At 39.7% G+C, this 72089-nt stretch overlaps 1 pseudogene; it reads left to right on the forward strand.

Annotated features, from left to right (window-relative positions):
- Positions 1-70565: 70565 nt before the first annotated feature.
- Positions 70566-72089, forward strand: part of LOC149190466 (nucleobase-ascorbate transporter 6-like) — a 7343-nt pseudogene continuing 5819 nt past the window's right edge.

Genomic DNA, 72089 nt, shown 5'->3' on the forward strand with positions numbered 1-72089 from the left:
TTAGAATTAAATCATCGACATATAATAATATAACCAACAATTTACCTTCAACCGCAATATGGTAAAAGTTTACATCTGCTTCACTTTTGGTGAAGCCCAACCTGGTGAAATAGTTGTCAATGCTAGTGTACCAAGCACGGGGTGTTTGTTTCAATCCATACAACACTCGCTTGAGTCTGCACACATGCGACTCAATGTTAAAGGTATAAAATCCTTCTGGTTGCTCAATGTACACCTCTTCCTCAATCACTCTGTTGAGGAATGTTGTTTTCACATCCATCTGATGTATATTCCATCCCATCTACGTTGAAAGTGCCATAATAGATTTGATTGAAGAGTACCTTGCTACTTGAGCAAAGGTCTCTTCGTAATCAACCCCCTCCACCTGAGAGAACCCTCTTGCCACAAATATCGCCTTGTGTTTCTCCACACTCCCATCTGCTGCTTGCTTTACCTTGTAAAGTCATCTGGAACTTACCATTGACTTGTCTGCTAGTCTTGGGACGACTTCCCAAACACTTTTTCTGATAATGGAGTCGTACTCCTCTACCATGGCATCAATCCATTCTAGTTTCTGCACTGCTTCCTCGAATGAGGATGGGTCAATCTCTACACTCTTGCTCATCGTGGCCATGTAGCCAATGTACCGATTTGGTGCCCTCCTCTATCTGTGATGTGATATGTGTGCTCCCTCATTCTCTCCAGCATCATGCATCAATCTGTTAGCCTCTTTGGTGTGCTTCCTTTCATCTCTGGAAGTCTCTGCATGAGTGGGTGCTTCCATTCTCTGCTCCTTTGCACGTGGCTGATCCACATCATCTTGAGGTTATTCCTTTGGAGCTAAAAGCTCATCTTCTCCATGCAACTGAAGCTTCCTCTCAAGGGAACATCTCATGGCCTTCTCTTCATCGAACTTCACATCTCTACAAACCATTATCATCCTATGAGATGATAGGTACACGTGATAATCGTGAGGTGTATTAGTGTATCCCACAAATATGCCCAACTCAGCTATTGGTTCTAGCTTTTTCCTTGCATCCTTGGTAACATGATAGTAAACTAATGAACCAAAGATCCTGAAGGTTGCCACATCTGGTTTCTTACCTGAAAAAGCTTCTTCTGGTGTACTCATCTTGAGAATCTGATGAGGACTCATGTTTTGCACATATACAATTGTGTTGCATGCTTCATCCCACAAGTGCAATAGTAGGCCCTGATCATGTAACATTTCTCGTGCAACTCCCACAATACTTATGTTTTTCCTTTCAACCATCGCATTCTGTTGTGGGTTATGGGGTGCTATTAACTCTCGTCAAATGCCTTCTCATGCAAAGAAGTTCTTGAATTCATTCGAAAAATATTATCCAATGTTATTGCTCCTGAGAGCCTTCACTTTCATACTAGTGTATTTCTCAAAAATTTCTTTAAATTCACAAAATTTAGAGAACATATGACCTTTCTTCTACATGAAGAAAATTCACCACTTACGAGAGAAATCATATGCAAATATTACATAATACTTGTGTTTGGCCGTGGAGGTTGTTGAGAATAATCCACACACATATGAGTGAACTCTTTCAAAGATCACTTGTGCTCAATTGTTCTTATCATGGAAGGTGGCTTTAGTGTAATTCCCCAATGTACACCCTTTGCATGTATCTATCTATTCTATTGCACCCTTGGGAAGTCCTGTAGAAATATGTTGCATGATCTTCAAAGCTCTGTGCAAGTGACCCAATATTCTATGCCACAACTCACCGATGTCTCTGCTCTGCACCTTCTCTTCTTTTGTGCTCAAGGCAACACAATCTTCTACATCCAATTTGTAGAGGTTCTTCATGCGAACCCTGATTTGCTTCAGTTATCCTGAGGCTATGTGACGAAGGAAAACCTTTCCTTTGCTAAATATCACATCATAGTGATGGCCCACCAACATAGAAACTGGAACTAAATTCGTCTCTAGACTCGAAACATACATGACATCTTTTAATGTGAGAGGATAACTAGACTCCCTTTGAAAAGTAACAATATCGATGCCAGTCACATTATACCTTCCATCATCTCCCATTTCGAGTTGGATCTAGAGGTCCTTCTCCTCCAAGTCACTGAAGAATTCTTTGTCGTCGGTCATATGGAATGAGGCTCCACTACCCAGATACCACACACTACCCATCACTGATGTCACCATGCAAGCGATGAGGGTGAAATCCAACTCGAATTGTGAAGAAAGAGCTTCACCTGCCGCTCCTCCTGAGGGCTTCTTGTCGGCCTTCTTGTGCAGAAATTTCGTGGCATAGTGTCCCAACTCATGATAGTGAAAACATTTAATCTTCGACAAGTCCTTCTTCTTGTTAGCCTGATTGGAATTTTATTTGGAATGGGATGAATTCACTTTCCCTTTCTTTGCCTTTCTAGCTAAGGCACAGTTCTCCTCATCATCGTGCTTGGATGAGGATCCATCTCTAGTGTTCTGCCGAATCTCTTATTGCACCAAGTCAGACCACAAATGCTCCCACTCTGGTAGCTTCTCCCTCCCATTTACTGAATCCTGGTAGTTGTGCCAACTCTTGGGAAGGCCTAAAGGTGTTAGGATGACCAAATCATCTTCAAAAACTATAACACCAACACTTTCAAGCTCATCCCAACATTGGGTGAACTTGGTCAAATACTTTGGTATTGTGTTTCCCTTCTCCATCTTGATTTTTCCGAGCTTGTCCTTCAATGCCAGCTTCCTATGGTCACTATTGTTTTGAAACAGGTTTGTCAAGGCCTTCCACATTGCATATGGAGTCTCCTTACCATGGAGGTTTGAGACAATATGATCTCAAACTCCTTCTAGGATAATCCTTCTTGCCTTTGCAATACATTGTCTCCACTCTGCCAGATCTTGAGAATTAGTTGTTGGAGTCTTAGGAATATATTTTTCTATGAATTCCTTAAGCACACTGTCTTCAAACACTACCTCCATCTTGTCCTTCCAAGCAATAGTTCACACTACCCTCAAGGGCATATTCGAGTCTCAATCCGTAGAACGACATCCTGCTGACTCTGAAGAATGATACTACAAATTCGATTTCACTTGCAAAAGACAAACTCGTATTCTCCTCTTCTAAAATGATTTTTGATCCGATACCATGTAGAAATTCCTTGTAGATTCAAAATGCTAATTGTAATTTACTAAAACAATAGACTTGAATCTACTCTACTCATCAGCAGAAACAATTAAATGATCATAAAATCATGAAGCATACAAGAGAAAGAATTCAATCAACACATTACACAATGGTTTCTTGTGGAAAGCCATAGCTAAAAACCCCTGCTATCTGTATATTGCATTAGTCAAAAAATATGAGAAGATTACAATGCTTTGCTCAAGCTCAAGCAACCTTTGCACTATCTCTATCTGTTTCACTACTTCCCACACAAGCCCAAGCTAATAATTAACCAATTTCTCGCTTTCCCAAGTCCCTATTTCCTCGTGTTGTTTCCTTGGGAATAAGCCCCTATTAATTAGGGAAATTCCTCAATTGGAATTACGCAATCCTCATAGGCCTTCCTCTGACTGCATGCACCACCTGTACAATTCAGATGATTATACAACTAATAGTACACTGTCCCTGAACTCCAATCTCAACTGGGTAACTCTCATATCTGACATGCATGATTTATTTATGAGTGAATCATCAGTTAACTGGTTGATCATTGTAGGCAGCACCACACTACTAGACCTCCCACTAGTTCCTCCAACAGTTGGAACTAGTTTAACTGACTTTAACTCAGTTAAACTGAATTAATTAATTACAACTCAAAATAAACTCAACCAAGGCTCCTATAATGTAGGAGACACTCTACATGACTCAAGTTAGACCCTCAACTCGAATTAACTGAGCCAAATAAGTCAAATTAACTTAGTTAACTAATACAAGTTGTCATGTGATGTGGAATTACAATTTTATTCCCAATTTAATTCAAGGACAAAATTAAATTAGGATTTTCTTGTTGCATTTTCAACAAATTGCTTTCCCCAAGAAAACTACTGAGTGCATGTGTGTTATTTCTTATTGCATGTCTAAAAATTTTGTTCTAGATTGTGAATTACTTTCCAGAGAGCAGTATAGTAGATTTCTGTCTTGCAATTTTGATTAAAATTTCATGATCAATTGAAAATCTACACCATAATTTATACATGGTATCAGAGCACGGTTCTCAGGAGGTTCGAATTTGGAGTTTAGTGTAGTAGGACCTCTTCAGAGATGAGAAGATGGCCTTCAATGGACTGAGGCTAGAGTATTCCTTAGAAGGTAGCTCTAATTTCATCACATGGAAGGATCACATGGAGGTGGTATTGGATGACAACGACTCAATGCTAGAATACATCAGGAAATTTGTTGCTAAACCACAAGCATCTAATGCCTATAACCTTGCTAAGTGGAAGAAAGATGTAGCCAAGGCGAGGAGAATAATATTAGGGGAAGTACAAGATCACATTAACTCAAATATCCATGGAAAAGAAACTTAGTTCGCAATGTGGAAAGCACTGATATAATTGATCGAGAATAGTAGTGACCACAGGAAGCCTACACTCAAGGATAAACTTCAAAGTATCAAGATGTAGAAGAATGACACTATTTTGCAGTTTTTGAGTAGGTTCACAAAATGTCATGATGAAATGGGTGGGGTTGGCATTAATGTTGCAGAAGATGACTTGGTAAGCCTAGCCCTTCTGGGCCTTCCAAAGAGCTGGAATAACTATCAAGATTCAATGAACGGGAGGGAGAAACTACTGAATTGGGAACACTTATTGCCTAATTTGGTATAGGAGGAAATAAGGTAAAATACTAGAGATGGGACTTCATCCAAGGGTGAGGATGAAGAAAAATTTGCATTGATTGGAAAGGGAAAGAAGGGAAAAGGGAAGAAATCTCAATCCAAACTAGAGTCCAGCCAAGGGGGCAAGAAGAAAGATTTGTCCAAAATTAAATGCTTCCATTTCATGAATTTGGGCACTATGCCATGAAGTGTCCACAAAAAAAGGAAATAAAGAAGACCTCAGGAGGAGTAGCAGGTGAAGTCTTGGCTTCACAGTTTGAGCTTGACTTTACCCTTATCGCATGCATGGTTAGTACAATGATGGGGAGCGTGTGGTACCTGGATTTAGGTGCATTATTCCATATGACAAGGTGTAGAGAATTTTTTAGTGACATGGAGGAGAAAGACCTGCAAATGCACATTGAGCTAGGGGAAGACGGAAGGTACAATGCAACCAAGGTTGGTACAATCACCTTTTAGAGGGAGTCGGGCTCCCCTCTCAGGCTAAAGGATGTCATGTTCGTTCTGAGCCTAAAGAAAAATCTCATCTCTGTTGCAGTTTTGGAAGACTGTGGTTATGATGTGATATTTAGCAAAGGAAAATCATTCCTGAGACACATAGCCACTGGACAGGTGAAGAAGATTGGGGTTCGTGTGAAGAACCTGTATAAGTTAGATGTGGAAGAATGTTCTAAATTAAGCACAAAGGCGAAGAAGGTGCAGAGTCGCAATGGCAGTGAAATTTGACACATAAGACTTGGCCATTTGCATCATGACGCCTTGAAGATTATGCGGAAAATAACCACATGCCTCCCCAAAGGAGTACTTGAGCAACAAGATGTATGCAAATGGTGTACTTTGGGTATACGAAATCTACATTCCATGATCAGGACAACAAAGCACATGTAATCCTTGAAAGGATCCACTCTGATGTCTGTGGACCTTTCTCTATAACTTCCACTGCTAGACACAAATATTTTGTCATTTTTATTGATGACTTCTCATGGAAGTGTTGGATCTTCTTCACGCAGAAGAAAGATGAGACATTCTCCAAGTTCGTATAATTCAAGGCATTGGTTGAGAAAGAAATTGGCAAGAAGGTGAAATCTATCAAGAGAAATGATGGAGGTGAGTAAGTGTCAAATGAATTCAAAATTTCTATGCGAAAGAAGGAATTTAATAAGAGTTGACAACACCCCACAACATAAGGTAGAATGGGGCTGGATGAGAGAAAGAATGGTAGCATCGTGGGAGCAACGAGGGCGATGTTTCATGATCAATGCCTACCTTTGCATTTGTGGGTTGAAGAATGCAACACAATAGTCTATCTGCAGAACTAGAGTCCTTATCGGATTCTGGGCATGATTACACTAGAGGAGGCTTTCTAGGGGAGGAAGTCAGATGTGTCGCACTTCAGGATTTTTGGATCCTCTATTTACTGCCATGTCTCCAAAGAATCAAGGAAGAAGATTGAACTGATAACATAGTTGGGGGTATGTGTGGGTTACACAAAAACTCCTCACAACTATCGTGTGTACTTTCCATCCCTCAAAATGGCAGTTGTGTGAAGGGATGTAAAATTTGATGAGGAGAAAGCGATGTGGTGCTCTCTTAAGAGGGAGCTTCAAAACCCACCAAAATAAGAGATTTTAGCTCCAAAAGAGGAGCCTCGGGAAGTTGTGGAGCAACCACAAATTAAGGACCAGAGAGTGGAGACATCCACTCAAGCACAACCATATAGAGAAGGTAGGAGAAGAACCAGGGAAGTTGATAGAATTTTGTAGGATGCGAGGGAGAATGTGGAAGCTCCTTCAAATTTGTACAGACAGAGAAGCTCACCTCAGAGGTACACTGGCTACATGGCTCTAATCACTAAGCTTGTAGAGACCAAGCCATCTTCTTTCAAGGAAGCAATAGATAAACATGTATGGGTTGATGCAATGGTTAAGGAATATGAATCCATTGTAAATAAAAATATTTGGAAAGTGGTCCCAAGACTGACAAATAAATTAGTAGTGGGTTCGAGATGGATCTTTAAGGTGAAGCAGGTAACAGACAAAATCATAGAGAAGTATAAGGCCAAATTTGTGGTCAAGGGGTACTCTCAAGTTAAGGGAATTGACTATGGGGAGACCTTTGCTCTTGTAGCAAGGTACTCATCCATTAGATCTATTATTTCTCTGGTTATGCATATGGAGTGGAAGATCCACCAAATGCATGTAAAAACAACATTCCTCAATGGAGTTATTTAGGAGGAGGTGTACATCGAACAACTAGAAGGTTTTGAGATATTTGATCAAGAGTCTCATGTGTGCAGACTCAAGCTAGTGTTGTACGATCTCAAACAAGCACCCGGTGCTTGGTACACTTGGATCAATAACTATCTCACTGGTTTGGACTTCACCAAAAGTGAAGCGGATGCAAACCAATATCATATCTTAGTAGAATGTAAATTGCTTATTATTTTCTTATATGTTGATGATTTAATTTTAACTGGTGACGAAAAACTGATTAGATATTGCAAGGAGGACCTTGTAAGGGAATTTGAAATGAAGGACATGGGTCTCATGCACTACTTCCTTGGGTTGGAAGGATGGCAAGGAAATGGGGAATTTCTTTTCTCTCAAGGAAAGTATGCAAATGAGATACTACAGAAGTTCCATGTGGAGAGTTGCAAACCCATGGAGACACTTCTAGTGACCAAATGGAGGAAGCACGGTACCACTTCAGGTGAAGAAGTGGATTCTACCATTTATCGACAATTAGTGGTTTAACTGATGTATCTTGTGAACAAACGACTAGATATGCGCTATGCAGTCAACCAACTGAGCCAAGCTATGGTTAGGCCAACCAAATTATTTTGTAAGGAAGCTAAGCATGTTTTATGGTACCTCAAAGGCACTACCCAGTTTGGAAAATGGTATAGACAGACAAAGGGAGTGAATCTATGTGGCTTTATAGATGCAGATTGGGTGGGGAGTCCATCAAACCAAAAGAATACATCAGGTGGAATTTTTAGTGTTGGGTCCAACATGAAGCAAAGATCTATGGCACTCAACTTGACATAAGCAAAATCCATGGCTACTAGTCAAGCAACATGTGAGGCAATATGGATGAGAAAGATACTTGTTGGCTTGTTTCGTTAGATGATGGATCGAACTGTGATCTAATTTTATGATCAGAATTGTATCAAGTTCTCTGAGAATCCTGTATTTCATGATCGATCCATGCATATAGATATCCAATATCACCATTTACGGGACTGTGTGTAGAGGCAGATAAAGTTGCTACACTAAATTTCGACAGAGGATAAGATATTGACATTTTGAAAAAGGCCTTGTCAAGAGGGAAGTTCGAGTTCCATAGGTGTAGGATATGGGTGGTTGATAATCCCTTTCTTGTTGAGAAGGAGTGTTGAAAAATGTAGCAAGAAAATCGCAATTGGATTTTGCCTTGATTAAATTGAGAAAAATTGAATTTCCACATCAACAAATAACTTGGATGCATTTAACTTGTGTGAAATGGCTTGTGTCACCCTTTTACTCAATAAATTCAAGTTGGAGGAGTTAGATTTCAGTCAAGCATGTGTGATTGCTAATTTGTAGCAATCAAAGTAAGTTATCTCAAGTTGTTTTCAGTTAAATTAGTTCCAACTATTGGAGGAACTAGTGGAAGGTCAGTTGTGCAGTGAGACTTCATTCAAACTCAGTGATCATCCAGTTAACTGATCAATCAGCCCAAAATAACTAGTGCATGTAGAGAATTCGAGTTCCCCAGCTATGGTGGAGATTTGAAGATAGCGTAACATCAGTTGTAGACTATTATTGAGTGTACAGGTGTTGCATGTAGTTAGTTGATCAACCTTGGGAATTGTGTAATATATTTTGGAGAAATTCTAAATAATAGGGGTCTAATTTTTTAGGATTTGCGCATGAAAATAGGGGCTTAGGAAAAGGAAAAATTTGATTGAGTCTAGGTCAGAGATTCTCAATGAGTAGAGAGATAGGTTATTCACTTGCAGGTTGTGCTTAGTTTAGCAAAAAAATTGTAATGCATCTCTATTCATCATATTAATGCAATAAGACATTGAGGTTTTTAGCAGATTTCTTTCCCCAGGAAAACTACTATGTGCATGTGTGTTATTTCTTATTGCATGTCTGGAATTGTTGTTCAAGATTTTGAATTACTTTATGCATAGTAATAGAGTAGGTTTGTGTCTTGTGATTTTGATTAAAATTTCATGAGAAGTTGCAAATCTACACCATAATTTCTACATAATAAAATCAAAATAAGACCAAGGTCATGGGACACATATTCCAAGCTGAATGTTTGGCAAAAACATAGTGATGGGTATCACTTGTAATCAATTTATGGTTATGGAGATTGGCAAAGGCAAAGATGCATTTGTTGGCATTTTATTTATGAAATAAAGGGAAATAGGAGAAAAGGAAGGTGAAAGGTCACATAATTTCATGTGAGGAAAATTGAAGGAAAAATAGAGGAAAATGAAGAAAATAGAGGCCAAGATGATAAAAAGGCTTCTGAGGATCAATTCACAACCTTTTGTCAGTTTTAGCTTGGAGTCTCTTCTATTCTCTCTCTCACACTCTTGCACACTTATATTTTCTTGGAGCATTGTGGCATACTTTGGATTTGGAGAAAAAAGGCAAAGGAAAAGTAGAGAAGCACCAAGGGACAACGAGATCAAAAACTACAATGAGTTTTCTTTATAGGTACCGAGTTGCATGTACAATTTTCCCTTGCTAGTTTTGGCATGCATGATATATGCATGCAGTTAATTGGTTTTGATATGTCATTGGCATGGAGGATTGCCTGGATTGACAATGGTTTTGCCCAGCCTTGTCATTTCCTGGGTAGCCATGGTGTTGTGGGTTTTCCCATTTGTTTTCTAATTGGTGTTCATGTTCCTTATGGATGTGGGTTAAATTACTAGTTCTTGGAGCCTTGGTTGGATAAACGCTATGAAATCCCTAGAATAACTTGGGTTTATTTACTAGTCCTAGAAGCCTTGGTTGGACAAACTCTCCAGAGCCCTTGGTATTGTATGCACCAAACATAGATAATATGACCGAGTTATGACCCCGAGAAGTTGGTTGCCCAACTAACCCCAACGAGGTCCACAAACTCTTGGCGTTACATCTCCTGGGGTTAGGGTTTTGGTTGTTTATGGTTTTATCATGTTTTTAAATAATAAATAGGCCTTTGAGCCTCATCATAACATAGTTCAGAGGCATGTAGCCACCACATCTCTTCTCAGGGATAAGCTACCATCACCCGAGCTAGTCTTATTTCCATTCTGTTTATAAGCATATTCCAGTATTTGATATTAATGAAATGAAGTGTTATTTCTACTGAATCTTATATTTATGGTTATATCTATAATTTATTGTGTTCCTATTTGAATTTAGATCAGTGGTATCAGAGCGGTTTGCTCTTTCTTTGTTTTTCTTTGCATGTCCCCAAAGATGTGGGGATATAAGGAGTTAGGGATTGAACTGGTCGAACCTTTGCAAGAATAGCCTCACAAATCCTGATGACATCCCATGGTGGAATAAAAGAAAGATGAGGGGGCAGGAGATCCTTTCAATATCTTGCTCGAAGAAGCCCTCAAGCAATAGAGAAACACGATTATGGACAAATTTTCCCAGATCCTTCAGTGGCTACCCAAGGGCAACGCATCTACTTCCAACAACTACTTTGGAAGTGCCACACCCTTTAAGGTACAAGTTAACTTTGAAATTCCCATATTTGAGGGTCAGATAGATGCAGACGTTGTAGACAAATGGTTAAATCTACTAGAAGGATATTTTTTGTTCCTGATTTTTCTAGCTGGGAAAATATTACTTTTGCTATTCTCAAAGCTACCCCCCATGTCAAGGACTAGTGGGAAACCTACTGTGACTAGAAGGATGAAAGTAATTCCTCACTATTTTTGGCCGCACCCACTTGGGATTTGTTCCGGGATTCCATCAAGGAGCAGTACTACCCTGTTGGGACCTATGAGGATAAATACATAAAGTGGACCACACTACGACAAGGAAGGGACCAAGATGTGTCGAAATTTACCAACGTTTTTCATACCTTTCACACGAAGTTGGGTATCAATGATTTTGAGAAAAATTTGGTACTCAAGTACTATTATCAGGAAATCTAGTGTCTATGCAGAACTGCTAGTCCCACTAAGGCTGGTAGCTACCTTAGAAACAAACAAATTAAAACCACTTTCGTTTTCCTTTATGAGAAGTAGATAAGAGGGGAAAGAAGGAGACCAACCTCTGTCTTGCGCTTGGTTCCTTGCTTGATTCCTCTCCCTTCTGACAGATCTTTGCCAATTGCTTCCTCGGACCCAGCTTCAAAGAGCACCTGTAGAATCAAAGTAGCATAACACTATCCAAGAACAAAGATCTACTATCATAAACAATATAGGACCATATATATATTGACCACACAAATGCATATATCATCAATCATACAAGAATGTGGAGGAAAACTTGAATAGCTTTATTAATAGTCAAGAATAGCAAAGAGGATTACAACCCATTGTTCTGACCCAGCGTCATCCTCTCAGCAAGAAAGCCCTTCTTCACCTCATGAAAAGCTTAGATCACCCAACACTATGATGTTACACCAAGAAACTAGCAGCACTTCCTTACAAGATACAAAATTCCAGCCTCTGGATCTCTGGGATGAGGGATCCATATATAGATGTTTGCAAGGGGGGTGAGTCAGCTTTTGAGATTTGATTAGTTTCCTCTCTCTGATAGTTCTTGATTCCACTTGCAGATTGATGATCTCTTACTCATCCCTGGGCGAATGCAGAGAGGCAAGTGTCACAGGAGAAGTTTCTGGAAGATTCCATGATCCTCCACCTTGCAGATTGACCCTGCCATTTGTCCACTCTCGCCCATCGCACCCCATAGAAGGGATTTTCAGTATGAATCGCACCTCCCATGTGTATTTAGGTGGGATGCAGCGCACTTTGACCATGGAGCAGGTGAGATGGTCCAGTTTTGACCAGTTCTGAGTAGTTTTTCATGGAGAACTTCTAGGAGAAGATGTAATCAGTTGACCTTGTTCTTTTAGGGGTTGGAACAACTCTTTTAGGGACGTAAGAGCCCTTGGTTTATGGACATTTATGATTGGGGTTGCAGTGCCCAAAAATGTCTATAACAGTTGCCCCCTAAAGCATGAGGTCGTTAATCTGTTGATGTCGGGTGAAATGCTTTATCATGAGGATCTGAAGTTTTTTCAAGCTGGAAGGCGACCTGTAATAAGATACAATACAATACATTATCTTCATAATATTTTCATGATCTCCTTGAGGCGGGCATTCCCATGCTCAACTTTGTAAATTCATTTTCATGTACATAAGACAGACAATCGTTTGAGTGTAGACTGATGGTTCTGGTAGAGCCATCATCCCTTAGATTGGATGATTATCTGTGCAGTAATGATGTACATTTGATGTCTTTATTTTCCTGAATATATATCGCAGCCCGGATGGATGAAACTAGATCCGGGGTCTTCAATCTCGTTCGATCTTCGCTCAAAGTACAAGTCGATCCATGTGAGAGATGTTCTGGAGTCGAACATGGAAAGACATTGCCTGATTACCAGCCAATGATGTAAGTTGTTAACAGGTGCGAGAGGAATCACCGATAATGATGATGACCCTCAAGGTACTACAATACAATTTACATGGTGTGAATAAGGGACTTGGCGTCGAACACTACGCAAAATATTTCGGTCGAAGGCCATTGATGTGAACCTGTCACCGGAAGTGAGAAACTTGCCATTGAGGCATGCAAGCTTCAAAGTATTGAAAGGGTTGTGTTGGAGAGGTAAATCCCCTCTATGGATAGAGGTGATCCCTACTAGCCCAGAATGGGTCTAGCAACAATCAATCAATGCTACCGTGCAAGTTCCTAATTGCAATTAAAAGAGAGGCAATGAACACCTACTTGGATTCCAACGCTATTGTTTGATGAAGAGATGCTGCTCTCGCTCCTTCGCTCTGGCCGGTCACGATCCTCCACGATCTCCGTGAATAGATACCTGCACACACGAGAAGAAAGACAAACACAAGCGTGAAATCTAATAAAAGCAATTATACATCAGTCAGAAAGGATGTAATTCACATTAACCATTATAAAGACAAATGAGAATGGAACCATAACAATAGTCATCTATTATTAAATCAATAACAGAGAAAGGTACAACCAAAGTTCTAACGCTGAGTCCTTCTCTAGAGGGTCCAGCCAACAAGTCTCTTAAGCATTCACCCTTGGAGGTAGATTCTCCCAACACAAAACGCTCTCTCTCACACAAGCAATACTCACAACCTTCCTTAAGCTTCCTCAAGCAAATCCACACTTATCACACCAACTACCTACTAGCAGCAGCAATCCAAACACTATGAATTCCACACTATCGAAAACTAGCTGCTCATGGTAATGGTGGGGGTTTAAATAGGAGAAGGAGTCTCCATGAATGGTGGGAGGACAAGCTTATCTCCAAGGAAGGTGGTTCCAAATGACGAACATACATGCCATAGAAGGGAGGGCGATACTCACAAGGTTAACAACCAGGTCTGGAGTTATCTGGAAGGCTGGCTGTTAGAACAAATTCGCCCAAACTGGATCAGCGCGGGTGTAACACTGAACTGGGGCGCTGACAGCGCATCATAATAACAGAGAAGGCTGTGTCAGCATGGCTTAATACTTTCATAGGATGCGCTGGCTCATGAAATTCGACCAGCGCGGAAAACCCGTGTGCTTCCGCGCTGGTAGCGCATCAGTTACACTATGAGCCGCCAGTCAGCGCGGTAATTTTAATAACAGTCGCGCTGATGAAATAAACTTAGGAAAAGTTGGTCATTTGGCCAGTTTAGAGAGCATGAACATGGTGCATTTGATTTCATGACACAGTAGGGAGACTGACAAGGAGACAGTGACAATTTACTGCATAACAGGTTGTCCTTAGATCGACTTCCTGGACAATGAGCTGACCTCGACAAGAAGCGATCCGTCATAAGAGGGCCTTAGTGAATCCCACATCAATGACACGAAACGGAGCAAATGATTTCAATGGAGGTGAAAACGATTTGATGATATAAGGTTCAGGGTAGCGGTCATGAAATAATGGAGCGTAAGTGTATTGCAGTGGATGAGACACAGGTGAATTCTCTGAGCGACTTCTCTTGAACATATCAGTGACACTGACATGATGGATTGGTAGCGTTAACCCCAAATGTGGATGGTGTGATGGACCCATGGTGATATGACCAGTGAACGGTACAACCCAACCTGACTCGGATGCGGAGTGAAAGTGTCATGTTCAAGAGCGACTTGCTACCAATAAAGTTTCTTCAAGTTTTCTTCCCAATTTTCCCCCAGTCATTGCTGACCAGTGCCTCTTTATTTTTGTCAAGCTTGAGGAAGGTAACATATGCTTGTTCTATAATTTTCCCTTCGGGAAAACCCATCGCTATGTTTTAACGAGCCTAGCGATAGTGAAACTCGTTCTTGTCTGTATGGACAAGTTTGTCACTATGTGGGTTTTAACGAGTTTAACGACAAGGATAACTCAGTCCTTTTCAATTTTAGAGAGTCTGAAAAAGGGACGTAAAGAAAACTCCAATAATCCTTTTTCGTCATATAATCCCTTGAGTCCGAAAAAGTATAAAACAATACAAAAGGGATGAATTTTCGGTACTTTTAACGAGCCGAACAAAACAAGCGCTTGATCTTTTTGTGTAATAATCCCTCAGGTCCAAAAAGATTAAAATCTAAAGGAGGGATAGCACTTCCGGTCACTTTAACGAGCTGGAGAGGCCAATCGCTCGACAATCTTTTCATATTTTACGAGTCAGTTGAAAAGAGCTTAAAGGAGACTCGTTTTTTGAGGAACGAGTGATAAATTTGGGTAGCAGCTAATTCCAGGTAAGGTTTGGAATTTTCCAATCACGGCAGTGTCACAAGGATGGCTAACAGGATCACTCTTCACAGCTGTTCCTCAAAAAGGGTAAACAATCAAATGGAGGTGAATGATCAGCCAAAAATAGAGTGGAGGTGATGATGAGAACACGACCAAGGCTTCAAAGGCTGATGATAATACATTCACGATGGTTATTTACCGGAAATTGGTTCATTTTTTAAATGAGATTAAACTCTGGGGGAACATTTTCTCATTGCTTATGTTTATTTTTTAACGAGCTTGAATTCTGTGTTAAAACTGCTCGATATAATGGTCATTGATTATCTTGATTTTACCATTGACAACTTTTGTTCCTTCAATGGATGTACTGCTTCTTCAATTGCTTCATCAAACTAGTTAGAAACGAACAATATATGTTTGAAAAATGAGTTAAAACACTAATATTTTACTTGAATTACGTGAAAAGTAATTTAAAAGTGCTTTTTTACCTCTCATTTTACCATTTCATTTGAACTTTGGTTTGTTGGAGCTTTGGAGGTGCTTTCCCCCTTGATTTTCACCAGTTGATTCGGAGATTCTGCGGATGATTCTTGGCGCCGTCTGGACCAGGTAGGAGCTAAACCTGAGCTCTTCAGTTTCATCCTTTCCTTTTTGAATTCTGAGCATGTTTTTTGGTTTTTCTGAGCCTCTGGTGTTTGAAAAACTCGCCTTGGCTCCATCGCACCTCTTCTATATCGAAAGGTGCGATGCATGCTGGCTTGGCCATTGGCCAGTCAGCATGCATCCCACCTAGAACACTGCTGGGGGTGCGATGGGCGCAAAGAGGGAAATTTATGCACAATTTTTCATGGAAATTTTTGCCTGTTTTCACCAAATCAGGATCCTGACTCTCCTCTTGTTTGTTTTTAGAGATTGTTTGGAGAAAAATGCCTGTGACATGGTGAGAATGTGAGCATGAAGAAGAGGACATGCTTGCTTTACATGATCTGGTTACGGTAAATGCACTGCAGAACTGTGGCTTGTTCAAGTTTTTCCGCATCTCTTGCATGAGGCAACAAACCGACTTGTTGCAATATTTTATCGATGCATGGGATCCTACCACCTAGGTGTTCTAGATTAGGGGCAAGTCCATCCCCTTGACTATCGTGGACATCTATTTTTTGACTGGCTTATCGAGGCGGGGTGCCCCTATCTCATTATCAGTTTCAGCCCATGGGGGTGAATCTGTGAGAGATTACATTCGCAGGTATTGCAGAGAGGGATCTCAGCCGAGTAAGGATGGCAAGATCAATATCTGAGATGTCACTGACAGGTCCCTGAGGACCATTCTGTTTACTTTTGCTAGACTGGCTGATAGTGCGACTCTTCACGTGGCCAACAGTTCTTATATGCAGTACGCCTTGGAATGCCTTGAACCAAAGGTGTTCAATTGGTGTGATGCAGTACTCTCTATGATGAAAGAACAATTGACCAAGGTGAAAAACGGAAGATTGAAGAACTTTGGATATGGTTCTATCTTGACAGCTTTCGCCTTGGAAAAGATCCCGCTGATGCAGCCACAATATGTTTCACTTGGTTTACCTCCACCGACTGAGCCACGGATGCAGAGATGGGTCGACCTTATGGCCCGACATGCTGGTCAGTCTCAGATTTCCTTTTTTGATACCTTTTTCGAGTGGTTCAATCATCAGGAGATGGTTTTTTCCGAGTATCCATATGCTGGTATGGATTTCCGGGGTGATCCGGATTTGGTACTGCCTGCTGGCGAGCAGTGGGGTGTCATTGGTAAATTCTCTGACCATATCTCTATTTATTGCTTCTTTTTATAATTTTCTTATGCTTTCTTCTATCAGGACTAATCAAAACTCATGTGCTCATGCAGATGTTGGACCAGTTCGGCCAGTAGTACGCCTAAGAGTGCCAGCTTCCGCTCCAGCAGGAGAGGCTGTGGGAAGGGCTATCCTTCGCAACCTTGATGTGGTCGAGACTCTTTCAGCATTGCAGGATCAGGTCGAAGGCCTCACTCTTGGTATTCCGGATGTGAGGACTGACGAGCTGCCTCTGAGTTTGCAGTGACATACTACCGGTGTGCCGAGTTGATGGACTAGGCTTTTACGCATGATTGCACAGGCGGTGACTTGTTATCACCAACATCATTAGACTAGGGTGCCCCTTAGCGTTTTGAGTTTTGGGTCATTTGACCAATTTTGTCTTGGTTACAGAACATTATGTGTACACCATAAACAGTTATATATATATATATTTTTGATTTTCGGAGTTCTATTTTGGTTAAGTTACATGATCCTGATGCAAATACTGATGAAATGCTTCTTTTTTATAAATGTTGCAAATGTCTATCTAACACATAATTTGCCAATGAATCTGTTAATGTGTTTAAGTTTATGGAAATATGCGGATATTGAATAAAATCAAACTATCTTTCCAAAATCTTGACCCTTAGGAACATGCGATAGATAGCTGGATTTCAGACGGAGTAGATACTAGTGAGTTGTAGTATGACGAGCTGTAAGTCTAGCCTGACGACAAGTCGGCTTATGCCATGTGTGATGGCATCAGAGAGAAGTTCTATCAACGCGCTATATTCAACGATGTTATTCGTTGACCGACCAATACATACCCCTCTAAAACTTACTAACTCGTCACTTGGATAAAAAATGGCCCAGACCGCAGAAGATAGGTTCCGCGAACTACGACTCACTCCGTCGGCATATCCAACAAAAGATTCCAATAGGTTCGACATCTGCAACAAATGTAAAAAGTGGATTAACGCTTAAGGTTACCACACTGAATCATGCGTAGTAACGCTTAAGGTACAACCCGTTACGGGGTTGCGCTAGTGGGATCCCGTTATAATCCATTAACTCGTAGGCTCCTTTTGCTAATACACGCTTAACAATATAGGGGCCCATCCACAAAGACTTGAACTTACCTGCTCCCAATTTATCAGATTCCTGGTCGTAAAGTAAGACCAAGTCACCTTCTGAGAAGACACGGGGTTTGACTTTTTTGTCGAACTGCGCCTTGAATCATTTCTTATGGGCTTCATTAGCCAACGCGGCATCACGACGGGTTTCATCCAATTGGATTAGTTCCAAGAAATGAGCCTCCTCTTCTGAAGTTCTGGGGAGAAGGTCGACTGCAAGTTTGAGGGACGAGATTTCACACTGAACTAGTAAGATTTCTTCTAGGCCATACACCAGTTGAAAAAGGTGTGAACCTGGTTGCATTCCTTACCGATGTTCGGTATGCCCATAAGGCTGAGTACAAGATTAGGTTCCAACTCCTTTTGTGGACTCCAATCATCCTTTGCAGCATTCGCTTCAGGACCTTGTTGATTGCTTCAACTTGTCCGTTGGCTTGCGGGTAATATGGAGTAGAGCTGTCGTGGGACAACCCTAATCTGGTAGCCAATTCAACCATCATATGATTGCGAAAATGCGATCCATGATCTGTGACTATGGCCTGTGGAACACCGAATCTAGCGACTACATGATTGAAAAAGAAAAGGGCAGCTGTTTCACTAGTGTTATCTAATGTAGGCATCGCCTCGGCCCATTTGGTAAAATAGTCTACTGCGACTATGATATACCCATGCCCCCCAGTCGAGGTGGGGTTACATGTCATGAAATCGATGCCCCATTTGGTGAATGGCCCAATAACAATTATCAGTTGCAGGGGTGCAGGTGGTTTTCTGGTTTTGCTATCGAAAATTTGACACGCATGGCAACTTTTGACTACGGTTATGCAATCTTTGAACATTGTTGGCCAGAAGTATCCTGCTCGTAAAATTTTTTGCGCCGTAGCGTAACCAGATTGATGCCCCCTACATGCGCCTGAATGGCAATCATTCAGGACTTTTTCGGCCTCCTCATGGGTGAGGCACCTCCTCAAAACTGTATCGACACCACGACGATAAAGTGTATCACCAACGATCATGTAGTCTTTTGATTGGTATCGAATACATTTTTGTTCTGAGCGAGAGGTATTAGACCTATATTTTTGGGTTTGGAGATAGATGATTATATCTCCATACCACAGATTGCTTGAAGATATCAGAAACAAAGATTCATCCACGATTGTTTCTTCGGATGTTTCATCGTTGGAAGACGATGGGAGATCGCATAGTAATTCTGTGAAAACTAGGGATTTCTTTGATTTGGATTTTACAAATTCTAGATCAAACTCTTGAAGAATTGCTATCCATTTTGAATATTCGCCCCCCAGCAACTGTCGCGACAATATATAAGTCATAGGGTTGCAATATGATAAAATGGTAGTTTTTCGAAAGAGGGCATGGTGTCAAAATCTTTGTATCGCTTGAACAGCCGCGAGAGCCAGCTTTTCAACATAGGAATACTTTCTTCTGTATAGTTTAAGTTTCTACTCAAATAATATATAGGATGTTCAATTCCATTGTCTTCTTGAACTAAAACCATTGCGATGGTTGTATCCGCTGCAGCCAGATACAGGTTAAAGTCTTTTTGATAATCAGGAGCGTACATTAATGATGCTTTCATTAGGGATTCTTTTAAAGCATCAAAGGAAGCCTGCATGACCTGATCCCATACGAAGGGCACTTCCTTTTTCAAAAGACGTGTATAACCTTTAGCAAGTTCGGCATAATTTGGAATGAACCTCCTCAGAAAGTTTGCTTTCCCTTGGAGTTTATGAATTTGAAGCAAATTTGAAGGTGGAGGCAAATTTATGATTGCCTAAACCTTAAAGGGGTCAAGATGAATCCCGTCCTTTGAGACTACAAAGCCAAGCAAACGACCAGAACTGACACAGAACACACATTTGTGTGGATTGAGTTGTATCTTGTAGTGTTGGCAACGTAGAAATATCGCTCTCAAATGCTGTGGAAGATCGGTCCGCTTTCGCGAATGAGCCAGAAGGTCGTCGAGATATGGTTGAACGATGTTTTTGATGTCATGGAAGGCATAATTCATTGCCCTTTGAAATGTTGCCCCTGCGTTCTTTAAACCAAAGGGTAATTTGCAGTATGCGAATGTGCCCCATGGACAAATAAATGCAATCTTTGACTGGTCCTGTGGGCGGATATTTATTTGATTATACCTGGAGAATCCATCCATAAATGAAAAGATTTCACATCCGGCGCATTCATCAATTATCTGGTCAATAAAGGGTGTAGGATAGTTGTCTTTCGGACAAGCTTGATTTACATCCCTATAATCGATGCACACTCTAATCGTTCCTTGTTTTTTCATCACAGGAACAATGTTCGATACCCAATCGGTTAGAGGAACCGCGTAAATAAAATCAGCATGGAGAAGTTTCTCAACTTCTGCCTTGATGGCAACGGCTTTCTTGGGGTGCACTTGCCGTATCCGTTGTCGTACCGGTTTGACATCTGGATACATCCTGATTTCGTGTTCAACTATACTCGAGTCAATGCCTGGCATTTCATCATATGACCAAGCAAAGACATCTCTGAATTCACGAAAAAGAGCGTTATATATTTCCAGTTCTGAAGGAGAACAACATTTTCCAACATAAATATTCTCTACAACATCCATTTTGGTCGAGATATTTATGGCGATAGTCTCTTCAATATTGGACAAGTTTCGCTCGGAATCCACCGCGTTTACAATATTTGATAGGAAATAAAAAATTGTAGGATGATGAAGGTCATTAGGAGTATCTTCTTGACAATTCGGAAGGTGGGAACGATGGTGGTAATCTTCCCATGGCGCCTCGTCAGTTATCATTGACTGAACAATTCCTTCGTCGGTGTGATGCACTTGCGGCCAAGGATATAAAGGGGTGTCATATTCCTTAGACCTATCTATCCAAACGCTTGATGAGCATTGATTTGGGTTTGCCTCCCATGCCAAAAACATTGATTGCTACAATATTTCTATTTGGCTTGGAGGCAATACCTGCAGATGATCCATGCTAATATCATTTTCTGAGATCTTTTGAATGGAAGATATCATATTGCTGGTTCCTACTGTTGCCACTTCCGCCAGATTGATTGGAGGTGGGAGGGAAAAAGTCCCCATTAATATAGGGTATTTTAGTAGGCCTACTCCGATATTTTGAAGCGAATGGGTGCTTCCATGGATCATCGGAATGCTTCCCGTAACTTGGGAACTATTGGGGAGAAATGTTTGTTGGTCGATGATTGTAATTCCTCCTTGAAATGGAAATGCAATCTTCCTAAAGTAGGTCAACACAACCGCGGCCATAGCATATATCCATGGTCTTCCCAATAGGATGTTGTAATCGAGGTTTCCGTTGATTACTTCGACATCTATTTCTACTGTTTTCCCCCTAGTTCAACTTGCAAGTTACTTAGAATACCATATGGGGTATATGTTCATCCATCAAATGCTTTTAATGTTGTCGAAGATCGTGACAAGGTTGGAGATCCTAAAGTTTTCCAGCAACTCATCGACATAATACATGTAGATGCCCCCTCATCAATAATTGTTCGATGAACGGTTTTGTTGAGGGCTTTCACCTAAATGAGGAAAGGTAGTTGAGCTGGTAACTGAGGATCATATCCTTTGTGATTAAAGGACACAAGATTAGAATCCTTTGGGTCTATCCCACCTATAGCTGATAATAAAGCCTGCTTTTGGGATGGGTAATTTTGCAGTACCTCAAGTGTCGACATAGCAGATGGTGATTGGGCCAGATCTTCCACTATATTATAATGCTGTGCTGCTCTGGCACGCGGATTAAATGTCGACTTGTGTACTACTCCCTTTGGCAGTTTTATTGTTAGCTCTGGAATGATGGGCGGCGCAACTTCTGTCGAAGTTGTTGTCAAACTACTAGGTTGATCTTTATCCTTGTTGTTCGACAGCTGTGGATTCCCGTAATCTTTATTTCTTGTCGATATCAAAGCATCATTTTGCTGTTGCAAATCCGATAACATCAACACTTGGGACGGGGAAGCATTGTCACTGGCAACCTGATTTGTTCCTGGATTTGGAAACGGATCAGTCAATACCGTCGAGGTTTTTGAATTCTTGAAGAATTTTCTAAGCTCAGCTTTATATGGACAATCTCTTGTCCAATGATCCTCATCACATATTAGACATGGACGATTTGGTTTCTTATCTCCAGAAGGGTTTGCAGAAGATTTTTCAGGTGTTGATCCCTCCTGTTTCTTCTTCTTCCCTTTGTTTTTCTTCTTGCCTCCTAGTTGCTTGGTTTCTTTGCCTTTGTCAGTTGAGACGACATTTACTTCCGAGGCAAGAAGTTCTTGTTTTTCATTTTGACTAGAAATCTTACGGGCCTTTTTAGATGTAGCCTTTGTCGATTTCGTGTCTGTCGTACCAATCACACCATCGCCGACATGAGAGTCATTGTTCGATTTAGGAGGAGGAGGAACGAAAAATTCCGGCCTAGGAGCGTCAGGGATTTTATCGTAGAGCGTGCTAGACGGAGTATAAATCAAGTCTAAATATTGATCACAAGCAATAAATTGCTCTTCAGTGACGACTCCTCCCTTTGCCCCATCTTCTGTAATGGAAGGTAATAACGACTTAATAAACCATTCAGCTAAAAGTTGATCAGGAACATACGTTTTTACCATTCTACGATGACGTCGCCACTCATGAATATGATCCGATATGTGAGTGGCCGTCGTTTGTTTGAAATTGGTAAGAAGTTATGTTCCCATTTAGTACCTTATGGGTAACTGAAAATGGGTTAAAAAGGTTGTGACTAGGGCACTAAAGTTGTCAAACGAAGCTCTAGGTAATTCGATATACCATTTTGCTGTCGGACCAGTTAACGTCCTCTAAAAAAGGCAAAGCCTAATCGAATCATCGTTTAGGGTGTTTGATGAACACCACAGATGAAAGGTCATCACACGATTTGACGGGTCTTCACCCAGATTTCCATTAAATTTAGGAATATTTGACGGAAGTTTATGTGGAATTGCTGGCCACCAAGGGGCGTAAGAAATTGGATCGTTCGTTAGCCGATTTAGATCCAGTAACTCCAAAGTTGCCACGAAGGGTAACTGTTGATTAAGGTTTGGCGAAGCATACCCAGGATAAGATGGGATTGCCTGAGCAGTTGGTCTTTGCATACCAGCATAATGCATTTGATGCTAGTAACTTTGGTAAGGTTGATGGGCATAACCATTGTAGAATGGTTGATTTTGACCGTTTTGAATATACGGCTGCCCACTATTTGCAAAGATTTGTTGCTCAGACCCTTGGTAAACTTGTTGGAATTGCGGTTGTTGATATTGCATCAGCCATGGTTGTGAAGCCATGTGCTGTTGTCCAATACTAGCTGTTTGACCAAGATGAGGGGTAATTGTACCTGTTTGGGCCTTTGTCATTCTACTAGTTGGCGATTGTGGTTGAGTCGCAGGGACAAGAGGCTGTTGCATTACAACCTGAGAAACCTGAGGTTGGCATACAACAGGCAACGCTTGTACTTGCGACACTGTCAAAATAGTCGGTGTAGTTGGTATATTTGACATAGGTAAACATTGTTGCATTGAATATACAACTCTTGGTTGTTGAGGTAGTATTGGCACCCAATCGCTAGATGTAATTCCAGCATAACCTGAATTTTGTTGTGAACTCTCGTATGGTTGTCCTCCCGGAGGAGACAATGAAAGGGTATATTGCCTCCCATACGGCGGTAATCCGATACTTAAAGGAATGGTTTGTCCTTGAGGACCGGACTGCCCAAATTGACAGTGTGAAGGATTAATTTGCTGAGACTCAACATAAGAGTTCCCGGATATTATTCTGGATGAACAAACAGGAACAAACCATACTTTTGAAATAGCCCCTGAGTGGGCCCCATCCAGTGATTGAGAGATAGTTGGGACAGATGGTATGCCAGCGAACATTGTTGGAGTGACAACAGGAAGTTCTGCCGTCGCTGTGTCTGACGACACAGTCTTAGATGTCGACGTTTGTTCAGACATTTCTAATCTATACAAAAGATTTCCTAGCGATTCAACAGGAGCTTTTGATAATGATAGACTAATTTCTGATGAAGAAGGATATAGGGTGATACCAACTCCAAATTGCGATGGAGTACTAGATGGAGGATCCTCCACAATCTCTTCTATAGCAATCAGACCAGGTGGAAGAGGTAGACCGTCAGGTCCATAAAATATTTCTGGTGCCGAAGAAGGTATAGAATCTGCAGTGACAGATGTTTGGGGAGTAACACCTTCCAAATCAGCTGTAGATGGAGCTGGTTCAGTAATACAAGTGTTTACCTTCACACTAGGATCAACTCTACTGTCCTTTGGTGGCTGCGGAACTTCTTCTGTAAACGCAGGGATACTAGAAATGTTTGGAGTAACCGGAGTCTCCGATGGTGTTGGATCACTTGTTCTAACTTTACCAGGGGATTTGGAACCAGTTAAATGAGTTCGCTTTGTCCGTAACAGTTTTGATTCTGGAGACAAAGACGGTTGACTCGTAAGTCTACGCGAACGACGGGGTTTCAATTGAATTTCTTCCACGATTGCGGATTACTCGATCAACTAAAAATCAAGGGGAAGTATGTTTCCGAATTAAATGAATTTTAGACGCTTTGACACAACTTGTTTTTTCAATTTTTAAGAGTCGAGAAAAAACAAAAGATGACTCTAGTCGCCTTCGATTTTTAATGAGCTTGAAGTGACAAGTGCTCAGATGGACCTTTTCCTTTAAGGAGTCTGAAAAGGAATGAAAGAGACTACTCTAGAAATCTAGACAGAGGGATTACCAAACCAATTGTAAAACTGCAGAATACTTTTTACGGTACGACAGTCAATCTTCCCGAATGCTGTGTTCAGTGCATTATGATCGATAGGGTGGCAGACACGACTTCCTATGGATAAAGGATAAAGCATATTGTGGTCTCCAAATATATACTCGACGGTATGTGGGAGCACAAGTCCGTACTGGCACTTATCGTCTCAAAGTGGAGGAATCATCCAACCAGCAATGAAAACAACAGTTACCAGGCTTTATGACGTCGGAATACGTCTCTAGCCTAGACTTCTAAATGTTGTGCGTTAGGTTCCAAAGTGTTTTTAGATTCATTAAATTTATTTTGTAGTTTATCTTTCTTAAGAAATTTGCCTTTCAGGTTCACCGCGTGATGTAGATATACAATTCCTAAAATGCAATCTAAGATGATAAACAATCGTTTAATCTTCTTTTTGCAATGAAAATCCTAGCTACTAAGGAAAGAGAGACAATATTCTTTCAACATAGAGCAGAGAGCACACACTATATGCATTATCCTAAATCAAACCAACAAGCAGTTTAAATGCAAATGCACATGCATGTATTTTTTCTCAGCCTTCTTAATGTGTGAATGATAAAAAGCAAGCTAAGCGCAAATCTGAATTATTTTCAAAGCGACTTTACTAACAAGTTTCTTTTCAAGACAAAATGAAGACAATGACGACACTTTGCGATTTGGAATTGAAAACTTGCTTTCGAAACTTGAAAAACTATTAATTCAAATCAAGTACAAGAGTAACAGTGTAATCGACTATCAAGGACAATCAGATTCTCTTCTATGACTGAAAACGACACTTGCGACACTTTCAAATCAAGAAATGACAGTTCAATTACGCTACTTCTTTGTAAAAGAGAACTGAAAATGGATCACAATACATAAAAACATTTACAGTTCTTTGCACAATGGAGGTGGAATAATGGCAAGGAAAGGGGTTTCAACAGAGGTATACTGACTACAGACAACAAAACTCCTGAATAGAGCTGAAAAGAGTGAATACAGAAACCAAAATCTAAGAGCAGAAGAGGTCTTGTCTGATCAGCGCACCTGTAACACAGGGAAAGTGAGATGCAGCGCACCTACTACACTCGGGAAGTGCGATGCATCCAGATTCCAGAGAAGAGACAGTGCGATGATCCAGGGACGAGACTTCAACTGGGTTCTGGGTCACAGTTTGCAGCTCAGTTCAGGGATTTAGGTCGAGCAAGTGGTAATCAGTAAATCAATCACAAGGGTATATCTAAGGAGGTTACTAGAGCCACCACAAGGGCAATTAGAGAGCTTGTAAATCGATTGTTCAATTTATAAACAAAACCTAGAGATAGACTGAAGTAGCATTGATCTACTTTGCACTTGCATAGCAAATGCAGTTCGAAGGCTAGCTGGCTTGACTTCAGGCTCCGTCTGTAAGTTTATAAAGCAAACAAATATAGACAAACAAATAGTCTATTCGCTCCCCAGTGGATTCGCCATTTTGTTATCGGGAAATCTAGTGTCTATGCAGAACTGCTAGTCCCACTAAGGCTGGTAGCTACCTTAGAAACAAACAAATTAAAACCACTTTTGTTTTCCTTTATGAGAAGTAGATAATAGGGGAAAGAAGGAGACCAACCTCTGTCTTGCGCTTGGTTCCTTGCTTGATTCCCCTCCGTTCTGACAGATCTTTGCCACTTGCTTCCTCGTACCCAGCTTCAAAGAGCACCTGTAGAATCAAAGCAGCATAACACTATCCAAGAACAAAGATCTACTATCATAAACAATATAGGACCAGATATATATTGACCACACAAATGCATATATCATCAATCATACAAGAATGTGGAGGAAAACTTGAATAGCTTTATTAATAATCAAGAATACCAAAGAGGATTACAACCCATTGTTCTGACCCAGCGTCATCCTCTCAACAAGAAAGCCCTTCTTCACCTCATGAAAAGCTTAGATCACCCAACACTATGATGTTACACCAAGAAACTAGCAGCACTTCCTTACAAGATACAACATTCCAGCCTCTGGATCTCTGGGATGAGGGATCCATATATAGATGTTTGCAAGGGGAGTGAGTCAGCTTTTGAGATTTTATTAGTGTCCTCTCTCTGATAGTTCTTGATTCCACTTGAAGATTGATGATCTCTTACTCATCCCTGGGCGAATGCAGAGAGGCAAGTGTCACAGGAGAAGTTTCTGGAAGATTCCATGATCCTCCACCTTGCAGATTGACCCTACCATTTGTCCACTCTCGCCCATCGCACCCCATAGAAGGGCTTTTCAGTATGCATCGCACCTCCCGTGTGTATTTAGGTGGGATGCAGCGCACTTTGACCATGGAGCAGGTGAGATGGTCTAGTTTTGACCAGTTTTGAGTAGTTTTTCATGGAGAACTTCTGGGAGAAGATGTAATCAGTTGGCCTTGTTCTTTTAGGGGTTGGAACAACACTTTTAGGGACTTAAGAGCCCTTGGTTTATGGAAATTTATGATTGGGGTTGCAATGCCCAAAAATATCTATGACAAGTACCACAACTGCCTACACAGGTACATCCAAGATGAGATGGAGTTCCTGGACATCTCCTCATTCAAAACGATGTACTGATATGCTTTAAACAAAACCTTTCAGTAGAAATCACATGAGAGAATTTTTTGGCGACGCGTTTCGAACCAACAAGTGTGGTTTATCATCAGGACCAGATGTCATGAACCACACTTGTTGGTTCGAAACGCGTGGCCAAAAAAATTCTCTCATGTTATTTCTACCGAAAGATCTTGTTTAATTCATTATGGATCACAGAAGCTCGAATACAGAAAGTACCGATATGCTATCAAGATCAAGCATAAGCTTAAACAAGAAAGAGAGACTCTGTGATCTGAATTGGGGTAGAGTAGTAATGTTGTGCTAATTCCCCTCACCAGAATATAAAATTTTTCTTGTGGTTTGTACTCCAAAATAGCAAGTAAAAGCATGAATTTTATGTGTTTTACTTAAGTTAGTTTCATGAAGAAAACTTTGAATATGAAACTAAAACACTGAATGGAAGCATGTATCAAACAATAATACACCAACCATTTATAGAGGAGTTCACTCCTCCTGGGCTACATCTCCTTGGATCAGCTCTAAAGGCATGACCCCTTCTCATTATGCTCACAAAGTGATAAAGAGTACATTAGTGTGCTGACAAAAAGAGTGGCTAGTTTCCCCTTCAAGGAAGCATTCTTCTGCAAAGAACTTTCACTCTAAACACATGACAACCTACAATTATTCATGAAACAATCAACAAGCTAACAACCCTAAAATTTGTAGGAATTTATAGGGTAAGTGCCTCAGATAGAACACCAAAGGACACCGCTCACAAACAGATCATAGATCAATACACCAGTATTATTGACATGGTTAAAACCATCAAAGAGGGAAACAGTCCACGGCCTGAGCCAACACGACCACTTCAGAAAATTTATTAATGAAAAAAAGAAAATTTACATAAGCTTCTCTCATAAAAGGTCACCCTACAAATGACCCTCCACGCTCTTTAAATGGAGATCATGGACCAATCGGGTGTTAAGCCACATATCAAGTGTCGGTAATACTGAGGAGAGAATGAACCGTTTGATCACTTCATGTATGGAACATATCGTGACCTTCAGATTGTAAGTTACAAAAGTACATAGTAAAGAAACACACTTTACCTAACTCTACACTAGACCAAGTTATACTTAACTATTTCCTATGTGTTGGAATATCCTAACATCCCCCTTTAAGAACAACTTGGGATAAGATTGAAGGATGTACAAATATGACACAATAGGAGAAGGAAGGAGGCATTAGAGCCTAGCCCCCCTTAGTGTCAACTTCCTGAACTCCAACCATAAATCGAAGTTTAGTAAACTTCGCCTCTATGAGAGCCTTTGTAAAGATGTCTGCAACTTGATCATCTATTGAACAATATTGCACTTCAAGAACATGGTCATGAATGAGCTTTCTGATGAAGTGCATGTGTAGCTCAATGTGTTTGGTGCGTTGATGTTGGACTGGATCTTTTCATAGTTGAATGGCACTTTGATTATCACACCAAAGTGTAGTCGGATGCTGCTGCTGAAAGCCAAACTTTGACAGAATCTGACGAAGCCACAAGGCTTCCTTACTAGCTTTTATGGTACCACGATACTCTGCATCTACTAAAGAAAGAGAAATGGAACTTTGTTTCTTGCAAGCCCATGTAATAGGTCCAAAACCAAGAGTGAAGACATAACCGACAATAGACTTCCGATCACCAGGGTGATTAGCCCAATCAGAATCAGTGAAACCAACCAATAAAGGATATGCTTTTGCACTGTAATGAATCCCAAACTGAAATGTACCTCGAACATAAAGAAGTATTCTTTTAACTTCTTTCTGATGACTTTCATGTGGGTTATTCATAAACCGAGCAATAAGGCCAACAACAGAGGAAAGGTTAGGATGAGTATGGGTCAAATACAATTTTTTCCTACAAGTTGATAGTATAAGGTAGCATCAACTTCAGGGGAAGTACAAGTGGCTGAAAGTTTGGCTCTAGACTGAAAGGGGAAGGGGCTGGCTTACATTCTTCCATGTGAAAGTGGCGTAGAAGATCACAGGCATACTTGGATTGGGATAGGGAAATACCTTCCTTGGATTGCAAGACTTGAAGACCAAGAAAATAATGCAAGTGTCCTAAGTCTGTCATTTCAAATTGATTTTAAGGCTGGACTTCACATGGTTTATAAGATTGGGATCACTACCAATAAGGATAATATCATCAACATAAAGAAAAAGAATTAAAATAGACTTACCCACTTTCTTGGTGTAGATAGTATTGTTAGAATGACACCTAGAAAAACCAATATCTAAAAGAAAGCTATCCATTTTAGCATACCAAGTCCAAGGGGCTTGCTTGAGACCATAAAGGGAATTCTTAAGTTGACATACAAGGCTGGAGTCTGTTTGTATATATCCAGGAGGTTGTTCCATATAGATTTATTCATGCAAGTCCCCATGCAAGAAGGTATATTTAACATCCATCTGATGGAGTTCCCATTTGAAAGAGGCAGCAAGGGAAAGAACAAGGTGGATAGAGTTCATTTTGGCAACAGGGGAGAAGGTTTTAGTATAGTTAATGCCTTCAAATTGCGAAAAGCCCTTAGCAAGAAGATGATATTTATGTTTATCAACTTTTCCATATGGTCCAAACTTGGTTCTATAAACCCATTTGCATCTAACAAGTTTTCATCCCTTTGGAAGAGGAACAAGGTCCCATGTATCATTTGCCAATAATGAACGATATTCTTCATTCATAGTTGTGTCCCAATCTAGATGGACTGAAGCTTTTGAAAAGGTGTTAGGATCATAATTCGCTGAAGCTTATGCCAGTAAATAAGAGGCTTTATCGAATTGAGAACGTGTACGTCGATGATCTGTAGGATCACTTGCAAGAGCAGCTGTTGCATCCTGAGTAGCACGAACCCATTTTGGAAGCTGAAGAGTTGAAGGAGGATCCTGAGAAGGTGGGGGAGGATTGTCATCCTTTCTATCATCATCTGAAGAAGATATATTTTTAGAAGTAGAAGGGATAGAGAGAGGTGGCACATTCGCCGAATTAGGCTCGTAGGCCGATATATTTTTAGCAAACCTTACATCTCTTCTAATGATAACATTTTTGGACTTAAGTGGAATAAGTCTATATCCTTTCACATCTTTAGAGTATCCTACAAAAATACATTTTTCACTCTTAGGTTCTAAAGCTTTATGTTTCTCATCTAGAATATGGGCCGATGCTTCACTTCCAAAAACACGAAAGTGACTGACATCTGGTTTAATTGAGATCCATGCTTCTTCTGGAGTGATATTCTTTAAAGCCTTAGTAAGAGTGTGATTTAATATGTAATTTTCACAGTTAATTGCTTCTGCCCAAAAATTAAGACTAAGTCCTTTAGATTGAAGCATACAATTAGCTATTTCCTTTAAGGTGTGATTCTTCCTTTCAGCTACACCATTTTGTTGTGGAGTATATGGAACAATATGTTGCATTTGTATTCCATGCCCAGTGCAAAATTTGATGAATTTGTTGTTAACATATTCTCCTCCATTAACATATCTTAGCTTAAGAATTTGATGTCCAAATTGTTTTTCAACAAAGACCTTAAAGGCTAAGAACATGTTAAATACTTCTCTCTTGAGTTAAGAAGTATACCCAAGTGCGTCTAGAGAAATCATCAATGAAAGTTAAGAAATACTTGTAGCCAGAGAATGAAACAACTAGAAGTGGACCACACAAATCACCATGCAAAAGCTCTAAAGGGGCGGAGGCATGCCAAGAGGCACGTTTTTCAAAACTATATCGATGATGTTTTTCGAGTACACATCGAGAACAAATACCATCTCTGTAAGATACCATAGGAAGACCTGTCACCATATTTTATTTACATAGATTTTGAAGGGAGTGATAGTTTATGTCATCGCTCATGCCAAAGTTTTCTCACTTCATCCTTATGAGAAACAAATACTGAGGGAAGATTCGATGACCCAAAGTTGTTAAACTTATACAACCTTGTAGAATCATCATCAATGCCAGTAGCTAAAATTTGTCTAGGATATCTGGGGTCCTTAATTACAACATCGTGAGGTGAAAATTCAATGGTTTTACCTTCACCTAAATGAGTTATCTGATATACAAATAGAAGGTTACATGATAAGGTTGGAACACATAATACATCATTAAATTGACCATTGTCTAGATGAATAGTTCTAGTCCCTATAACACTAAGAGATCTATCATCACCAACATATATATTTTTGGTGTTGCAATAATTTAAAGAAGAAAACATGGCTTTGTTTTTTACCATGTGATAAGAAGCTCCAGAATCAATGAGCCACTCATGAGAATGAGAAGAAGAAGATATATTTAGTGCATAACCAGACTGAGATGCTTGACAACCACATGCAGAAAATGCTATTCCTAAAGATGAAGTTGAAGTTGAAGAGTGCTCCAAATGGATGTTATGCTTCTTCATTGCTTCTTCCAAGGCTTACATCTTCTTAAAGCATTTGGATTCTAAGTGGCCATATTGATTACAAAAGTTTTAATGTCTATCAGCCTTCTTCCCTTTGTTTTTATTTACCTTATCATTTTGTTGAATTGATTTTTCATTTTGAGATTAATGTTTAGGACCCTTGTTTGGTTTAGGACCATTCTTTTTAGGATACTGCTTCTTAGGATTCTTTGAATTTGGTTCTTGTTGGGCGGCTAAGGCTTTCGTAGAAGAGTTTCCAAGATTAAGAAGACCAAGATTTAAGACTTTTTCTTGTTCTCTTATTAAAGAATCACAAAAGGCATCAAAAGAGGGGAACTTGTAGTCTTGTCCTTGAGAAATGAAGGCTTCTCTAGTAGAATGGAAGGTGGAAATAAACACAGAGTAGTCTAGTTCCAACTTAATAAGACTGGAATAGATATGGCTACCATTCTCTTTTTTAACCTTAACACCTTCCAAGAGAAGTCTAAGGGTCTTGAAATTGGACAAAACATCTTCAATGGAAGAAAAATTATTTGGGTCCAACATAAGCAAATAATTTTCGAGTTGATGGGCTCTAATTTCATTCTTAATTCAAAAAACTTTAGTGAGCTGTTTCATTGCTTCATTAGGGGTATCAAGTTCTGTGATATGGAATCTAAGGTCTGGAGAAATAGACATCCCTATCAACCCACATGCTTGATATTGCCTATTTTCCCATTTGGCTGCCTTATCTTCATCTTTAGGTTTAGTATCTTGGCCTGAGGCTATTTTGTAAAGACATTTTCTTCTAACTAAATTCACAATGTAGGACCACCATTGGAAGTAGTTGGTGTTGTCAAGAATAACTTGGCATAGAATTTCCATTTTAACATAAATTGAAGCTGTATATGCTGAAACTAAGTGTTCCAATGGAAATATCTCAAAAAATTAGGTCGATTAAAAAAAAAGGCTCTGAAAACGGCGTCTGGATGAAGAAGTTATGGTTTTTTGAAGAAAAGTTGTTGAAGATGCCGTTGAAGTATGTGAATGTGCGGAAGTGAATGATAATGTTATATTTAAAAAAAATCCCCCCTCCCCCCCTTCCCCTTCCAAACTTAATTTAATTAGGTTACTTTATATATATATATATATTTATGTGACCCACTTTTATAAATAAGTGAAAGTCACTTTTACAATGGTATTTTATGAGCTACCCACTAAATTGTAACTTAAATAAAAGATAAAGAGACTTTATAATTATAAGTGACTCACTTTTCATAATGGATGAGAACACTTTTACATAAAGTAAATTTAAAACATAAGTTACATGTGCTTTTTGAAAAAGTAACTCAACGAAAAGAAAGAATTGAACTCAAGACCTTTATTCTCATAAAGTAACTTTGGACCAAGTGAGTTAGTTTAAAATGTCAGTAATTTTTGGAAAAGAGGAAGGTTTTTTTTTTTAGTCACTGAAGCTTTGGGGTGTGTGCTTACTTGATTTTTCCTACAAAACAAAAAACCACACAATCCAACATGGACATACAAAAAAAACCAAACCTTATGGCTTGAAGTTAGCTTTCACTAGAAACTAAATATTTTCCTCAATGTTTTTGATTTTCCGAGATCACACTAAGGCACGGGGGAAAAGAGCATACGCATGAGAAAAATCCTTCCTTTATGTTTCTGATTTTGCCCAGATCGCACAGAGTCACAGGCCAAAGAGCATACACAAAAATGAAAGGTTTAGATCCGGTAATAAAAAAAACAGAGAGCTAAATAAACTGAAATAAACAGAGAGATGAATAACTAAAACTGGAAATAAAGGCTGTATACCTCAAGATCTTAAAAATGACGTAGCTAGGGCTACCAAAAACTTTTTTGCATGAAACGAAAGGGGTTCCTCACTGGAACAGATGCTCCTAACATATTAGAGTAGTCCTCTCGGCCCAAAAATGGTAAGAAACAATAGATCTAGGAAACGACAGTTGGATGCAGTTGTACCGGCTTTCGATTTGGATCACCAATAGATGTGGCCCTCAAATAGATCTGATACCATGTAGGAATTTACAAGATAAGTTCCTCAAATAGAACAACGAAGGACACTGCTCACAAATAGATCACAGATCAATCCACTAGTATTCTTCACATGGTTAAAACCATCAAAGAGGGAAACAATCCACGTCCTGAGCCAACACGGCCACTTCAGGCAATTTATTAATAAAAGAAAGAAATTTTACATAAGCTTCTCTCATGAACGGTCACCCTACAAATGACCCTTCATGCTATTTAAATAGAGATCATGGGCCAATCAGGTGTTAAGCCACGGATTAAGTGTCGGTAATATCGAGGAGAGAATGAACTGTCGGATCACTTCATTTCTAGAACATATCGTGACCGTTGGATTGTAAGTTACAAAAGTACATAGTAAATAAACACACTTTAACCTAACTCTACACTAGACCAAGTTATACCTAACTATTTCTTATGTGTAAAAATATCCTAACAAAATTAAGACCCCATACTCCAACTACCAAGAGAATAAACAAGTACAACAATCCACTTGAAGTACTTAAACAAGTCTCTATCTCCATACACATATAGAGCAAAGAATAAATAAAGCTACAAAATTGTTGTAATGGTTGATGCAAAAAACACATGGAGGCTGGAAGACCCCTGCAAGGTCATCTCCATCTTGGAACTCCTCCATAAACTGAATCAACACTCTAGTTGACCATGGCTATCCATAAGTGCTCCTTTGATCCCGAAACCTGTTCCAATCAGTTCAGAATGCCCAAAAATTTCTATCTAGCCCCTTTTTGCATCCCATTTGGTCATAAATTGCCTTAGTTATGACTTTTGTCGGTATTTCCACAATTTTCTCCTCCAAATCTGATTTACTTCCAGTCAAATTCAATATCCAAGGTTAAAACTGGTAGTTCCACCGAAATTAGCGGTTCTACCATCACTCCCACCTTAAGGGTTGAGTGGTCGCATGCAGAGTGGTGGTCCGGCAGTTAAGGCTACAGTTCCGCAGCCCTGTCGGATATTGCAATCAGCGAAGTCCATTGGCGTACATACCCTTACATCAAGCTCTCTGCGGACCCACTGGGATTATTAAATACAACATATAACATATCACATCTGGGAAGCCCATTGCAATCACAATCCATGCTTAAACCTTTGGCATATCAACCCAACTTGTGTTCTGCGATAACACAGACCCGCCGGGATTATAAATCTTAATGTATAAAACATTGCATCTAACAGTCCTATCATAATCGGTACTTTCCCTTAGTGGATATCAAATTCCATACACTACGATAATAGTGGAGCCACCGGAGTTATAAAATACAACGTATAACAATATCAGGTTTGAAAGTCCCCCCATCACAAATCGCAATCGGTAGTGACATGCACACACAGACACACACACACACACACACACACACACACACACACATATATATCAGTGGATACCGGGTGCGATATGTGATTGCGATATATTTCATCGCAACCCTCACTGTGCCAGGGGGCGATTCTTAACATTATGTGATATGCGATTGCGATTGCATCGCATCACAACCGGCTCTATGCTAGGGGCCAATTCTTTAACGTTGACCTCTCTTTTACTCTGATATGCGATATGCAGGGGCCAATGGCAGCCTGCCACTTGGCGCCTCATCATTCACTGAAGGAATTTGGCATGTCATCCAATCATGCCATGTCATCAAGTCAATCCTGAACTTTGACTCGCTCTGAATTCTGCATACGAGCTCGGATTTGAGTTTCATTCGCACCATTGGATATAGAATGACGAGCTCTTTGATCTGAAGCCAAGTTTATCAAGATTCTGGCACTTTGAATTTTTGGCAAATTTTGAGCTCTTGATCACTCTTCCCCACTGAAAAACTTTTGGTCTCCAAAATTTTAAATAATCTGCAACTTCTCTGTACTTTTTTTGCACAGCAAGTGTTCTACAGGTCATGCTTTCTTCTCCTTCACATTTTTTCTTCGGAGCCATAAGCAATGAGCTGACACCTGCCCATGTCACTATGGCCATCCACAACAACATCCTTCCCAAGAAGAATTCCAAAAATATGAGCACCTTGGAATTGCTTATCTACAAAATACTTATCAAGGATAAGATCCTAAAATACTTTTCCAAATGAACCCAAACAAGATTCACATAGTGAATACTTGTATAACTTGAGTGCTACACATATTTGGAACATACTAAATGTGCTGCAACTACTCATACAACAATTTTAAAATGTTTTTCAAACTACAAGTAGAAATGCATTTTAAAAAATGGAATAAACTTGACTCCCAAATTTCTCTATTCAAATTGACTATCAACAAGCCAAACTAGCATTGTAATGCTTAAAGAAAACACTGTTGCATAAAAGTGATTTCTTTATGAACATCACTTTTACAAATTACCCAACTATGGGGATATGCAACTAGTGCAAAACATAAATTTACAAACTTCAAATGGATAAATAGTCTGCCCATTTCTTACCCAACCATGTGAAAGAACCCTCTATTTGAACGTTCTCTTCTTCTGATGCTGCTTCAGGGATGGCTGCATCTTGCACCACTTTTTCTGTTGTCGCTTCCTCTTCTGGTGCTTGCATGATTTTCTTGCCCTTACCAGGATGAAGTTGTGGAAACAATTTCCAACACTTCTCGACCCAATGTCCACTGATATTGCAGTGAGTACAGAAGTTCTTTTGAGCTCCTCTTGGCTCACTTGCCTTTATCCTTGGATGAGATTTTCTCCTTTCGGTCTCAATTCCAGTAGACATAAACATCTTCCTGATGATTGCTTTCCTTTTATCACACTTATCTACACAATGGTTAGATGAAAGGCAAAAGGTGCTTGGAAATATTTTCCTCAACATGTTATTCATATCTGCATGTTGTTTTCCATCATGAACAACACTTGAATTAACATAACGATTATACCTATGTTTGTTGTCCTTTGGCTTACGCTTCTTACATGAGGAACTTGTGTGGTAAGAATAACTTGACTTTCCTTCTTCTTTAGCTTTTACATCTCTCTTTGGATACGTTCTGCTCTGTAAGTCCTCCTTACGCTTAAGGAACCAAGCAAGAACCATTTTTGGATGCAAATCCCAACATCTTGCCTCCTCGTGTCCTTTCTTACGGCAAAAGGAACACGATATCCATGAACTGTCGCTAGAAGACCATTCTTCTTTTGCGACATAGCCTAAGCCTTCGTATTTAGGCCTCTCCTTAGACTCAATTGGATTTTTAATGCCTTGCTGGTTTACTCCAAGGCCTCCTCCCTTGTAACCCATCTTGGTTTATAGCTTGGATCCAATGCCTTTACTGTGTTTTTCAAAGTATGCAAATGAATTTACGTTAATACTTTCACATAAGGAAGAAGCATGTAAATTCTTACCATTTGCTTCATCTTTAGATTGACACACAAAGATGTTTTCGAATTCCCTTTTGATTCGAGATGTGTCCTCTTAGACTCTTTGACTCTCTTCTTTCAGCTCCTCAGATTTGGGTGCTGATAGAACCTCACCTTCCACATCATGTGAACAAAAGGTACAAACTTGTCCATCTACCTTCTCGGAGGAACTTTCTACACTAGCATCTTGCATAATAGTTGTAGAAAAACATCAAGATTTTGGAGAAGATGGTGGTTTATCACCAATCTTGTTACCTTCTTCCCTTGGAGAACATTCTCCTCTTGGAGGTCTAGAGCTTTCACCTTGCAATTTGGTATTCCTCTCTTCATGGAAGACTTTTGCCATTTCTGCCATGTTTAAGAAAGCCTTGACATCCTTTGACACTCTTGCAGGCTCTCCTCCTTGGGACATGCTTTGCTCAAAGCTTCTACTGCAAAATGAGGTGAAAATTTGTCGTAGAGATTGTAATAAGCTTGCTCTCCTTTCCAAAACCTTCTCCTGAATTGAGCTTCAAAACACATTCACTTGCAAACAACAATCAATTCCTCCTTGCGCAAAGAAAACCATAGCTCTAATACCAACCTGATCTGAATTGGGGCAGATTAGTAATGTTGTGCTAATTCTCCTCATCAGAATATAAAAATGTTCTTGAGGTTTGTACTCCAAAATAGCAACTAAAAGCATGAATTTTATATGTTTTTACTTATGTTAGTTTCATGAATAAAACTTTAAACATGAAACTAAAACACTGAATGGAAGCATGTATCAAACAATAATACACCGACCATTGATAAAGGAGTTCACCCCTCCTAGGCTACATCTCCTTGGATCAACTCTAAAGGCATGACCCCTTCTCATTATGCTCACAATTCTTCAGTGATAAAGAGTACATAAGTGTGCTGGAAAAAAGAGTGGCTAGTTTACCCTTCAAGGAAACATTCTTCTGTAAAGAACTCTCACTCTAAACACATGACAACCTACAATTAGTCATGAAACAATCAGCAAGCTAAGGGCCCTCAAATCAAGACCCTATACTCCAACTACCAAGAGCATAAACAAGTAAAAAAATCCACTTGAAGTACTTAAACAATGTAGGTTTTAACCCCGTACAGAAATTACCTGCATATGAATTCTAAAACACAGAAAATAAACAATGCAAGAGCATAACACATAAAACACATATACATAGAGATTTTCCCCTTGATCCCAAAACCAGGACTACCAGCTTGATTTTTCATTATGTTCCTTTCAATGTTATAATACATATTTATACATGCCGAAGCATCCAATACCATGGATCGAAAACCATCGCGTCCAATACCATGGACCGAAAAACCATCGCGTCCAAAAAACATGTGTGAAAATCATGCACAAAACCATAGGTGGGTCCGCCCAACCTAACATAGGGTCCAAAACCAAAATTTTCCAGGGCGCTGCCCCAGACCCCATAAAGTGGGGTTACGAGTACAACTCAAACCTCCTGTGACCCCCCCGCTACATAATCGGCACAACAAAGGGGGGCTCTGCCCCCCCTCTAACCCCCCTGTTAACTACGTGGGCTAGTCATGGAAAGAATATAACACAACCCAACATTCTCCCACTTGTTGTTTTCTTTCCACAGGGGGTCAAAAGAGAGCTTAGTCATTTTTCCAGCCCTAAAACGCCCATTGTCTCTCTACACCAATAGAACTTCTCAGAGCTCACATATTTTTTTCATGTATCTGCAGTATTATTCAAAGTGTCCACCTTTACCAGCAACACCTTTTTGTCTTTTATCATATCCCTCACAAAGTGATACTGAACATCAATGTGCTTTGTCTTTAAATGATATGTGGGGTTATTTGCCAAGAAAATTGCACTTTGGTTGTCACAGTCTATCCTTATAGCTCCCTGTATTAACCCCATACTTGAACACAATCTCTGCAACCAAACTGCTTGCTTGCTTGCATGAGTGGCTGCCATGTATTCTGCCTTTGTAGTTGATAGTGCCACTACATATTGTTTCTTACTCATCCAACTGACTGCACCTCAAAATAGGTTAAACACATACCCACTTGTAGATCTTCTCTGATCCAAATCTCCAGCCCAGTCTACATCAATAAAGCCATGAATATCCAACATTCTGTCCAATCCTGATCTTCCTTGGTAGCACAAACCATAATCACTAGTGCCACGCAAATATCTGAAAACCCGCTTCACTACTATCCAATGCTCCTTCCCTTGTTTTGACATAAACCTGCTCAATACTCCCACCATGTGCAATGTCTGGTCTAGTACAGACCATTGCATACATCAAGCTACCAACTACACTTGCATATGGAACATGGGACATGTCCTATTCCTCTTCTTGTGTCTTGGGACACTGTTCAACAGATAACCTCACGCCTACAGGAATAGGAACCTTCACCGGTTTACTATCCTGCATATTAAACCTCTACGGTATTGTCTCGACATACTTCCTCTGGTTTAACCAGAGCTTGCTCTTTGCCCGATCTCTTTTAATTTCCATACCTAAAATATAGTTTGTAGCACCAAGATCTTTCATGTTGAATTTGGAGGACAATTGGTTCTTCAAATCCTGGATAATTTCTTTGTCATTTCCAACCAGCAACATATCATCCACATACAAGACCAGATAAATAACACAGTCACCAATTAATTTAAAATACACATAGTGATTTGCTTTGCTTCTGGTGAAGCCAAGTCCCTGTATAAATGTATCAAATTTATGATACCACATCCTTGGTGACTGTTTAACCCATACAAAGACTTATTTAACTTGCATACCAGTTCTTTCTTACCCTTCACCGCAAAGCCTTCAGGTTGCTTCATGTATATTTCCTCTTCTAGATCCCCGTGAAGAAATGTTGTCTTCACATCCATCTGTTCTACCTAAAGATCAAAAGCAGCAACAACAGATAAAAGTAATCTAATAGAAATTACCTTGGCAACAAGAGAAAAAATATCACCAAAATCAATTCCTGACACCTCGGAATAACCTTTTGTTACCAACCGAGCTTCGTATTTCTCCACCTTTCCTTCTACATTTGTCTTCTTCTTGAAAACCCATTTTCTACCAATGGGTTTCCTTCCAGCCGGAAACTCCACCAGATCCCAAGCCTCATTTTTGTGCAAAGATGCCATTTCATCAACCATGGCCTCTTTCCAGAGTTTTCCATCCTCTGAATCTACTACTTCCTTCACAGTTCTGGGATCATCGTCAGTAATAGATAAAGCAAAATTTGAACAGAAAGCAGATGGAATATACCTTTCTGGCTGCCTTCTTTATCGAATTGATCTTCTCACACCCGGAGTTTGTGGCTCTTCATCTTTTGATTCCTCCTCTGCTGCAGAGTCTGATTCTTCCTCCTTAAGCTCAAGCTCTATCTTCTCAGGTTCCTTTGGCTGGACTTCATGTTTAATAACATATTTTACCTCTATAAACACCACATCTCGGCTGTACACAACCTTCCGTGTGACTGGATTCCAAAGCTTATAACCCTTTAAACCATCCTTGTACCCAATAGAGATGCACTTTTCAGATTTACTATCCAACTTGGTTTGTTTCTCCTTTGGAACATGTTCATATGCATCACATCCAAATACCCTCAGATGTGAAAGAGAGGGTTTCTTACTAGTCCATACCTCTTGTGGAGTCTTATCCTCCAACGTTGATGAAGGTGACCTATTGACCAGGTAACTTGCAGTATCCACTGCCTCTGCCCAGAATTCCTGTCCTAACCCGACACCACTGAGCATGCTTCTTTCCCTTTCCATCAACATCTTATTCATTCTTTCTGCAACTCCATTTTGCTGAGGTGTATATGGAGTAGTCTTCTGTCATGCTATACCACACTTCTTACAAAATTCTTCAAATTCCTTGCTACAAAACTCTCCACCATTATCTGTCCTCAACACCTTTATCTTCTTCTCTGTCTGATTTTCCGCCAGAGCCTTAAATTCTTTAAACTTGTCAAAGGCTTCAAATTTCTTCTTAAGGAAATATATCCATGTATTCCTTGAGAAGTCACTATAAATGATACTTAGTACACAGACTTACCCAGTGATGGAACCTTCACTGGTCCAAACACATCACTGTGCACAAGTTTTAATATCTGTTTCGCCCTCTTACTACGTGAGCGGAAACTCACCCAATTCTGCTTCCCATATCACAATTTCACAGAAATCAAAATCCAGAGAGCTATTACTCATACCTTCTACCATAAATTTACCATGAATTATTCGAAGGCCCTTCTCTCCAATATGTCCAAGCCTTTGATGCCACAACATGGTCTTCTCTCCAGAGACCACTAGATTTTCTGCTCCACTTTCAGGAACCACAGAACTGTTGCACCCATCAATAATAGTGCTACCTTGCAGCTTGTACAGAGTTCCAATTCGAACTCCCCGCATCAATAGTAGTGCTCCCTGAACCATTTTGTAGGTATCCTTTTGGAGCACAGTTTTTACACCTACATCATCTAGCTTGCTTACAGAAATCAGATTTCTGGCCAATGCAGGAATATGCAGAACACCCAAAAGTGTTCTTACCCTTCCACCTTGCAACTTCAACTTTACTTTTCTGCGACCAATGATTCTTGCCTTCCTATCATCCCCTAAGAAGACATCATCACCATCGTATTTCTCATACTCACAGAACCACTCTCTATGGGGACTGAAGTGAAAGGATGCACCTGAGTCAATCAACCATGCCTCATGATCTACATGTGTACTTGAAGAAGCCAAGTACACATCCCCACCTTCATCTGAGGTGGTTTTCGCCTCTACAGAAGGAGCATCATCAGATCCATTTCCTTTATCAGGAGATTTAGATTTATAGTCCCTTTTGTAGTGCCCTTCCTTTCCACATTTCCAGCACAACACCTTTACCGGTTTTCTTGGAGATTTAGATCTCCCTCTAGATTTAGATCTCCCACTCGATGACTTATTTTTATTTCTGTTCTGGGACCGTCCTCGTACAGACAAGGCATCACCATTCTGGATCTCCATATTATTTCGTCTCATCTCCTTCGTCAACAAGGATGAGACTATTTCATCAAACTGCAAGGTAGTTGCATTGCTACCTATTTCAATAACCAGACGATCCCACGAATCTGGTAGAGAACACAACAAAATGATGCACTTATCTTCATCTGAAATTTTAATATCAACAGATGCTAATTGACTTACCACAATATTAAATGCATTCAGATGCTCTGTCACTGAGTCTCCATCTTTCATCCTCAGGTTATATAGATTTTTCCGTAGGAACAGTTTATTCACCAGAGGCTTAGATTGGTACAAAGTCCCTAACTTGTCCCACAAAGCCTTCGCCATAGCTTCCCCTGATACATTCAACAATACTGAATCTGAGACACACAATCGTATTGTGCTCTTTGCCTTCCGATCCAACTTCTTCCATTCTTCATCAGACACTCTCGTTGGTTTAGTACCCAGATCTACCGCAATCCACTGATCTTTATCCACCAACAGATCCTCCATCTTGAGTTTCCACAACTCAAAACTCTAACCATTAAATTTTTCGATCTCTATCTTTCCACTGCTCACCATCTTCTTTCACCACCAACTTTGATCTCGCAGATCTCTCACTGAACAGGGTCTACCACAGGCCCAAGCGAAACCCCTTAGCAACAAAGGCGTCCCCTTGAAGCCAAAACTGCTCTGATACCAAATGTAGGTTTTAACTCCATATATAAATTACCTGCATACGAATTCTAAAACACAAAAAATAAACGATGTGAGAGCATAACACATAAAACACATGTACATAGAGATTTTCCCCTGGATCCCAAAACCGGGACTACTAGCTTCATTTTTCATTATGTTCCTTTCAATGTTATAATACATATTTATACATGCCGAAGCATCCAATACCATGGAACGAAAACCATCACGTCCAATACCATGGACCAAAAAACCATCGCGTCCAAAAAACATGTGCGAAAATCATGCACAAAACCATAAGTGGGTCTGCCCAACCTAACATAGGGTCCAAAACCAAAATTTTGAGGGGTAGCGAAGTGGGGTTACGGGTACTACTCAAACCCCCTGTGACCCCCCCGGCTACATAATCGGCACAACTAAGGGGGGCTCTGCCCCCCCCCCCCCCCTAACCCCCTAGTTAACTAGGTGGGCTAGTCGTGGAAAGAATATAACAAAACCCAACAAACAAGTCTCTTTATCCATACACATATAGAGCAAAGAAGAAATAAAGCTACAACACTGTCGTAATGGCTGCTACAGAAAATATGCAGAGGCTGGAAGATCCCTGCAAGGTCATCTCCATCTTAGAACTCCTCCATAAAATTAATCAACACTCTGGTTGACCATGGCACTCATAGGCTTCACTTTTCAAAAAACATATCTAGAAGTGCTCATTTGATCCTGAAACTTGTTCCAATCAGTTCAAAATGCCTAAAAATGGCTATCTAGCCTCTTTTTGCATCCCATTTGATCGAAAATTGCCTTAGTTATGACTTCTATCAGTCTTTCCATAATTTTCTCCTCCAAATTTGGCTTACTTCCAGTTAAATTCAATATCCGTAGTTAAAACTAGCAGTTCTGCTGAAATCAACAGTTCCACCGTCATTCTCGCCTATCTTGCGGTTAAGGGCCGAATGGTCACGTGCAGAGTGGTGGTCTGGCAGTTAAGGCTATGGTTCCGCAACCCTGTCGGATATTGCAATCGACGAAGTCCATCGACGTACATACCCTTACATCAGGCACTTTGAGGACCCGATGGGATTATTAAATACAAAATATTACATATCACATCTAGGAACCCCATTGCAATCGCAATCGGTGCTTAAACCTTTGGCGTATCAACACAACTCGCGTTGTGCGATAACACAGACTCGCTGGGTTTATAAATCTCAATGCATAAAAAATCGCATCTGACAGTCCTATCGTAATCGACACTTTCCCAAGGTGGATATCAAAGTCCATACAATTCGATAGCAGCGGACTTGCCGGGGTTATAAAATACAACGTATAACAATATCAGGTCTAAAAGTCCCCCCATCACAAATTGAAATCACCGTTATCGGTGGTCACACACACACACACACACATACAAATATTGGTGGGTACCAGGTGTGATATGCTATTGCGATATATCGCATTGCAACACTGACTGTGTCCAGGGCTGATTGTTAACATTATGCGATATGAGATTGTGATCGCATCGCATCGCAACCTGCTCTGCGCTGGGGGCCAATTCTTTAATGCCAACCTGTCTTTTACTCTGATATGCGATATGCAGGGGCCAATGGTGGCCTGCCACTTAGTGTCTCCTCATTCGATGAAGGGCTTTGCCATGTTATCCAATACTTCCATGTCATCAAGTCATCCTTGAACTTTGACTTGCTCTAACTTCTACATACGAGCTCGGATTTGAGTTTCGTTCACACTGTTGGATTCAAAAGGACAAGCTCTTCGATTTGAAAATAAGCTTATCAATATTTTGACACTTTGATTTTTTGGCAATTTTGAGCTCCTGATCACTTTGGATATGTGAATCTGAAGCAAGGGAAAGACACCCCCGAACCACAAAGCAAAGGGCAAATCTAAGGCAGGGTGACCTAGGATAACCCGTCGAAGCTGCAAGCAAAGAAAAACACCACGAAGAGAAAGAAGGACATGAGAAAGTGGTGTGAGTTCCATAAGATCTCCACTCACAACACAAGTGAGTGTTGGGCTAAGGAATCATTGGTGGCCGAGTTGAAGGCATTTGAGTCCGACACATGTTCCGACTCTGAGTCAGAACCTGACAAGGGGAGTGAAAAAGGGAAGCAAATCATTGAAGCGGATCCCAGTGCCACTGTGGCCACCACCAAGGTCTAGAAGATTGAGCCTAAAGATCCAGAAGAGAGGGAGCACATATTCCACTCAAGATGTGGGTGAAGGGTTCTCTGCTGCAGTTCATTGTCAACAACGAGAGCCAAAAGAACCTCATTTCAGCATAGGTCATGAATAGGCCAGGCCTACTAAATACAACACATCTGCAATCGTATACCATCAGGTGGCTTCACCAAGGACGAGGTCTCAGTGTCAGATAACAATATCATCTTCCCTAAAACATCAAGCCCTTCACAAATGAGGGATTGTGTGATGTTTCTCCTCTTGAAGTTTGTGATGTATTTTTAGGACATGCTGTATATGAGTCTAGATCTTCTTCTGTTATTATTTCTTTGGGTACTAAGTTATATAGGATACCAGAGGTGGCCCCACCTACCGCCATCTCTTTGATATCTGCTAAGCAATGTAGTAAGGTCATATCCCAGACTGGGAATTTTTTTTTCTTTTTGATTTGATCTCAAAGTAAGGGGAAGGTCGTAGCCACAACCACGGTCCCTGGGAAGGGTTCCTACAAGCAGCATAAGTAGGTGGATATGGTCGTGGAAGAATACAAGGACATATTCTCCTCACCCACAGGGTTACCCTTGCATTGTCAGGTCAAGCATTCAATCGATTTGACTCCCAGAGCACCTCTACCCAACTTGCTGACATATCATCGCTCCATAATGGAAAATGAAGAGATCAAGTGGAAAATATAGGAGTTGCTGCAGAAAGGGCACATCCGACCAAGTTCCTTACCTTGTGGATGCCCAATTGTACTTGTATAGAAGAAGAATGGGACCTGGAGGCTCTACATTTATTATCAGGTACTAAGCAAAATAACTGTTAGGAACACGTATCCAATCCCATAGATTAATGACCCGCTGGACCAACTCAAGGGGGCCAAGTATTTCAACAAGATCAATATGAAGTCTGGTTATCACCAGGTTTCAATAGAGCCCACAGATGTATGGAAGGCCATCTTTAAATCCAAGGAAGGCCTTTTTGAATGGTTGGTTATGCCCTTCGAGTTGACAAATTCCCTTGCTACTTTTATGAGGCCAATGGATGACATCTTGCGATCCTTCACCAACTCGTTCGTGGTGGTTTATCTAGACGACATCCTCATCTTTATCAAGAGTTGGGAATAACACTTGCAACACATTTAACAGGTCCTTCAAACCCTTCGGCAACACAAACTATGTTCCAACTTGGAGAAATGCACCTTTGGCATGAGCCAAGTCCAGCACTTGGGTTACATCATAGATACCCGACCAAGATCCAAGTCATTCAGGATTGGCCAACCCCGACCACTCTAATGGAGCTTTGCAACTTTTTGGGCCTTGCAAATTTCTATCGTAGCTTCGTGTTGGTATTCTCCCATATTACTTGGCCTTTTAGTTAGATTACTAAGGGTGGGGAGAAAGAAAAAATTTCCTGGTCTGAGTCCCAACATAAGGCGTTTTTTGAGTTAAAGCACCGCCTCTTCTTTGCATCAAGACTCACACTTCTAGACCTACAACAACCATTTGAAATCGAAAAAGACGCCTCAGACTATGCTATTGGTGTAGTCCTCACCCATCATGGTCATCCAGTGGCTTATCATAGTGAGACACTTTCTGATACAATTTGGAAGTACCCCACCTATGATAAAAATATGTATTCCATCATGCATGCTTACCGACAATGGAAACACTGCATTATGGGGAAGGAGACGGTCATCCACACCAATCACCGACCTCTTCAGTTTATACAAACATAAGGGAAGCTACAAAACAATCGCCATAAGAAGTGGTCTACATATTTGCAACAATTCCACTTGAACATTAAACATAAAAAGGGTAGCACCAATCATGTTACAGACTGCCTCAACTAGCCCCCAGTTGTAGCACTGACTACTATTCTCAACTGTTGTGGTCACGAGACCTTTGGATGGCCGCAACTATATAAAAATGATCCAGAGTTCGCCTCGACATACCAGATGCTAGTAGCTAGAAAGCAAGTTCTTGATTTCCACCTCCAGGATGCATTATTATGCTACTTGGGCCACCTTTGTGTTCCTTCAAGCGAGCGTGCCAAGATGATTTGGGAGGCGCACTATAGTCGGGTCGTAGGACACTTTGGTGTGGAGAAAACTGTGGTTTTACTACAAAAGTACTTTTATTGGCCCAAACTTTGACTCGATGTTGGGAAATATATCAGATCCTACACTGCCTATGCCATTTCCAAGCCAACCATCAAGAAGCAAGGCTTGTACACTCCTCTGCCTACTCCCAACCAGCCGTGGGAATCCATCTCCATGGACTATATGTCTAGCCTCCCTTCTACCAAGCATGGTAATGACTATGTATTTGTGGTCGTGGACAAATTTTCTAAGATGCTTATATTGGCGGCCTGCAAGAAGAGTATCACAGTAGAGGACATTTCCAAACTCTTCTTTGAACGAGTATGGGTACATTTTGGGATCCCGCAGACCATTATATCAGATTGGGATAGTAGGTTCCTGAGCACATTCTAGTCAAGCCTCTGGACACTATTGGACACCAAGCTCACCAAATCGACTACCTTCCATCCCTAGACTGATGGCCAGATGAAGGTCATCAATAGGATGATAGTGCACATACTCCACATGTACAACTCCAAGCATCCTTGAACCTGGGATGAGAGTCTTCCATATGTGCAACATAGTTATAATAGAGCTCTCCATAGCTCGACTGGTCGCAGTCCCTTTCAAGTGGGTCTAGGATTTCAACCATTGTGTCTGATTGATGTTGCCATGCCTCATGCGACTACACAGACATAATCCACACATGTACTGTCTGAGGCTGATAAAGTGACCATATTTATTGAACGCATCCAACACATCTTGCAGCAGGTTCATGACATTTTGGAGAAGTCAAATGCCAAGTACAAGCATCGACATGATCAATATTGAGTGCCACAAAAGTTTCAGGTGGGCAACAAATTCTGGTTGCATTTCCAGAAAGAACACCTTACTGGAGCCCAACGAAAGTGTTGGAATTAATATTGAGAGGGGGGGTGAATCAGTATTATTAAGTCAATAAAACTTTTTCATTTCCATACTCTGATTCATATATGTTGCTTCAGTTAAGAATACTCGCGTATATTCAGTAAACTTATGATTCAGTTAATTGATCTTCAATGAGTGCATTAGAACATTATTAACCATATTAACAGTAAACAGGTGCAGTAAAATAGAACAGATCATCACACATAAGCCACACACATGAACACCATGATATAAGGTGGAAACCCAATTTGGGAGAAAACCACCTTCTGCAAGTCATCTCAATCTTCTTCTTAATAAGAAAATCCTTTTACAAAAGTTCTGTACTAGTGCAGTCCTTTACCAGTACACAGGCTACTACCTGCAGAGAGCTACAACCCTCTCTCGTTCTCCAGTCTCTCCTGGAAGGGAGCTACAACCCCCATAGTTCTTGTACTAGCCGATCCATTTACTAGTACGCAGGCTGCTACCTGCTACAATGCTCCAAAGTTTTCAACTGCTACTGGAAGGGAGCTACCACCCCCTTAGCTCTTGTACTAGCTAAGATATTAGTACGTAGGTGCCGACCTACAATCTTCTCTCCTCCATGTACCATGTTTCATACATTTTCATACTGGATACTCCTGAAGCACAACACATAATCTGAAAGGCCACGTTTCATCCAATTTTCATACTGGACCCATTAATATCATTGAAGCACATAATCAATCAATCTTCTGAATCACCCAAACACCAGATCAATACATATACAAGGATAATATGTGAGTTAGCAACCAGATCTAGTCCATCAGATCACATAAAGATAAGTCATTAAGAACTTGATCCATTCAACCATCAATACTGAAGCTAAACATAATCATGCTGTTATCAGAACTCAATACCAGTAACCAGACATCAATTATGCACCCAGAACCCTGCAGAATAGTCAAAGGCAGTTAAAACAAATTTCAAGCAGGGTCCGTAACTTCACCAATAGACATCTGCGAACATCCGCGCCTGTGCTGCTTTCTGATATGTGGGTATCTGCACCTGCACAGTCTTCTTATCTGCGGGTATCTGCACCTGCGCACTCTTCTGCTCTGCGGGTATCCGCACCTGCACCGTGTCGCACCTGCGGTCCTATGGCTACATCCGCACCTGCGCACTCTTCTGCTCTGCGGGTATCCACACCTGCACCGTGTCGCACCTACGGTCCTGCGGGTATAGATAGTTTTTTAGTCTTCAAGCATACCCCAGACTATCAGATCTACAGATCTGATCATGCGCCATGGAGATCTCGACCCATTCAGATCTAGCTTACCTTAAGATATTCAACCCATAAGTATGCAGCCAAATGATCTCCTTTCCTTTTTATAGCCTTAGGCCTTTCATAATACCACGGAGCAAAAACCATAACGATTCAATACCATGGACCCAATACTTGGGATCAACACTTTTGGATGCAATACCACGGACCAAAACCATAGGATCAAAAACTGTCGGACTAATACCATGAACCAATCATGAAAGTGTGTGATCTTTTCTCTACATGAAAGAAACTTTTCTCTGCATGAAAGTGCGTGAACTTTTCTCTACATGAAAGAAACTTTTCTCTGCATGAAAGTGCGTGAACTTTTCTCTACATGAAAGAAACTTTTCTCTGCATGAAAGTGCGTGAAATTTTCACCATATGAAAGAAAATTTTCTCTGCATGAAAGTGTGTGAACTTGAAAATAACTTTGCTGCACTATAATTTATCATCTGTGTGATTTGCCATCAAGGAAAACACTTGTCTCATAATGCCAACAATCTCCCCCTTTGGACTTGATGGAAAAGCTAACCTGGGAACTGTCATCTGATTCCTTTGAGTTGTCCGGTATCCCATGCACTCTGTCATATCTGATATCTCTTCCGTAGATTCATCTAGATATATATAAGTGAGTTGATCTTCTACGAGTTGGTTGCGATCAAGTACAACACATACATCATAATGTCAACAATCTCCCCCTTTGGACTTGATGGCAACAACACCAAATCACTCTCCCCCTTTGACATCAAGGGCAAAGGGCGGACCAAGATATTCTCTTCCTTTGCTGTCCATACTCCCCCTGAGTACCTGCTAATATCTCTGAATGAGCTCCCCCTTTATATATGCCATGGTGCACCAATCTGTCCATGCTCTTTCTGAGAACATGCTGAAATCTCTGCTCTGCTGAAGTATGCTTGTTCATGCTCCCCCTGACTGTAAGCAAGGTCTGCAAAAAGATGTTCTACAAGAAGAACATGACTCTATACATCATAAATGACCTTCCTGTCACCAAAGACTCATACATACATCTATCTCCCATCACAATGGTCATATACCAAGAGTTTACATATGATAACATAAGAGAATGACCTTCCTATCACCAAAGACTCATACATACATCTATCTCCCATCACAATGGTGATATACAAAAAGTTTACATATGATAACATAAGAGAATAACATCATTCATCCCAGGCATAGTGGGGAAACCAACATAGGCCGTTACATGACCTAAAGAGATCTCATCAAATGACTACAATAGATAGAGACACACTATTACATCATGAGTCTTGATATGACCTTTACATCGAATGATATACATGACATTTATAACAGAGACCAAACACCTAAATAAGATCATGATAAACATCAACAACGACACTGTATGATCTGCTCCATAGCATCTGTCAACAACAACTAGACCAACAACTTGTATTAGTGCATGAATCATCAAGGTATGTCTGTATCAACTCATCCTTTTGAACAGAATTCTGTATATACAGAATCATTCTATCATATGTGAGAAACACCATAGCCATCCAGATCTGCATGGACCAAGTATCATCAATTGGGAATATCTGCATCAATCAACATATGTACGAAACAACCTATCATCATATAGGTAAGAACTCATCATCATCATGTCTCCAACAATGCAACTTTGAATAATCATCCATGTATCCAGCCAACAATCCTCATCCATATATGTGCCAAGAACAATAGGAATCTGACATCATAACTGTAATATATGATCTTTATGCATATGACGACAACAACATATGAGTGACTCATCATCAAGTAAAGAAGATGTGAATTCAAGCTATGTACTTCTCCTTATCCTTATGAAGATCACCATGTAAGCACCATTAGAGAATCAACCACAAATCTGATCTAAATATCAACTATGTAACCCCAAGAATCATCTGAACAACTCATAACCATATTATAGCAAGATGAATCATTTATCCATATAAGCATCATCACCAAGGACTAATTAACCATAATGCCAACAATGCATTAAAAGCATATGCTCCCCCTAAACCTGTGCCATCTTTTTTATTGTCAGATCTGATCATGCATATCAGCAAGAAGTATCAAGACATCATCATTATCAAGTTAGAAACAAAACACTTCTAACCATCAAGTCATTTCCACACATCATCAGCAAATTGTAACAATGCAAATAATAAACCGAATCATAACTGATCCTTTTCCTGAACCTGTCCCTTCTGCCTTTCCTCAAACAATCATATACGCGACTATGCCATAACCAACTTGGGTATATACGTGAATTCTCTTTAAGAAACTTGCGTATGAGATTTAGGACACTGAAGTTTTACACTTCCAGCTCCCTCTGATTCTGTTTGTATTTTGTGCTGTGTCGACTCTTTCTGACTGTACTTCTTTCTTCTTCCACATCTTCAAGTGTGATGATGATGTTTTCTCCTTTTGGTATGGTGCCCATACTTTGTTCCTGCATTCCTTAGCTATATGTCCAAGCTTGTTACATGTGTAACATCTTACATGTCTCATATTTCTTCTATAGCAATCAACAGCTCTGTGACCAAACATATTGCAAGCAAAGCAATATCCATTAAAGTACCTTAAATGTGATGATCTTTCTGCATGATGGTCTTGAACCCTTCTTCTTCTACATCTAGCTGCAACATGTCCAAGATTATGACATACATAACATTCAACTTTATTCATAGGAGGAGTAAAAGATTTTCTTTGAAGATTTTCTTTCCTTGGTTGATGATGAGATTGACCTTTCATCTCCCAATTGAGAATTTCAGATTTTGCAGTAGAGTCCTTTGTCTTACTTTGTGAACTAGATTCACCTTCAATAGATTCATGAAAACCAAGACCAGTTTTGATAGCAGGAGACCTTTGACTATTAAGAATATCATCCAAGACTTTAGTACTATCTTGAAATCGTAAAAGCTTATCCTTTTCTTCTAATTTACCTTTCAAGATATTTACCTCAACCTGAAGTTGTTCTTCCTTTTCCAGACATTGCTTCTTCAAAATTTCTTCAGATTTTCTTCCTTCTTCCGTTTGTTGCCTTAGTTTGAGAATCTCATTTTCTTGTTCTTCATTCAGATCCTGCTGCATTTGACGAATTTTGAAGGCACATTCTAGCTGAGATTTTAAGCTGATAACTTCGTTTTCCTGTTTTTCAATAGTTAGGAGTAGATCTTTATTCTGCTTCTTTGATTCTTCAAGTTCTTCCTTTAGTGAGAGAATCGTAGCTTCAAGCCCTTCATAATAACTGGATCTATCTCTGAGTTTCTTGATTGTTGTGCTCTTTTCATTGACTTCATTTCTTAGAGATGTTACTTCATCCTGCAACTTTTGATATTTGTCCTTGAATAACTTCCTTACCTTGTTTCCTTCCTCTAGTTGAGCTTTTAGTTTGGTAGCTTCTTCTTTGAAGGCACATTCCCTTTTGTTCAATAGATCTTGTTGATCTCCAATTTTGTCTGCAAGCCTTTTGAATTCTGCCTCTATTTGATATCTTTCTTGCTCACCCATAAGAGAAAATTCAGTTGTTTCTTTATCACTTTCATCTTTTCCAAATGGATAGATACCTGTATCACCAGAGGATAACAAATTCATACCTGATAGATCTTGTTCATCTTCATTCTAAAGTGATTATGAACCTGAAGTGCTTCTTCCACATAATCCCCAATCGATGCTCCCACTGTCATAGACTTTCTGAGATGTCTTCTTCTTCTTAGGTGCTTTCTTCTTAATCTTCTTTCCCATTGTTCCACGGATCTCCTTCAAGCGATCAAGCTTCTACCAAAGGACCTGCTCTGACACCAATTGTTGGAAATAATACTGAGAGGGGGGGGGGGGTGAATCAATATTATTAAGTCAATAAAACTTTTTCATTTCCATACTTTGATTCATATATGCTGCTTCAGTTAAGAATAATCACGTATATTCAGTAAACTTATGATTCAGTTAATTGATCTTCAATGAGTGCATTAGAACATTATTAACCATATTAACAGTAAACAGGTACAGTAAAATAGAACAGATCATCACACACATGAACACCATGATATAAGGTGGAAACCCAATGTGGGAGAAAACCTCCTGCTGCAAGTCATCTCAATCTTCTTCTTAATAAGAAAATCCTTTTATAAAAGTTCTGTACTAGTGCAGTCCTTTACCAGTACACAGGCTACTACCTGTAGAGATATACAACCCTCTCTCGTTCTCCAGTCTCTCCTGGAAGGGAGCTACAACCCCCATAGTTCTTGTACTAGCCGATCCATTTACTAGTACACAGGCTGCTACCTACTACAATGCTCCAAAGTTTTCAACTGCTACTGGAAGGGAGCTACCACCCCCTTAGCTCTTGTACTAGCTAAGATACTAGTACGTAGGCATCGGCCTACAATATTCTCTCCTCCAGGTATCATGTTTCATACATTTTCATACTGGATACTCCTAAAGCACAACACATAATCTGAAAGGCCACGTTTCATCCAATTTTCATACTGGACCCATTAATATCATTGAAGCACATAATCAATCAATCTTCTGAATCACCCAAACACCAGATCAATACATATACAAGGATAATATGTGAGTTAGCAACCAAATCTAGTCCATCAGATCACATAAAGATAAGTCATTAAGAACTTGATCCATTCAACCATCAATATTGAAGCTAAACATAATCATGCTGTTATCAGAACTCAATACCAGTAACCAGACATCAATTATGCACCCAGAACCCTGCAGAATAGTCAAAGGCAGTTAAAACAAATTTCAAGCAGGGTTCGCAACTTCACCAATAGACATCTGCGAACATCCGCGCCTGTGCTGCTTTCTGATATGCGGGTATCTGCACCTGCACAGTCTTCTTATCTGTGGGTATCCGCACCTGCGCACTCTTCTGCTCTGCGGGTATCCGCACCTACACCATGTCGCACCTGCGGTCCTGCGGCTACATCCGCACCTACGCACTCTTCTGCTCTGCGGGTATCCGCACCTGCACCGTGTCGCACCTGCGGTCCTGCGGGTATATATAGTTTTTCAGTCTTCAAGCATACCCCAGACTATCAGATCTACAGATCTGATCATGCGCCATGGAGATCTCGACCCATTCAGATCTAGCTTACCTTAAGATATTCAACCCATAAGTGTGCAGCCAAATGATCTCCTTTCCTTTTTATAGCCTTAGGCCTTTCACAATACCACAGACCAAAAACCATAACAATTCAATACCATGGACCCAATACTTGGGATCAACACTTTTGGATGCAATACCATGGACCAAAACCATAGGATAAAAAATTGTCGGACTAATACCATGAACCAATCATGAAAGTGCGTGATCTTTTCTCTACATGAAAGAAACTTTTCTCTGCATGAAAGTGCGTGAACTTTTCTCTACATGAAAGAAACTTTTCTCTGCATGAAAGTGCGTGAACTTTTCTCTACATGAAAGAAACTTTTCTCTGCATGAAAGTGCGTGAACTTTTCTCTACATGAAAGAAACTTTTCTCTGCATGAAAGTGGGTGAAATTTTCACCATATGAAAGAAACTTTTCTCTGCATGAAAGTGCGTGAACTTGAAATAACTTTACTGCACTATAATTTATCATCTGTGTGATTTGCCATCAAGGAAAACACTTGTCTCATAATGCCAACAGAAAGCTTAGACCACTCTGATATGGTCCTTACACCATTACCAATGTCATGGGAGACAATGCTTTTGAGCTCAAAATTCTCCCATTCCTTGGCTTGCACCCAATGTTCAATGTGGACCACCTTCGATCATACTTCCCACCATTGTTGGACACATCAAAAATTGCAGAACAACTCACACCAATATATTTAAACCCAGACTGCATGGAATAGGCCACAACTGATCGGATTATGGACACACAGGTCAAGAACACTCACCATCAAAATATCCAACTATATCGGGTTGTCAAAGTTGGCCAACTCCTCCGCCAAGGCAAGTGGCTAACCAAGGACCAAGTTCAACAAAAGTTTCCTCACCTCATGGAGGCTCTGCACACAATGGGGACCGTTGCTTCCTAACGGGGTAGGAATGATCCAAGTGGATATTGGTGGCCACCCACTTATCCCACCTAGACCTCCAGTTAGTTTTAGTTTTTTCCTTATTTATTTCACCATTTACTATTTTTAGCAGTCTTTCGGGTCATGAACTTCCAGAGCAGTTTTGACCTCCTAAACGATGTTTTTTTTAGGTCCACCACAAGATTATAGCCGAAGGTAGGGCCCTATGACAAATATTGTGGTACTCAAAGAGACCTTTCCAACAAGGTATCGTACATGCCAAACAGAGATTATATGACCGATTTATGGCCCCAGGAAGTTGGCTGCCCAACTAACCCCAACAGGGCCCACAAACTCTTGGCATTACATCTCCTGGGGTTATGGTTTCGGTTGTTTAAGGTTTTCTAATTTTTTTCAATAATAATTAGGCCCTTGAGCCTCATTGTAACACAATTCAGAAGCATGTAACCGCCACATCTCTTCTCAGAGATAAGCTACCATTACTTGAGCTAGTCTTATTTCCATTTTGTTTGTAAGCATGTTTTAGTATTTGATATTAATGAAATGAAGTGTTATTTCTGCTGCATCTTGGTATATATGGTTATATCTAGAATTTGTTGTGTTCCTATTTAAATTCAGAGCAAGTTGCAAAGCAGATAATGAGAGGATGATTCAGTCACAAGAAAGACATGCTAGGGCACGAGAGAAACAAGCAAAGGTTAATGTAGTGATTCTTCAGAGTTTATCTGATTTGTAGAGACGGGGACCTCTTAGGATCAATCATAGACATGAGGAAATGAAAAATGGCGCATATGATAGTGGGTCTCGATCAAGACACAGGTTGCATAGAGAGGATAATCATACAACCAGAGATGGAAAATTTCTAGATACACCTGACCAGAGGGGAAGTGATCATGGGTTCTATCCTAGTTCTAGTTCACAGAGACAATATGGTCATCACCGTCACCTTCTGTATAGGACGAGAGAGAAGCAGTGTTTACCAAAAGAGTTCAAGAAAGAAAATCCACCTAAATTTGATGGAGAAATGAAGAAGTCACATGATGCATAAGTTTGGTTGCTTAGGATGAATAAATTCTTCAGATTGCATGACTATTTAGGAAACATGAAAGCTAGAATAGCTACTTTTAGTCCTAAAGGTAAAGCAAACACTTGGTGGAAATATGTTAAGAATGATAGAGACATTCAGGAAGAGGAGTTGACTTGGAGTGATTTCAAGAGACTTTTCAGGAAGAAGTATCTATCTGAAAGGTACTATGATGACAGGGAAAAGGAGTTCTATGAATTGAAGATGGGATCTATGACTAATGAGGAGTATACAAGTAAATTCTTGGAGTTGTTGAGATATGTGCCTTATCTTAAGGAGGAGAAAGATAAGATTCAGAGATTCATTATTGGGTTGTCGGTAGCGTTCAAGGACATGATTGAGTTTGATGAGCCTAGATCGCTAGAAGAAGCCATCATAAAGTTGAAGTATTGCTATGGGTAATTGAAACATAAGGATGAACCTAGAAAGGATTGGAAAGGTAATTACAAGATTAAGAGAAAATGGGATAAGAAGTGCAGAAGACTACACAACACACGTAACAAAGATAATGTAGTGTCGCAAAATAAGTTCAATGCATCTGACAAAGGACAAGGATTTCAGTCTAAGGAGCAGAACAAGGGTGATGAAAGGAATCCTTTACAGTGTTTGAATTGTGTCAAGGATCATTGCAGGAGAGATTTTCCATAACATCAAGAGGGAAGACCGCAGATTTACAGTGCTCAGGAGGCACAAACAGTGAGGGATGTTGGACAAAGTATTCCTCCTTATGCAATGTTGGATGATAGGTAGGTGGATCACTATGCATCTATTATCGAGATGGATGATAATCTTTGTGATCAATTTGTTTCTATTTTGATTGACCCTAGATCTAATTATAGTTATGTTAATCCTAACATGGTGGATAAGTGTGGTTTGAATAAAGAAGTGCATGCAGAGTCTTGGTTAGTAAAGTTAGCTACAGGTACTAAGAAAATAGTTCATCATTGGGTAAGATTTTGTGCATTTGAGTTGAATGGTATGTCTACATCAATGCATCTAAATGTGCTTCCATTGGGATCATACAATATGTTTCTGGGTATGGATTGGTTGTATCTTCACAAGACTAAGGTGGATTGTTATGAAAAGGCTATTAAGTGCTTGGATGACAATGGAGAACAAAGAATATTGTAGGGTAAGAAGAAGGCAACATCACTTAGGATGATTACAGCTATGTAGGCAAAGCGTAGTCACAGGAAAGAGTGTGTATTATTTGCAATGCATATTTCCAGTGATAAAGGTAAGGATGTTGAGTATGCAGAAATATTCAAGAGGTACCCAGTTTTACAATAGTTTCAGGATGTGTTCCCAGCAGAGATTTCAAAGTTTTCGCCTCATAGGGAAGTTGACTTTTCTATTGAGTTGGTACAAGGGGCACCACCAACATCAAAGGCACTTTATAGGATGAGAACCCTAGAGTTAGTGGAACTGAAGTTGCATTTGAAGGAATTGTTGGAAAAGGGATACATTAGGCCAAGTGTGTCACCTTGGGGTGCACCAGTGTTGTTTTTGAAGAAGAAGGATGTCACTCTCAGGTTATTCATTGACTACAAGCAGTTGAACAAGGTAACCATCAAGGAAAGGTATTCATTGTCAAGGATAGACGACTTGTTTGACCAGTTGAAGGGAGCAACGGTGTTCTTGAAGATTGATTTAAGATTAGGTTATCATCAGGTAAGCATCAGAGAAGAGGATATCTACAAGACTGCTTTTTGGACCAGGTATGGGCATTATGAGTTTGTTGTGGTTCTGTTTGGTTTGACTAATGCTCCAGCTACTTTCATGTGTTTGATGAATAGTGTGTTGCGTCCCTATCTGGAAAAGTTTGTGATTGTATTCATTGATGATATATTGATATATTCTAAGAATGAGGAAGAACATGCAGAAAATTTGGCAATAGTGTTAAAACTGTTGAGAGAACATCAGTTATATTCCATGTTATGAAACCAACTCACAAAAAGATAGAAAATATAGATCAACGCCTTAGAATTCAGCCTCTTCGAGGGGGCAACCTCCTTTACATTACACAAATGAACAATTATTGGATAATACAAATGACAAAACCTCCTTTCTATATATAGGAGTCTAAGGGGTCACAATATAACCAATCCGACCTAACAATAATAATATAAAGGCACAAAAATAACAATTGTGAAATTCTATGGGGCACAATAATAACAATAAGGGATACAATGACAATAGTGATGGGGGAATCACTAGTATTATAGGGACCTAACATGCCCCTCTCCTTCAAAAAAGTGGTGTCCTCAACTCTTGAGTAGTTCTGGATGCTTTTATATAAAATTCTCATCCTCCCATGTGGAATCTTCAACGGGTAATTTCTTCCACTTGATGAGATACTCTGAAATTGATCAATTTCGTCGTTGTCGAGTTCTTGTTTCTTTGACTGCTTTAGGTTCCAATATGATTTTTCCTTCCTCCTCAAGTTCTGGAAATATTGTTGAATTGGAATCTTGTCACCTATAACCTTCTTTAAACATGAAACATGGAAAACTGGGTGCACCCGGGAAGCTGCAGGAAGCTCCAATTTGTATGCCATAGTACCTATCTTTTGCAACACCTTGTATGGACCATAATACTTTGGTGATAATTTATTATCCTTCTTAGCTTGCTTGAGGGACATTTGTTTATATGGTTCTAGTAGTATGAATACCCAATCACCTACATCAAACTTCTATCGCTGCGATGTTGATTTTCCTGCTGTTTCATTCTATTCTGCACCAAGGTGAGGTTATCCTTTAAGAGTTGGAGAACTTGTTGCTAATGCTCGATGTGATCTTCCACTGCTTGAACCTTAGAATTTTCTCTTAAATATGATGCGATGGATGGTGGATGATATCCATAAATTGCCATAAATGGGGTCATTTTTGTTGTAGTATGGAAGGAAGTGTTATACCACCATTAAGCCAGAGGCAACCATTTGACCCATTGTGTCTGTTTATCAGATACAAAGAAACGAAGATATCATTCCAAACATTTTTTTACTATCTCAGTTTGCCCATCTGATTGAGGATGATAAGATGAGCTATGAGCTAACTGAGTACCAAGACAAGAAAATAATTCTGTCCAAAAATTTCCAGCGAAAATGGGATCTCTGTCACTTACAATAATCTTTGGCTTTCCATGTAGCTTTTGAATTGTTTCCATAAATGCAGTAGAAATTATACTCACTTTAAATGGATGAGATAATGCACAAAAGTGTGCATACTTGGTAAGTCTGTCAAATACGACCATGATAACATTCTTTCCTTCGGACTTGGGTAAACCTATGATAAAATCCATTGAAACCTCCTCCCAACGTTGGCTTGGAATCGATAAAGGTTGTAATAGTCCTTGGGTCTTAATTGTTTCCACTTTATTTTGTTGGCAAACCAAACATTCCGCCACAAACTTTTGAATATTGATTTAAAGCCATTCCAAAAAAATCCTTCTTAACCCTGTGGTAGGTTTTTAGAAACCCTGAGTGCCCTCCTAAGGGAGAGGTGTGCAATTCCCTAAGAATCTTTTGTTTGAGTTGGGAATTCTTACATAGGTATAACCGATCCTTGTACCATAACGAATCATTTTTCTAGCTAAATGTATCAGATGTACTGGGATCTTGTTGTATCTTTTGAATAAGTGCCCACATTTCCTCATCATTCTTTCATTCATCCCTTGCTTCGTTTATCCAATTTGGTTGGATAATAGAAATGGCACAAAGAAATTCTTCCACGTCCTCATCCTTTCTTGAGAGTGCATTTGCCACAACATTTTTCTTCCCTTTTTTGTAGATGATTTCAAAGTCATAGCCCAACATCTTTGTGACCCATTTTTGCTGCTCTTCTGAAGATAACCTTTGTTCTAAAAAGTATTTAAGACTATCATGATCTGTTTTTACCTTGAAGTGTCTTCCCATTAGGTAGGGCCACCATTTATTAAGTGCATGTAGTATTGCCAACATTTCCTTCTCATAAATAGCTTTGTATAAATACTTTCCTTTGATTGGACGACTTTTGAAAGCAATGGGTCTTTCTTCTTGCATTAAAACAACACCAATTTCATTTCCCAAGGCATTACATTCCACAATAAAGGTTTTTGTGAAGTCTGGTGTAGCTAAGACTGGTGCTTGGCACATTGCCTCTTTAAGATGTTCAAAGGCCTTTGTTGCTTCTGGAGTCCATGAGAATGCATCTTTCTTTAATAATGTTGTTAGAGGTGCTGCTATTCTCCCATAATTCTTAACAAACTTGTGATAATACCCTGTCAACCCGAGAAATCCTTGTAGATGCTTCATGGATGTGGGGATTTTCCATTCCTTAATGGTTTTAATTTTGCTAGGGTCTACCTTAACACCTTCATGAGAAACAATATGACCTAGATATTCCACCTCTTGTACTCCAAAGAAACATTTGGAGGTTTTTGCATATAATTGTTTCTCCTCCAATAGTTTGAGCACCATGTCAACATGTTGGACATGATCCTTCCAAGACTTGTTGTAGATTAGTATATAATCAAAAAATACTAACACAAATTTTCTAAGGAAGGGTTTGAAAATGGAATTCATCAAACCTTGAAATGTAGAAGGTGCATTAGTAAGGCCAAAAGGCATGACCAAAAATTCATAATGACCCTCATGAGTTCTAAATGATGTTTTTGGAATGTCTTCAATCTTCATTTTGATTTGATGATATCCTGAATGAAGATTCAACTTGGTGAAGTAAATTGATCCATGCAATTCATCCAATAATTCATCAATGACAAGAATGGGAAATTTATCTTTAATAGTGAGCTTGTTGAGCTCCCTATAATCTAGACACATGCGCCATGATCCATCCTTCTTGTGAACCAATACCACTGGAGCAGAGAAAGAACTTTGACTAGGTTGAATTATACCAGCCTCTAGCATTTTTACAACCATACGTTCAATTTTACTCTTTTGGACATAGGGATATATGTAAGGCCTGATGTTTGGAGGAACACTTCCTGGAATCAAATTGATAGCATGATCATGATCACGAATAGGTGGGAGGCCTTTGGGAGTCTCAAATGCCTTGGAATGATTGTCCAAGATTTTTGGAGATCTGGAGAAATGGATGATTTCGATGTGGGAACTTGTAGTGAACATAGTTGTGCAATTATGCCTCGTTGTTCTTTATTTAGAAGCTTTTTCATTCTATTAGAGCTGATTATCTTTCTCGGTTTCCCTGTGATACCCCTTAATTCAACTTCCTTTCCTTCTGCAAAGAATTTCATGAAAAATTCTTGAAAATTAAAAGCTATTTTACCCAAGGATTGTAGCCATTGGACTCCTAGTACAACATCAACACCACCCATTGGAATGCAAAGCATTGGGCTATTCAATACATTATTCTCCCATGGATAGCTTGATATTATGGCACTTTCCTGAGCAATTTAGGGTTCCTCCACTTGCAACCATCACTTGACACTCTGGTGCTGGATATAGGAAGCAATTCAATTCCTTGGCTATCTTACAATGAATAAAATTATGGGTACTTCCCAAATCAATTTACACTATTACCTTTTTCTTCTTGATATGCCCTTCTATCTTGATAGTTTGAGGAGTGGTAATTCCAACCAATGCATTACAAGATATGGTTGGATTCATTTCTTCTTTTTCTAGGGTTTGTTCCTGGTGTATATCCTCTTCTTTTGACATTTCTTGTTCCTTTTCTTACTCCTCTTCACAATATATGTAAAATAGTTTCTTGTAGGTTGTGGATGGCTAGGGGTAGCAACACTTCCATCTTTATGATTGTGAGTGGTAGGCTTCCTTGTTGCCATAATTTTGCTTTCCATTTTTCTTGCCAACCTGAATGCTTTCTCCAATGAATCTGGTTCCCAAAGGCGAACCTCATGTTGGATGTTATCTTTTAAAGTCCCTATGAACACATCAATCCTATGCTCCTCTGGAATATCTTTTACCCTTATATTCAATTTTTGGAAGTCCTCAATGTGCTCCATCATTGAACCCTTTTGTTTGAGATTTATCAATTGGCTAAAAAAAGTGTTGCTTTTTGTATCCTCATAATGTGCTATCATTTCATCTGTAAAAATAGCCCAAGTGACAATTTGTTTATGAGAGAAAAGCCATCGATACCATATAAACTAATTTGGTTCCAAATATAAAGTTGAAATGCATACCTTTTGTGTGTTTTGCACATTATGGAGATCGAAAAATTGCTCCATCTGTAGTATCCATGTTCCAGGATCCTTGCCATCAAACTTGCTCATATCGATCTTTGGAACATGGTGGTTCTTCAATCCAACATTAGATTCTATGAAATCACAATTTACATTTATTTTTTTCTCATCATGAGTTTCCTTTACTACCCTTTCGCCATTAGTAAGCATTTCTTGTAGAAAATTTGTCAAATTTGTCTTCAAATCCTCCATGCTTGTCTTCAAATCTGTCTTCAAATCGTCCATCTTAGCTTCCACGCCGTCCATATTAGCTTTCATGTAATTCATCTTATCTTCTATGCCTTTCTTTAAACCATCTATCTTAGCTTCCATGCCTTTCTTTAAACCATACATATTAGCTTCCACGCCATACATCTTAGCTTCTACGTCTTTCTTTAAACCATCCATCTTAGATTCTGTTACTTTTTGTGTGAGTCACATTTGTTGCACTTGGTCTCGTAATTTTGATATATCATGTTGCATTTCTTCCTCTTCTTCATGAGTCATGCTAGAGCTTTCACGCCGCTTACTAGGTGTTTCCATTTTCTTTCTTCGGGGCATCAATTACCGATAATAATGCTTCACTATGCCCTTTGAATTCCTTCAAACTAATTTTTCAAACCAAGCTTATGCAAAAATTAAAAAAAAAACTACACACCTTTCTTTTCACTTTGTAGGAGCTTCATATTGAATTTGATGTATTTCTGTAATTTTAGATCTCCACGGTCTGAAATTTCTTCTTGTGGTAACCCTTTGAGCAATATTTCTAACTCCGCAAGTCTGATAAAGATTGGATTCTCCAATGAAGAGTTATGCCAAATATCCCACAATGACCTGAGTATAGACTTGTTCAGTAGAGCGAACTTGTACGACGTGCCGCGAGTCACTGTTTCAACCTTAGGTTCTGAAAATGGTACCCACAAAACTAAAGCCTGTCCTCTTTCTGCAACTTCTTACGAAAATTCAATCTGATACTCAAAGAGAATTTTTTGACGAATTTCCCAAGGTGACCTGTTTGGAATGTAATTTGGGGGTCTGCAAAAACCCTAACTTCCTCAGATTATATCCCCAAAAATATAGCGAGACATGATCTGAAATTCAGAGCCAAGGTTCAAACCGATTTCTTCTCAAATGGTTTTTCTTTAGCTTCTGAAACTTTGTAGAGAAAGCGTTATAGCGAACATTCCACGATGACCTGTTTTAGATGAAATTCTGGAGCTTGCAAAAACCCTAACTTTCTCAGATCATATCTCTGAAAATATAGTGAGACAAGATATGAAATTCGGACCCGAGGTTCAGCAAGATTTCATCTCAAATGGGTTTTTTTTTTTCTCGCTTTTGAAACATCACAGAAAAAAAGTTATAGCGAAAATTCCACGATGACCTGTTTGGAGCAGCGAAACCCTAGAATCGAAAGATCTGATACCAAATGTTATGAAACCAGCTCACAAAAAGATAGAAAAGATAGATCAATGCCTTAGAATTCAGTCTCTTCGAGGGAGCAACCTCCTTTACATTACACAAATGAATAATTTTTGGATAATACAAATGACAAAACCTCCTTTCTATATATAGGAGTCTAAGGGGTCACAATATAACCAAGCCAACCTAACAATAATAATATAAAGGTACACAAATAACACTAGTGGAATTCTATGGGGCACAATAATAACAATAAGGGATACAATGACAATAGTAATGGGGGAATCACTAGTATTATAGGGACCTAACATTCCAAGCTTAGTAAATGCAACTTCTTTCAGGCATAGGTACATTACTTGTGACATGTTGTCTCCAAGAATGGCATAGCAGTAGATCCAAGAAAAGATAAGAACTATCATGGAATGGGAAAACCCTAGGAATGTGGATGAGGTTAGCTCATTCATGGGGTTGGTAAGTTATTATAGGAGGTTCATCAGGAACTTCTCACAAATTGGCTATCATATTACATCATTGCAGTGAAAAGGAAATAAATTTGAATGGACAGAGGAATGTGCAGCGAGTTTTGAGAAGTTGAAGGAATTGCTTACGAATGCTCCAGTTTTAAAGATTGCAGATCCATACAAGATTTTGTGGTATGTACAAATGCTTGCAAGAGAGGAATTGGTAGGGTTTTGATGTAGAAAGGACAAGTAATGTGTTATGAATTAAGGAGACTAAATGATCACGAGCATAATTATGTGACGCACGATCTTGAGATGGAAGCTATCATCTATGCATTGAAGATGTGGAGACACTATCTTCTTGGTAGGAGGTTCATCTTGATGAGTGATCATAGTGGATTGAGATATTTGTTTGACCAACCTAATCTGAAGGCCAGGAAAGCTAGGTGGTTGGCCATGATTAGTGAGTTTGACTTCGAGATGTACATTAAGGGAAAATAGAACAAGTTTGCAGATGCTCTTAGCAGAAGAGTGCAGGTAAATCACATAGCAACTATGAGTTCATAATGAGACAGATTTACAAGATCATATCATGCAGGTAGGACAACAGGATGATAGGTACCAACAACTTAAGCACGGGTTACAACAACAGGGTATAGGTGAACAATATGTGGACTATCATCTCACAACTGATGGTTTGGTTAGATTTAAGAATATGATCTATGTGTCGGACAACAATGAGCTCAAGAATCTTATCTTGAGGGAATTTCATGTTAAACCATATTAAGGTCACCCAGGATATCATAAGACATTGACAACAATTAAGAAATTATACCATTAGCTGAATTTGAAGAAAGAGGTGGCAGAGTTGGTTGTGAGATGCTTGGTTTATCAACAAGTAAAAGCATAATGTAAGAATCCAGGTGGATTAATGCAACCAATTCCGATTCCAAAGTGGAAATGGGAGGTCATTTCCATGGATTTCATTACAAGTTTTTCGAGGATGTCTAGACAACATGATTCTATTATGGTTGTGGTTTAACAAATTGACAAAGGTAGCTCACTTCATTCCAGTGAAATCTACTTATTTAGTTAGTGAGGTACCACATGTCTTCATCAGAGATACAATGAGGTTACATGGTATTCCTAGGAAGATTGTGTCAGACATAGATTCCATGTTCACTTCCAGGTTTTGGAAAGAGTTATTTGCATGTTTGGGGACAGAGTTGGCCTTCAGTACAACTTATCATTCGCACATAGATCGACAAATAGAGAGGGTCAACAGGATTTTGGAGCAACTTTTGAGAATGTATGTCATGCACTAGCAACAAAAGTGGGAAGAGTATCTTCCACTAGTGGAGTTTGCATATAATAATGGGTATCAAGAATCTTTGAGGATGAGTTCATTTAAGGCACTTTATGGGTGGTGTTGTAATACTCATATCAATTGGAGTGATCCAATGAACAAGGTGTTGATTGGACCAGACATGTTGGTAGAGATGGAACAAGAAATACAGGTTATCAAGAAGAATCTAAAGGCAACACAAGACAGACAAAAGAATTATGCAAATCAGCACAGGGTGTTTAAGGAGTTTCAGGTTGGGGAACAGGTGTAATTGTGCATCAAGCCCAAGAAGAGCTCCTTGAGGATTGGATCATGTGCCAAGTTGGCACCTCGGTATTGCAGACCTTTCAAGATTCTTGAGAGGATTGGACCAGTAGCCTACCAACTTGCACTACCTCCGAAAATGAAAGTCCATGATGTTTTCCTTATGTCATTGCTTAAGAAGTATGTGAAAGACGTTGATCATGTGATTGACTAGTTTGTATTGCAAGTGGAACTAGAAGGAGAACTCCAGCCAGAACCTCAGTGCATTTTGTTGCAAAATATGCTCATGCTCTAGAATCGAGCAATCAAGCAAGTCAAAGTGCAGTGGAAGCAATTTGGGTCCAATGAAGCTACATGGGAGATGGATGATCATATGTAGGCTATGTATCCTTATCTATTCGTTGGTTGAGTGGATGTATTTTGATATATGTTTTGATGTTGTGTTTTGGTTATGTATATATGCATATGTATGTTGTAAATACCGCATCGAGTTGTGTTATAAAGCTCCAATAAGCGGTATGGTGTTCATGATATGTTGTTTGTGTTTTCAACAAATGAATATGATGTAAATGCTGCATTGAGTTGTGTTATAAAGCTCCATGGGAAGCATGTGTTTGCTTGTTTATAAGTGTCATTGAACACCGAGGACAATATTCCCCCAAGGGGGAGGGTTCTATAACAACCCCAGTTAAAAATCCACGTAATAAAGTTAATAAAGGCAAAATAAGACCAAGGTCATGGGACACATATTCCAAGTTGAATGTTGGGAAAAAACTTAGTGATGGGTATCACTTGTGATTACTTTATGGATACATAGATTGGAAAAGGTAATGCCAAAGGAAAAGAGGCATTTATTGGCATTTTATTTATGAAATAAATGGAGATAGGAGAAAATGAAGGTGAAAGGTCACATAATTGCATGTCAGGAAAATTGAAGGAAAAATAAGGGAAAATGAAGAAAATAGAGGCCAAAATTATAAAAAGGCTTCTAAGGATTAGTTCACAATGTTTTGTCATTTTTATCTTGGATCTCTCCTCTATTCTCTCTCTCTCTCTCACTCTTGCACACTTAGAGTTTCTTGGAGCATTGTGGCATACTTTGGATTTGGAGAAAGAAAGCAAAGGAAAAGCAGGAAAGTGCTAGGGGACAACGTGATCAACAACTACAACGAGTTTTCTTTGCAGGCACCGAGTTGTATGTATGATTTCCTTGCTAGTTTTGGCATGCATGGTACATGAATGCAGTTAATTGATTATGATTTGTCATTGGCATGGAGGATTGCCTGGATTGACAGTGGCTTTGCCTAGCCTTTCCATTTCGTGGATAACCATGGTGTTGTGGGTTTTCCCATTTGCTTTTTGATTGGTGCTCATGTTTCTTCTGGCTGTGGGTTGAGTTACTAGTTCCTGGAGCCCTGGTTGGACAAACGTTCTGGAAGTCCTAGAACAAGTTGGGTTGAGTTACTAGTCCCAGAAGCCTTAGTTGGACAAATGCTCTGGATCCCTTGGTGCGTCGAGCTACTAAGCCTGGAGCCTTGGTTGGAAAAATGCTCTGGAGCCCTGAGACAACTGTGGGTTGAGTTACTAGTCCTGGAGTCGGGTTGGAACAGATGCTCTAGAGCCCTCGATATCTTGGGTAGAGACCGATATGGTGATGGTTAGTGATGTCTAATCATGAGGTGGAATCACTGGTTGAGGGTTGAGGTGGTTTGGCCTCTAGAAGTCCTGGTTTGGTTTTGGTTGGTTTATTCCATGAGATCCCACATTCATGCTTGGAATATGGCACGGGTTAAGCCCAATCTATGGTTGGGTGGTACGTGGAAGTCCCTAAATTGGTTGGATTTGCATATGTTAATAAGATCTCTTTTTCTCTTGTATCTCATGAGCATTTATACTTGTTATTATGTGGATTTGATGGTTTTTCTATAATTGTTATGATTCTAGTTATAAGCATGGTTTCATGACAGATTATAGTTATGGCTCTTAACACGTTTTGATTGGTAAATGAATGGTTGTTGAATGCATGACCTAATAGATGTTATTGCAACCATTGTGAGATGGAATTAGACTTTCTTGATTATTCTCAGATAAATACCAAACCCCTATATTTCTTTTCTAAATGATCTTCAAAGAAATCAATGGTACATGCAGGACATATTGATAAACCTGTAAAGGGGGTAGTAACATCTATGAGAAAATCTATACCGTATGGAGGTTCGTATGGCCCATATGGAGAAGCATGTTCATTGTGAGTTTAGGCCTCCACCATCACCTCTTTCATGACTAGATACTCTTACTTCGATAATTTCATCAGATTCATAATGGGTTTTGGATGTACTTTGATTTTGATGGTGTTTTAGTTCTTAGTCCCTTTCCATTTCTGGATGGTTAAATCTTTTTGGAAATGTATGATATTTTTTGGAAACTAACTATTGGACAAAAAATCTGGGAAGGTTGAGGCTGTTAGGATTTTGGAAATCCATGGACAATGATGTAATCATTTTCCATAAATAGAAAAATACAATTTACAAAAAAAATATCACAATCAAATTTTTCCTTGATGCACTTGACCACCTTTTACCTACACAACACAAGATGAATAAGATCATCAAAGAGGACATCTATTAGTAGTTTGTGCATGTCACTTGGATAAACCCTTAGGGTGGGTTGTGTCTAAATAAGGCCTTCTATGTTAAGTGCTTCACGGTTATGAGGGATGGACTTACGACTCAACCCCCTTATACACTTCGCCACTGGATGCATACTCTTCAGATCCCATGGGGCTAGTTTAGAATTGGGTATCATAGGCTATAAATTAACACTGATCACTAGATTAGTTAATATGCAATATTTTCTTATTGTGCCATCTCCATGAGGTGGAGATTGAAGACCACTTCATTTTTCATTTTTTGATTTACTACAAAATCTGATGATAGTTCCACTGTCTTTTTCGAGAGTTATAGACGGTTCACAATTTCTTTAGGTACCCCGATTAGAGTGCTTGGCCTTATACATATAAGAGGCCCTTCGTCTCTACTCTTCTATCCTCTAGCCACATCCACTCCTAAGACGACCAAATAGGAGAACTAAGTGATAAATGACAAAGATGATTCCAAATTAGTGAGGACATAAAGGTCTATTCCCACCTCTATGGCACCCTAGTGATGTCACCAAACTATGCCTCATACTAGCATATAGTATAGTTGCTAGAAGATGCCTTCCAGATCACAACAATGTGTACTCCTTTTTAGGAAGTTGCACCAAACTCATTTGAGATGTTCACTTGATTATTCTTCTAAACAAACATCGATATTGAGTTTTCTCCATTTAACCTTGGATGCTAAGAGAGGTCTCTAACATACCGACATTACCACTTATTGTTAGTGCCAGAGGTTAAAGATCCAATTATTTTGTACATCTTTCTCTTGGATCACATCTCCATTCTTTGGAGTTGGTCATGGGGCACCAAACGACAAATGGTCAAAGATGATTCTAATTTAGCAAGGACACAAAGCTCTATTTTGCCTTTGTGAAACCCAAGTGGTGCCACTAGACCAGACCTCATATTAGAATATAGCCAGTTGTTGGATGATATCTTCTAGATCATAGTGATTGGTCCTTCTTTCCAGGATGTTGCATCACACTCGTTCAAGATCCTCACTCGATTATTCTTATAGACAAACATCTATATTGAGTTTTCTCCATTTAGCCTTGAATGCTTGCTCTAAAAAATCGAGATTACCCCTTATTGCTAGTTCCAGAGGCTAAAGGGCCACTTATATTGTACATCCTCTTTGGAGTTGGTTGTCCAAGTTTTTTATAATAGACTACTATTTTACTTCATGTTTCTTCATTTTACATAGGAACCACTTTTTTGATACCACTTTGTGTAGACATCATTGTGCATAAACGAAACCCCGTTGCGCTTCTTAAAAGGTCATTTGTTGGATATTAATATATTTATCTTATCTTTTTTTTATATCATTAATTATATTAAAAAATATGACAAATAAATTTTCCTCTTAGTATAGTCTAAACATTCTACATTTTTACTCTTTTTTAGACATATTTTCCTGGGAGTTTTGCTATATTTATGGATTCAGCCACGCCTTTCAAACAATGAAAAATGATCTCAAATATCATATCATAGGTTTCAGTAAAAAAGAAAAAAAATAAAAAAAATAATAGACTTCACATTTTCCCTTTTCATAAATATTATTATCTAAAATAAATTAAATCATCCGCTGTTGTTATGTGCTCTTGTTATATATCACTGCCTTTAGCTGTGATATATAGTGATCACGCCAGGGAATTAGTTTGACCGTACATTAATTTTCCCCCTCCGTACATATTTTTTATTATTACGCCGTAAGGCGTTTCCCTCTTAAATCAACTCCCCCAACTGCCTTTCTGTCATAATCCTGATCGTCAGATAGATTGTTAGACGATTAAATGTTTTTCGACCATTAGATGTTACTAACCGTCAAGTACACTAAATCTTGATTTGCAGTATTATAACCATAGTCTCATTTACAATTCTTTCGGTTCGGTGGCTCCGCTGGATGCAACAAATCGATTCGATGGCTCCGCTGGGTGCATACAAAGTGGTGGCCATGGGCCGACCCCGTGATCAGAAAGGCGATATAGTGGAAATATATGATTCCACTTACAGGTCATGGCGTATTGCAGGAACCATGCCCGAGGATTTGTGGGTAGTGCGGCCACATATGGGAATGACTTTGCTTTTTTGTGATGGTACTTTCTATTGTTTGATCATCAGTGGCATCAGTGGCTGGTGGGTCATAATGGGTTTCAATCGGAAATGGGACTTCCATTTCTGCACCCTTGCCAGAGCTGGCCAAGAAAAAACACATGTTCCCTTACCTGCTCACCTGTGGGTCGCAGGTTCTAGTTACAGGTGGGAAGGTCAAAGACGGAGAGGGGCTTTTGCACGAGGTTATTTTATGGGATTTTCAAAAGGTGAAGGCAGACTCCTCTGTTTCTTCATCCTCATGCTGGAAAGAGGTAGCCAGAATGCCTCTGTTTCTTCATCCTCATGCTGGAAAGAGGTCGCCAGAATGCCTCCATCCTTGTGTGAGGATGTTAACAGGACATTGTATAATATTCACAACAAGTATCTGCTTCAAATGCTACAACAGAAAAAACAGGTAATCCAAATATTTCTGAAGATAAAAGGCCTCCAACTCAATCCTCATTGCCCAAAATGCCCTGTGTTTCAACTACTGGACTAGGCCCAAATGGGAAAACAATTAGTGGATTCTTGTACAATTATAGCAGAGATGAGGTTAGTATAGTTTGTGTGTGCCATGGCACATTCTTGTCACCTGCAAAGTTTGTGCAGCATTCAGGTCGTACAAACCTTTCACATCCTGAAAGGCACATTGTTGACAATCCATCCCCATCTTCAAATGAAGATGCATCAACCCTGCAATGTAAAGTTATCCAAATAAAATCTTTTTTTCACTTACTAGTTCACGGATACCCGGGTCAGTGGGTAGCCGCTACGTCCAGGGTTTTAAACACTGAGTGGATGCCACCCGAAGGGCATCAACACCCCTCGGCCTATTTACTGACCTAACCCCAAGAGCTTTCGGGATTCGACCCTGTGACCTCCCATTGGCGAGGCACTTGATTTGACCGATTGAGCTAACTCTTGGGGCTTATCGAAATAAAATCTTGGATGTATAAGTAAAAAAATGTTTCCCTGAAGGATTATCTCTATGTCACTTGCCCCAGAAAAGGTTTTTGAAATTGAGTGACTAGACATCCAATTTGGAAGCACTCCTCTTCTGCTCACAGAGCAGAATTTTGCTTCTAGACCTGGCAATCCCAAGATTAGGATTCCAATCTCTCTATGGTTTGACCCCTCCTGTGTGACATGATTTCCATTTCCATTCTCTCCGTGCTCTGCCCTATCTGTATAGCATGCAGTTCAATTCAATTACCTTTATGGACGAGTTTCATTTCCAATTTCTTTGTGGTTTGCTCCACTGGTATGGTATGAGTTTCAATTCCAATTTTCTATGGTTCGCTTCACCTGTATGGCATGCGTTTCAATTTGAGTCTCTTTGTGGTTCGTCTCA

The sequence above is a fragment of the Pinus tabuliformis genome, chromosome 3_1 (assembly GCF_031772625.1).
Source record: "Pinus tabuliformis cultivar Carrire ecotype Pingquan chromosome 3_1, CPIR1, whole genome shotgun sequence".
Lineage (NCBI taxonomy): Eukaryota > Viridiplantae > Streptophyta > Pinopsida > Pinales > Pinaceae > Pinus > Pinus tabuliformis.